Genomic DNA, 72,089 nt, shown 5'->3' with positions numbered 1-72,089 from the left:
ACCTGGTGGTTTTCTCTCTCCTGGCAGTTACAGGCTTGAACACGTGGCCTGCATCCAACCGTACACGTGCCATCATCTGGAGGCTCACTGACTTGGCGCTGCTTCTACTCTCATTTTAGCTAAGTTACCTATGCATGGTACTGCTCAGTGCATAGCTAACTCAGGAGTGCGATCTCTACTGAAACTTGCGAGGTAGGGCCTTCATACACCTTCCCTGTGGTCTCGCCGGCCGCCTTCATAATCTGCTTCTCCTTTAACTTCGGCGATGTGCTTGTTCTGGCGATCTTCGACTGCCTGGTCGCCTGAGCCTGTATCTGGCGACTTCGTCCTCAACTTGGCGATCGCCTATCCTGGTAAGCTAGAGATCGGAACACGCCAACTTAACTATCGGCGACTACACGTGCCTCCCGACTTCCTTCCCAACTGTCAACCTGGCGCCTTGTCAACACGCCTACACTGTAACAGGATGCCACGTCATCGCATCCGACCACCAGGGCGGTACAGTATGAAAGACTTAGTAACTTTTTTTTCCAATGGCTATGAGAGAGGGCCGATAGACAAGACTCTTTTTATCAAGAAGTCAAATTCTGAAATTATCTTGGTCCAAATCTATGTTGATGACATCATTTTTGGTGCTACCAAAGATAGTTTATGTGAAGAGTTTGTGGTTGCCATGCAAGAAGAATTTGACATGTCAATGATGGGGGAGCTTTCATTTTTCTTGGACTGCAGGTCAAGCAATCCGAAGATGGAATTTTCCTAAGTCAATCAAAGAATTGCAAAGAAATTCTCAAGAAGTTTGAAATGGAAAGTTGCAAAGAAGCTAGCACACCTATGCCATCAAGTTGCTATATGGATGTTGATGTGGCTGGAAAAGAGGTAGATCAAACCAAATATAGAGGGTTGATTGGTTCCTTACTCTATCATGTTTGTCGTGTGTCTATGTGCAAGATTCCAAGCAAATGCAAAGGAATCTCATCTGAAGACTGCAAAACGAATTCTCAAATATCTCAAGGGAACAACCAATGTTGGACTATGGTATCCTTGTCACTCTCCTATACACTTAATTGGATATTCTGATTCTGATTTTGCAGGGTGTAAGATGAACTGGAAAAACACAAGTGGGACTTGTCATATTCTTGGATCAAGTATTATTTCTTGGCATAGCAAGAAACAAGCTTGTGTGGCTCTTTCCACTATAGAGACAGAATACATAGCTGCTGGAAATTGTTGTGCACAAATTCTCTGGCTCAAACAACAACTAGAAGATTTTGGTTTAAAGATTAGCAAGGTGCCTTTGCTTTGTGATAACACAAGTGCTATAAACCTTACTAAGAATCAGATTCAACACTCAAGAATAAAGCACATTAAGATCCGTCATCACTTCATAAGGGATCATGTGAACAATGGAGATTGTGAGATCAAATTCATTGAGACAAGGTGTCAGCTTGCTGATATATTCACAAAGCCTTTGCCAAAGGACATGTTTTTCTTTTTAAGAAATGAGTTAGGTATTCTTGATTCGCAAAATCTTTCTTAATTCTCTTTTTATCCCTTTCTTCATTCTATTTGTGAAGACAAATAGGGGGAGAAGGTGTTGGTTTATGTGTTGTGTGTGCTGCTACTGCAAAACTCTGATTTAAAGTATTAAAACTGTTTCTGCTGCTGCTTGCTGCTACACTCACTTGTTTGGCACTATTTTTGGCTAGTTTTTCTGCTCTTTTGATAATGCAGAAAACTAGTTTGTGTGCCTTGGTAACCTGCTACTATATATGCTCTGTGTTTGCATAGTTTCTATTTTGCAGGTGCTGGTTCAGATTCAAACAGATCAACACAAGCAATCAGGGATTTGTCTTCATCAAATAGGGGGAGATTGTTGATCAAGGATGATCTTGAAGTTTTGATGTCTCCAAATCCATGGTGTTTGATGGAAGGCTGAAGTTGCTGCTTGTCTAGGTAGATTAATGTGTAATCCACTCTTTGATTGAATCTAAAACAGTTTGGAATCAAAACCTTTTTGAAAAAAATTGTTTTATAAAGTAGTGGAAAAACAACCAGTTGTTTTATCGTTTCAATCGGTTGTTTGACACTTAGTGGTTTTCGAAAAGGGTTTGAAGCTGTTAGACTTGATTGACTTTGCTGTCAAACCAATTCAATCGATTCTTTCGAGAATTCAACTGATTGTTTGTTAAAAATCCATAGCAGAATTTTTGTTAAGTTTGCAAATCAGCTTTAAATGTTTTCTAACTGAATAAGCTTCTGCTTTAAATGTTTTTAATATCTTTTAACAGTTTTTAGACATTTGTGAAAGTGTGAAAACAGATTTGAGTTTTCAAGATTTGCATTCAAGATTTTGGGTTTTCTCAAAGAAGTGGAATAAGATTGCTGTAATCTTTTGATTTGATCTTCATCAGGTGTAATCCTTTTTGTATCTCTTGTATTTCTGAATACTGGTGTGTAAGTGGTGTTTGTGTGTCAAAGGAAGTGTGTGACTTGAGGTGTTCATGTAATATGGATTTTAATTGCATAATAGATACCAATAGTTTCTGGGGACTGGATGTAGCTCTTGGGATAAGAGTAACCAGTATAAATTGCTTGTGTGTTTTTCTCTTGCCTTAAACTCATTTTAATTATGCTTTTAAGTTGTTTTTAACTCTGCTGATAAAAACAACCGGTTGATTTTCTGACAATCAACTTAAACAATTTTAGATTGATTGCTTTCTGGATTTCTATATTTGTGATTTTGCATTGAACTTCATTATACCTTCAAAGTTTGCGAAAATCTTTCATAAACAATTCACCCCCTCTTGTTTAAGGCCATATATTCTAACACCTATAAGATTTCGAGAAGCTCTTCGGTTTGGCTGGGCCGAGTCTCTTTTTCAATTCATTGAGAATAACTTTGTTGGCGGCTTTGGCTTGGTTGTTGGTCTGCGGGTGCTCTACTAAGCTTGTGATGTGTTTGATATCAAGCTTTTAATAAAGTACAGCCGATCCTCAGTCGGTGAATTGCTGACCGTTGTCAGTGATGATGACATGCAATATTCTGAATCGATACACAATGTTTTTCGTAACAAAATTTTGGACATTTGCGTGCAGTGTTGGCCGCCAAAGGTTTGACCTCTATCCATTTAGTAAAATAATCTATGCCTACCAACAAAAATTTACACTATCCTTAACCTGGAGCAAAGGGTACGATGATATCCATATTGCACTTCACAAATGGCCATAGGGAGAGAATTTAATGAAGATTCTTAGGTTTTCGATGAGATAAACTACCATACTGGAACTTAACACATTTATGCACAAATCACCCTATACGGTCGACCAATAATAGCCTATTCGTAGTACTTTAGCTGCAATTGTCTGAGCTTCCGAATGAGTACCACATACCCCCTCGTGTATCTCCCGCATGGTCCCACATTGTCTCCATCAGTGGCTAGGAAAAAGTCTTTGACTCTTCTTCTAGTTAACCACTACTTTAGACTATTCCTACTATTTATAGTTATCAATATTTGATCGTCAAGTCTATTTTTATAGTATTGTCTTATTAAGTATATAAAGAAAGAAGAAAGTCAAGCTTTCAGGAAAGGAGTGAATGATTTGAATACTTCTTCCTCTTTCCTTTCTTCTCAAGCTCTTACTCTTACTGGCATAGAGAAAGTCTTACAGTCAAACGACTTAAACACAACACTCTGATCTCCGCCTCCTAGGAACCAAGCAAAGGATTGACTTTGCTAACCTTAGATTAACCGAAGTCAGTATTCTAATAGAACTAGAAAAAGGCATACCTTGAATACAGATCAAGATTCACTCATGAACTCTGGAACTTACTTAGGAAAGCTAGCCTTAGACATAAGTGGCTTGCTCGGGGGTGATACATTTTAAGAGTGGAAGAGTTTAACCTCATCGATAGAGATCTTGATCTATCAGTAGAAACTGGGCGACCTGCTGGCTCATTACTTTTTCCAAATGCACCCCGCAGTTCCTATCTATTAAAAACTGTTTGATGGGTGTCATCCAGTTCGGTTGTACATCAGTCGTCATACATTCTTCCGAGCTAACACTAGGATTTCTCAAGGTCATATAAATGACCGATCGATGAAGTCCTTTCTTCTTAGCAATTGCTAGGCGGGAAAATATCTCAGTAAATTTTGCAATTAGACTCTGCACAAAGTGATAATACTGTTGCAATAACATCTCTTTGACTTTGAATTCCTCTCTAAGTTGGCAGACCACTAGTTGAGAGTCACTTTTACATATGAGTTAAATCACTTCCAAATCAAGAGCGAGTTAAAAACCGATTACGATAGCTTCATACTTGGCCTGATTATTCAACGTCTTAAACTCAAACTTCCAAGTTTGCTCAATGAGAATATCACCTCGTCCTTCGAGTACCACTCCCACAATGCATGATCTACTATTAGAGGAACCATCAACATGCAGATTCCATTGGGAGTCTTCCTCTTTAGCTGGTCGAGGACTAAGCTCAACTTTAAAATCAGCTAAAGCTTGAGATTTAATTTTGTTAGAATGTATGGCTTTAAATTAAAGGGGGAGGGGGGGTGAATGGTTTAAAGAGGATTTTCGCAAACTTTTTAAGATAGAATGAAATTCTTTGCAAGAAACTAGATTTAGGAATTCAGTTTGCCAAGAACAAAGCTCAAAACAGAAAAGTAACAGAAAAACCATCGGTTGTTTATACTAGTAATATAACAACAACTGAAATTAAAGAGTTTAAAGAAGAAAGAATTGCACAAACAGTTTAAGGAAGAGAGAATTGCACAAACAGTTTATACTGGTTCACTCTTAACCCAAGAGCTACATCCAGTTTCCCAGAAATCACTGGGAATCCACTAGGTAATCAAATCCAGATTACATACACACACCACCAAAGAAGTGACCTTGATCCCCTCAAGACACACACTTCCTTTGGCTCAGCACATACACCACCAAGAATGTTGATCTTGACAACCTCAAGAGCCTACAACCCTTCTTGGCTTTACAACACCAGAATGTACACAAATCACAGAACGAATTACACTATTATAGAATCAACTGAAATCAATACAGAGTAATCCTATTCCACTTCTCTCTTGAATAACCAAAGCTCAAGTTCAAACTCATATGCTTTCAAAAACTCTTTGAAAAACTCAAATCTGTTTTTTTTTCTTATTGTTTGTTATAAAACATTAACAAACTATTTATAGTATTCAAATCTTGGTCAAAGCATTTAAAGCAGGAGCGTATTCAGTTATGAAATCAATTAAAGCTCTTTTAACAAACAAAACTGTTTTCTGTTAGGATTCCAAACAAACAATCAGTTAAAATAGCGAATCAATCGGTTGTTTGGGTTTGACAGCAAGTCAACCATCCAAAACAGTTTTCAAACATTTTCAAAAACACCTAAGTATAAAACAATCGGTTGTTTCGGCAAAACAACAAGTTGTTTTTCACTTAGTTTGAAAAACACTTTAATCTTAAAAGATTTGAAAACACTTAAGCTTTAGATTCAACAAAGAGTGGATTACAAATATAATGTACCCCATATCCTATTCTAAAGCACCTCAGCAATAGCAAACACATCTAGCCTTCCATCAAACACAAAGGATTTGGATTCTTCAAAGCTTGAACACACTTGATTCAACAATCTCCCCCTATTTGATGAAGACAAATCCCTGGTTGCTTGTGTTGGACTTGTTTGAATCTGAAGCAGTTCCTGCAAAACAAATTTTAAGCAAAACACGATATCTCTGATAGAAGGTTAGAGCAGTAAAACAAAACATGTTTTGTTAACCAAAACAGTAGCTAAAAACCACCAGAAATACCAGCACATCAGCAACAAAGCAGCAGAATTAAAGTTCACTTAAACAAAACATAGAGTTTGCAGAAAATAAGAGACAACACAACATAAAATGTTCCCCTATTTGTCTTCAAAAATAGACAATAAGAATAGATAAAAAGAAAATTGTTCCAAATTATACAGAATTTAAAAGCAAAAGAACTTAAACTGATACAGGGCAAAAACAATCGGTTGTTTTGATCATTCAACCGGTTGTTTTTCCTTCAATCATCCTTGCCATATTGAAGTTCAAAGATCTGGTTCTGAACAACTTCAATCTGTTCATCCAGGGTCATAAACCGAGTATCCATGCTATTGAATCTGTTGTCAATGCTCTGGAAATTGGTCACACAAAGATCATGGAGATTTCTTTGATCCCGGGATGGCAAGGTTTTTGATGCTGGAGTCACCTCGCATGGTCGAGAGTAAGCACTGGGCAAATATATTATGATTGTGCTGAACCTGCAGTGGCTATTGTGCTAGCAGTGGAGAGTGGCGTTCATAGTACGGAGAACATTTCAAAAGGCAACATCATCTTGGTTGGTTTTGACGAGGACAGAATGTACATAAGGCTTGGTGCGGTCACTGTGAAATGGTAAAAGTTGTAAGTGCAGGTGCTGGACGAAGGTGGTGTGAAGGTGTTGAAGTCATATGTAGGGGCAACGAAGTGTCCTATGGCCCAGATGTTGGTAAGGGGAAGGATGGTTGCGGCTAGAAGGATGTAAGAGTGTTTTTTGGGGTCTCATATAGTGATGCAGGAAAGAAGTTAGGGTACGAATGTGGTTTCTCTAGTCATACCACATCTACCTGGTGGTTTTATCACGTTAGCTGCACCTTTCGTGATGTCTTTGCTTCCTTTTAAATGTGCGAGTTGGTGGGATTAGGTACCCACTATGTGCTGATGTTGGCTACTTGTCTGTTGGGTGTGTTCAGGTAGGTTAAGCCTTTTTCTGGTTACTCTATCCATGTCCTACGGAGAAGTATCTTAATGGTTAGTGTATACGGGTTGGGATACCCCTGAAGTATCCCACTAATTTAATTTAATTTATTTTATTGCTGATAAAAAAAATGGATATTTCTTTGATTTTCAGCAAAGCCATCAAGCCTATAGTTGCTGATATGGATATTCACAATGAAGAGCATCCTGCAATGAACTTTGAAGCTAGAACTAGTGCAGGACATCAAGGAGATGGGATGCCTTATATGTTTTCTTTTGAAAGATACATGGTGATTAAAACAGCATAGGGATAATGGTAGTCACTTAACCTCATGGATTTTTGCATATGTTCTTTGATGATATGAATCCAGTTGATTTTGATCTTCTTCATGATGCAGTAGATGTATACAAGATCTTCTTCTATTAAGACAAAATGGTTGCTCCCCCTTGGAGTTAGAATCCAAGTAACAATAAGAGCAAGCACCCTTTCATCCAACTTCAAGCCTCCAACAGAACAAGTTCTCACTTGGGCTTGTTGATTCTTCAAGTAACTCTTGTAGTATTGGACTTTGTTGAAATCCTCCACTACTCCAAGATTTCCCTTGTTAATCCTTAGACCAACATACTTTAAACACGTTACTGCAGTCCACACATCATGGGTAATCTCCATGTCTACACCTTTCACATGAGAAACAAGGTTGTTTCCTTCAAACTTAAGGTTGGTGTAGAATACCCGAATTAAACCAGGGTATATGTTTCCCTTCATCTCCAAGAATCTTCTCAACAACTGATCTTTTAGAAGCTTTCTCACATTGTCAAGCTTTTGATTTTTCAGCCAATCAAAGGAAACAATTTTGGGGTTGTTGATCACCTTTGTGCTTGTTTCAAAATGATATCTCTCAATGAGCTTATTATCCCCTGAAAACCAACCCTCAAGTCTCCCTCCAGACCTCACAACTCTTGTTTTGATCCTCTTTGATGTAGGAGGAGTGGACTCCATGATAGTAGAAAAAGAGGCAAAGGGTCTCACACAAAGAGAGCAAGAGATGTTGCAAGAGATGGCTCAATGGATTGTTCTTGTGAGAGAGAACAACTGCACCAGAATTTATAGAAAAGCTTAACCTTACTGCAATCAATTGATGTGAGTGGGTTTCAGTTTTCAAAGACAAAAGACTTGACCAAGACCTGCACAAAAAACGTTAGAAAAAGCAGAAAATCACATGGTCATCACATGTGATCTTTGACTAGTCATAAAGGCTCTTGAATTTTCAAGATTATGGAATATATTTCTTTATGACATGTTGTAACTTCCTTCAGAACATAATCAGGCTTTCAAAACATCTTTATTGACTCAGGATCTTTTCATAATTGAGATCTGCAACAAATAGAATTCAAAAAGAAATTAAATTCATTCTTTCATAGTGCTGCCAAAGAGGAAACAATCGGTTGTTTTTCTGCAGCAAGAGACAAATTGAGATTTTTCAATTATTGACTGAGAAGGATTCAAAAACAAATGTAATTATTCAGAGAAAGAGTTTTTAAGCATGAAATAGTAATTAACAAATCAAAGGCAGAGTTAAGGAAGGTCTTATCCTTTTATGAAGTCCCTTCAATGAGTCTTTTGTTTTGTGATCAAGAAGCTTCTTTTGACTTTTGAAAAGACTTGGACTGGTACATAACATTGATTCAGTTCCAGTGTTAATATTTTCCTTCCAAGAATCTGATCAGATGACTCAAAGCCTCATTTTTTTTCTAGATTCCCTACATAAGCATGAATTCAAGCAACAAGGTTTTGTCCCCTTACAAATATGGGTCCATTTGGTTTATTTTTATCATTTGAAACCTCACAACCTTTGGGAATCCATTTCATAAAGCCTCTGGGAACATAATATTTCCTTATTTTGCAGAATCTGACAGAATGGTCTCTCTTCATGGAATAAAAGCATGTAACAACCGATTGTTTCGACTTAACAGTCGGTTGTTTTAGTAGCAGTTTTGAAAAGTTTTTTGAAAATTTATCTTGCTTGTTCTGTGGATTAAAACATAATCCAGCTCTTCCAAACACACAATTTTGAGATGCCAAGATATTCTCAAAGAAGTGACCTTGATCCCCTCAAGACACACACTTCCTTTGGCTCAGCACATACACCACCAAGAATGTTTATCTTGACAACCTCAAGAGCACACAACCCTTCTTGGCTTTACAACACCAGAATGTACACAAATCACAGAACGAATTACACTGTTACAGAATCAACTGAAATCAATACAGAGTAATCCTATTCCACTTCTCTCTTGAATAACCAAAGCTCTAGTTCAAACTCAAATTCTTTCAAAAACTCTTTGAAAAATCAAATCTGTTTTTCTTTCTTGTTGTTTGTTATAAAACATTAACAAACTATTTATAGTATTCAAATCTTGGTCAAAGCATTTAAAGCATAAGCGTATTCAGTTATGAAATCAATTAAAGCTCTTTTAACAAACAAAATTGTTTTTTGTTAGGATTCCAAACAAACAATCGGTTGAAATAGCGAATCAATCGGTTGTTTGGGTTTCACAGCAAGTCAACCATCCAAATCAGTTTTCAAACTTTTTCAAAAACACCTAAGTATAAAACAATCGGTTGTTTCGACAAAACAACAGGTTGTTTTTCACTTAGTTTGAAAAACACTTTAATCTTAAAAGATTTGAAATACTTAAGCTTTATATTCAACAAAGAGTGGATTACAAATATAATCTACCCCAGATCCTATTCTAAAGCACCTCAGCAACAACAAGCACATCCAGCCTTCCATCAAACACAAAGGATTTGGATTCTTTATAGCTTGAACACACTTGATTCAAAAAATTTCCCCCTGAGTTGATATTGAATATGGAATATGGGTATGATGGCATTGAGCTCTTCTCCTTGCAGTTTTTGTGATGGTTTGCAGAAGCTTCAATGGATTGTTGGTGGAACAAGGCTCTCGTAAGAGTTGAGGTAGCCTTGGAGGTGCAGGAAGAGTAGGAGAGTGAGAGAGGTTTGGCCAACTCTCTTTGTAGGTGAAAGGTTTGAAGATTAGAGACCTAAATCTAAAGAGATTTTAGGCAAGGGAGTAAGAATGACACATTTTGGCAGCATTTCATTACTCAAATTAATCTTACAAAATGAGAGCCAAGCACCTCAATTTATAGTGTTTAGAGGGCTGGAAATTCAAAAGAAAGTGGAGGGAAATTCAAATGAATTCCCTCCCAAAAGTGGAGCCTAAATGAGCACATGGGGAGGGGTGTGTCTAGTTTGTATTCTCACCCCTTGCATGGGCTTTCTAGACCAACCTTGGTAAATTTAGAGGTTTTTTTAGAAACTTTAAGTTTACCTAGGTTGGTGTTTTAAGTGCCAAAATTAATTCTAAGATAAATTACAAATAAAGTTCCTATGCTAATTTTGACAAAAAATTAAAATCTACTCTACACTAGAGTTTATGGCATTTGAACGTCTTCTTGGATCCTCTTGGCCATAACTCTAGGGTTGGCCCAAATCTACCTTTTGGTGGGCTTGCATGTGGGCTTGTGCTTAGGCCTCTTCCATCATCCACCGCCCATCCTATCATTCGTCCAGCCAAGTCTGGCTTTGCCAGTATCTTCATAATGGGGTAGTCGGTTCTTACTATAATGCGATGATTCTGAAAATACATGCACATTCGTCGTGCGATTATTACTAAGGTCAAGGCGAAATTCTCAATCATTTGGTACCGGACCTGATATGAATCCAATAGCAAAGAAGAGATGAATTCTTTGACATTCTATGGACTCAACTTGAGTTGGAGATAGCTTAGGCACTTATAATAGAATTGGATCAAGGTTCTATGTTTCAAGAACTCACCAAGACTTGCACCAAACACCAAACTCATATGGAGGAGCCATCTATTGTCAATTGAACCGAACAAATTGTGTAAAAATGCAATTGCACCGATTGAAACTCTTAAGAAAGCATAAGAACCGAACAGAATATGAATTGGAACTACAGAACCGAATCAAAACAGAAACAAATGCAAACAGCCAAACATAAGTGCAAGAAAAGGAAGATGAATCTGAACAAAGAAGCTAAGACATGTTTATGCTTTGTATGATAATGGAGATGAAAGGAAGAAGAACTTATGGAGATGGATGCTTTGGTTTGATGATCACGCCACTTAGAGGATGAAGACTCCAAGATGAGTGAGCTAGTGCCGCCACTTGAAAGAACCAAATGCACTCAAGATAAGACAAGGTGAAGAGAAGCAAGCTCTCAAAAATTCTCTCTCAAATTCAGTAGAGTTTCTCTATTACTAATTTCCAATATGAATTTTACAAGGTAAGCACCTTTATTTATAGCCTAAGAGGTGCTGAAATGAAAAGCTAATTAAATTCAAAATTCCCCCCAAATGACATAAAAGTGGCGCCAATCCTAGAGCATGAGGAAGGTGTTACTTCCTCTCTTAGTTTGGCACCTCCCTATTACGTCTACACCTCTCTACTAAACGCACACCCCCCAAGTTTCCTACTATGTTCCTAAACTAAAGACCTAAAGATGCTTTTACAAAAGAGGTTTCTTATGTTTCCCTCTAAGAACCTTCAAACAAAGATATTACAAAAAGAGAAAACAACCTTCCATTATTTCCTAATGCTTTGAATTGACTTCTTGTAAGCCTTTGAGGTGGGCTACCAACTCCTTGAGCGTCTAGCACTTGAGCCTCTTCCTCTTCTTGTCCTTGAGTATTTGCCTCCATTTGGTCTTGAACTTGATCTCCATCAGGACCTCAGCACCGTGAAGTACTCAGTTGATGAAATAGACTGGTCGTTCTTCTGTCTCTACCTTTTGAACTAATACCACGTTGATTGCATCTTTTGACACAGCGAGATAAACAATTATAAGTTCCTTGGCGTGCAACTTTTGAATGACCGGAGGAGACGCCAAGAAAGCTTTTAACTGGAGGAATATTCCTTCACGTTCTTCCGTCAATCGGAACTTAGATACTTTTCATAATAGTTGTACAATGGGCTTAGTCTTTTCTGCAAGTTTTGGAACAAACCTGGAAAGTGTTGTAAGCCGCCCGAATAACCTTTGAATTTCTTTGACATTTTCAGGACTCCGCATTTCGGTGATTGCCCTTCATTTTTCAGGGTTTGCTTTTATGCCACGATAAGTGAACATAAAACCTAAGAACTTCCCTCATTCTACTTCGAACGCGCACTTGTCAGGATTAAGTCTCATGCCATGGTCGCGAAGGGCTTGGAAGATTTCTTGTAGGTCTTTGATATGTTGTCAGATTTAACGAAAATGTCGTCCACATAAACTTCAACACTTCGACCATGCATTTCCTTGAAGATGTAGTCCATCAGTCGTTGGTAGGTGGCCCCAACATTTTTTAGGCTGAATGACATGACCTCATAATAAAAGTTATTGGAGCTAGTTATAAAATTTAGTTTTTCTTTGTCTCTTGGATGCATCTTGATTGATTGTATCCTGAGTATGCATCTCGAAAACTCAGGATAGTGTGACCTGTTGCTCCGTCTATGAGCCGATCAATGCTCGATAGGGGATAAAAGTCTTTAGGGCATGCTTTGTTAAGATCAGTGTAATCTACGCACATCCTTCACTTACCATTTGACTTCTTTACCACGTTGGCCAACCATGTTGTATAATGTGTTTTCTGATGAAGTCAACCTTCATTAACTTTTCAGTTTCTTCTCGTGCGGCATCGCGCTTTTCTTCGCCCATCTTTCATTTTTTCTGGGCTACTGGTCTAGCTTCTTTGTAAATGGAGAGGCGGTGTCTAATAATATTCGGGCTCTCCCCGGGCATATCACTAGTCGTCCAAGCAAAAAGGTCAGTATTATCAATCAAAGTTTGACTTACCAACTTGCTATCGTTCGGTTTCAAAGAAATTCCAATGTGCGTCTTATGTTCATCGTCTCAAACGGGCAAGGGACGAAGGTCCCCACCTGGCTCTATACGGGTTTCGTCAAGTCAAGGGTCCAAGTCAACAAGTGCAACCATATGTTCTCTCGTTCTTCTGTCACGGGAGCGTCCCTCGGTCAAACGTCCCCTCCTTTTGGGAGACCGATCGCGTGGTGGTAGGTTCGACCTTTAAACATGTGACATAACATTCGCGAGCAATTTTCTGGTAAGGGGTGGATACTATCGCCTTTAAACGATTAATGGACGACCATCCGAGAAGTATATTATAGGAGGTATTTGCATTAACCAACAAATACTTGATTTTTATAGTTTTACTGAGACACCGCTCTTCACCCAACGTAGTGTATAGGTCGATAAATCCTCTAGTATCCACTCGTTCGCCTGAGAATCCAACTATCTGTTCATCATAAATGAAGTGTGGACTCTGGTTCCTCAATCTGACAACATGAATGTAATTGGAACCAAGTGGGTATTCAGAAACAAATTAAATGAAGCTGGAGTGATTACAAGAAACAAAGCTAGGTTGGTTGCCAAAGGTTACAACTAAGAGGAAGGTATAGACTATGATGAAACTTTTGCACCAGTGTCCAGATTGGAAGTTGTGAGACTACTGCTTTCTTTTGCCTGCATGAGTGGTTTCAAACTTTTCCAAGATGGATGTGAAGAGTGCCTTTTTAAATGGGTTCATCAATGAGGAGATTTATGTCTCACAACCACTCAATTTTGAGGATCATCAAAATCCAAATCATGTTTATAAACTGAGAAAGGCCTTGTGTGGACTCAAACAAGCCTCAATACAATGGTATGAGAGGCTTAGAATTTTTTTCTTATGAGTTTCTACGATCTTATACAACTTGGACATGGCATGGTGAATTATTACATTTACCAAGTGTGTATGTATCCTATGAATATGTTTAGTCCACCATGGATCATGAAATAGATGATAATGGATTAGAGGACATGATTTATTATGTTGGAGCTGAGTCTTTTGCATAAGTGCATGGATACAGAGGTATGCCAAGCGATTCAGAGACTCTATTCTATCTTGGATCAACTAACTTCACACGGTTGTTGGCGGTGTTAAGATTGATAAATTTGAAGGCGATAAATGGATGGACTAATAAAAGCTTCACATAATTGCACCTGTTGTTGAAGGAAATGCTTAAAGAGAGAAATACTCTCTACATAATCATAATTATGAGGCCAAAAAGATTCTTTGCTCGATGGGTATGGAGTATAAAAATATACATGCAAGTTCTGATGATTGCATGTTACACAGGAATGAGTTTGAATTCTTGAAAAATTGTCTGAGGTAATGGTTATCATGTTACAAGTTGAAACAAAAAGATTAAGATAATACTAAAGAGATGGCAAAGCATGGACCCCTAATGAAGGTTGTGTGGTATCTTCTGATCATTCCAAAGATTAAGTGTTTGTTTGCTAATCCAAATGATGTTAAAAATCTCAGATGGCATGCAGATGAGAGGAAATGTGATGAAATGTATTGCCATTTAGTTGGTTCTATTTAATACAAGAAAAATGATGACGAGTTTCCCAAGTTTGGTAAAGAGTCAAGAAATATTCGACTTATTTTAGCAACATATGGAATGAATTGGTTTGGTAATTTAAGTACAAACCACAATCCATGGCCTGTTTTACTAATTATTTACATCTTACCTCCTGGATTGTGCATGAAGCAAATAACATGATGTTATCCATGATGATATCCAGTACAAAACAACCAGGAAATGACATAGATGTTTATCTAAGTCCTCTAATTGAATATATAAAGCTTTTGTGGTATCATGGTGTTGAAGTATTTTACGGGTTTGCTAATGAAATTTTCAAGATTCATGCCATGTTATTTTGCATCATCAATGGATTTTCGGCATATAGGATAATGTCAAGGGTCATAAAGCATGTCCAATTTTGCATCATCACTGGATTTTCGGCATATTGAAGATGTTTTAGAAGTGATCATCCTTACCAGAGGTTGAAAAATGCCTTTAATGGACATTAAGAGAGTGACACTCCACCAACTCCATTGACTGGTGCTAAGATTTATGAAAAGATAAATAACATAGAACAAACCTTCACAAAGTTTAAAAAAAAGTCATCTATGATAAACATAATGAAGAAAAAACCAATCTATTTGATATTCCGTATTGGTTGAAGTTAGAAGTCAGACATTGTATTGACATAATGCATGGAGAAGAATGTGTGTGAAAGCTTAATTGGTACACTTCTTAACATTAACAAAAGACGAATAATGGTCCAAATGCTCATTTGGATTTGATTGACATGAACATACGAGGTGAGTTGACACCAATACAGGTGGGTAAGCATATGTATTTTTCCCTAGCCTATTACACCATGTCGAAAGAAGATAAATAAGTTTTTGTTAATGTTTAAAGGGTGTGAAAGTGCCACAAGGACATTCATCAAATGTGAAGAGCATAGTATCTATGCAAGATTTGAAGATAATTGGGTTGAAGTCTTATGATTGTTACATTTTGATGCAATAATTGTTGCTAATACCTATTTGTGGCATTTTACCGAAAAATGTTAGATACATCATAACCCATTTGTGCTTGATCCTGCCTGTTGACCGGAGCGCTGGAAAATGCCTCGTCAAAGGATCGACGTGCGCGCCGCTTCTCACTTCCGTTCCTCCTCTGGATCTATCTCAAGAACCTGCAAAGAAACGATACGGCGTCGCTGCGGCCGATCGCACTCCGACGCTCAAGTCAGTGACGGTATCACCAAATACTAAGAACGAGAACCGTGCAAATCCTCTCTCTCTCTCGCAAGCGTAAAGTGTATGAACTGAACGTGCGTACCCCAGAAAGTTCGTTAAGAGCTCTTATATACCTGGTCGTTTTCTCTCTCCTGGCAGTTACAGACTTGGACACGTGGCCCGCATCTGACGATACACGTGCCATCATCTGGAGACTCCCTGACTTGGCGCTGCTTCTACTCTTATTTTGGCTAAGTTACTGATGCATGGTACTGCCCAGTGCATAGCTAACTTAGGAGTGCGATCTCTTCTGAAACTGGCGAGTTAGGGCCTTCATACTCCTTCCTTGTGGTCTCGCCGGCCGCCTTCATAATCTGCTTCTCCTTTATCTTCGGCGATGTGCTTGTTCTGGCGATCTCCGTCTGCTTGGTCGCCTGAGTCTCATCTGGCGACTTCATCCTCAACCTGGCGATCGCCTATTCTGGTAAGCTGGAGATCGGAACACGCCAACTTAACAATCGGCGACTACACGTGCCTCCCGACTTCCTTCCTAACTGCCAACCTGGCGCCTTGTCAACACGCCTACACTGTAGCAGGGTGCCACGTCATCATACCCGACCACCAGGGCGGTACACAAGCCCCCCAGTCTTAAGCAAAGACTTGTCTAGCGAAAAGACTGAAAAAGCCTTCGTTAACACCGGTCTACGTGGCATTGACGCAGAATTCCAAGCGATAGTACTTTCTGCTGCTCTGACGCTCCACCAAAACCCTTCGCGCATCGTTCGACGCGTGGCTCTCATCAACGGCTATCTTCATCTGCCGTTAGCGCTTCCCAAAACCATTTCGAAAACCCTTAAACCCCTTACGCTCCTACTGTTCCATCACTTTCTTCACACTTGCATACGCTCTCATTTCCTTCTGCGAAACTCTCGACGCTCTTCAAAGTTCCAGATCACCATCTTCCTTCCTCGTCTTCCTGATCACTGAAAGGTAATTACTTTCCTTCATCTGCTCGGTTTTCTTGCATTTTCACCGATTTGCATCATCCTGTAACTGCCTGGTGCATACGCTGTGGGTCGTTTCTCCATTTCTCTTCTGCGTAACTTAGGGCTTTGTCGATCGTCGCAACGAACTCACATTCGTTCGTCGTTTCACCTTCCTTCCATGACCGAGTCAGCCCCTATAAACCCCTGATCGTTTTTTCTTTCTTCTTCGTTTGCAGTTGCTATCATGACTCGCACGAAGATCACCCCAAACCCCCCTCCATCAGCACGAAACCCTTCTTCACAAGCGCACGACCCAACCCAAGTTCGTGGCGCTTCCTCTTCGCAGGCTGAGAGGCCTGCACCTTCCAAAACTGCTCTGGCCCAGGCGACTCCACCTAACGCCGGAGGAGCCCCCGTCCCTCTGCCAGACTTCAAGACTTTATACCCATGGGCTAACCCAACCCTCTTAAAGGAAACCTCGTCGGTGAACACTGCGGGAGCGGTTCTGCGATTGACCAATGGGGACGAGGTCCACCAATCGTTTCACAAGGAGCACGATGAGAGAATGATGGTGCTGCCTTGCCCCGCCGCTCTGCCAGTGTGCGCCGATGACAAAGTGAGCGCCGATGGGCCCTTCTGCTTCGTCTACACCACCTTCTTCAAGAAGGTCAAGCTCAGGTTCCCTCTTACTCGATTTGAGAGGGAACTCTTAACCGAGCTCAACATCGCTGCCGCCCAGCTTCACCCCAACAGCTGGGCGTTTGTCCGAGCCTTCGAGATAACGTGCGCCCACCTGGGGTTGCCCGCGTCCGTGGACGTGTTTTTATTTCTGTTTGAGGCCAAGCACCCAGGAGATCGCCTGTGGGTCAGCCTGAATGCCATTGCTGGGAGATCCATTTTCACCATCTTCCAGCAGTCGTACAAGGATTGGAAGGGGAAGTTCATCCAGGTTCGCGCAAATGACAAAGACACTTCCCTTCTCGACGGTTTCCCCTTGTACTGGGTGGACAAGGGGAAAAAGGAGTCCAAGAGCTGCTTCAGGAGGCCCAGAAGTCCTGATAGCATGGGAGCTTTGGACCGAGACCTTTGCCTATTCTGGAAGAGGGTGGCAGATGCCCACATAACATTCTTGACCCCCACCCTGATTTCCTTCGAGTTCTTTGAGGACCAGTTGGAATTCCAAATAGGTCAGGACGCTACACTCTTGTCTTGACATTGCTTCTGATATTGTTTCTGGGCGTCTTGTGCGACACGCACAAGACTTTGGTTTTATCTTTTCTGCATATGCCTGTTTTTGCTGTCTCATTGCCTTGTACACTAATCTTTTTCCCCTTTGAGCTAACTCATGCACTTTCGTTTCATGCAGATACCATGTTGGGTAAGAACATGCTCGCCGACTTGAAGGCGCTCGCTCGCAACCACGGGTTGGCGACCGGTTCCCAGACGGTGCCCAACTCGGCGGTCGAGAAGGCCATCATTCATGGGCGATCACCGCCCAAGGAGCCCACCCAACGAAAGAAATTGGTCCTTAAAAGGCCAAAGCGAAAAGCCCCCCAAGTCGTCCAAGAGGAGGAGGAAGAGGACGACGAGGTCACTGAGGATGGCCTCGTTACAAAGAGGAAAAGGGTGGCACCACCTTCTCCACCTGCCCCACCCCCTCTTCCAGCTTCAACACCACCATCAACACCTGCCCCTCCTCCCTCATCGCCAACACCACGAGCCCCTTCACCACCAGTCCAAGCAACTCCACTGGCCACTGCGCCACCAGCAGTCGAGGCTCAAGAGCCAAACTTTCTGAAGGACCCCCCAAGTGCCTCTACGCCCCATATCTCAGCCGGAGGGGGCCCTCCTTCAAATGCTTCAGCTGCAGAGAACGTTCCGACCGGGGATGAGGTTGCTCACACCTCCCCAATTCTAATCACCGAATCCCCGGTTGCGTCGCCACGCCAGGAAGCAAACATTGAAAACCCTGCTAAGGAAGGTGGCGACGAGAACCCTCAACAAGCCCCCCTGGCGCCTCTCCAAGCATCAAACCTTTCCCTTGAAGTTACAAGGATGTGGGAACCTCTGACTGCCAAACTCAAAACCATAGCAGAGGATATCCCATCGATCATAACGAGGGCTGTGGAGAGCTCCACCAGGAGGCTTCAAGATGATCTCTACCACCTCAAGACTGAAAACAGCACAATGAAGGTTGAGGTGGAGAAGGTGGCATTCAGCACGCTCGCGGAAATGGAACACTCCCGAGTAGAGGATGCCCTGAGTACCGAGCTCAGGCTTGCGCGCAAGGAAGCTGCTGACCTTCGCCGCAAAGTCCATGAACTTACCCAAGAAAAAGTTGAACTAGAAAGCAAAATCGTGCCTCTGCGCACCAAGGCGAGCGACCTGGAGGCTCACATTCAAGCTAATGCCGATAAGGTACAAAAACTGGAGCAAAGGTCAATCGACCGCGAGAAGCTACTTGGGCAAGTAGAGAAAGCGAGAGACGACGCCATGGCTGATCTCGCCGAGGCAAACAAGGAGAAAGGGAAGATGGCTGCCGAGTTGGCCCAAGCTCAAACAGAATCCAAGAAGGTTACTGACGACCTTCTCCATGCTCAAGAGACTAACAAACAACTCCAAAAACAGGTTAAAGAGCAGGGGCAGCAGAACAAGGAGCTCAAGAAACAGGTTGAAGAGCTTCAAGGACAATTTGAAGAACTCAAGCTAAATTCTGCTCAGATTTTGACTGCTGGATTCGAAGCCGCTCGGGAGCAATTCGCATGCCTATTCCCTGATCTCGACCTCAGCATGGTGTCGTTAAACAACGAAGTAGTAGATGGAAAGGTCGTTCCCGCCGAAGGCTCAACCAATTCCACCCCATCTGCTTCTTTATAAATTCACTTGTATTCACCTTGTAAAAACTCTTGCATATGTGTTTTGAACAGTTACTTATTTCAATAGCGAAACTTGGATATTCTTTCTTCTGACTTCTTTTGAGCGCTTTCACCTTCTTTGTATGTTTAACTTTGCCGAGTTTAACTTAGCGATTTTGCAAACACAACCTTTGGCGTAACTGCTTCGAGCCGATTCAAAATTAAGCAACAATCGCTTTAAACAACTTGTACCCTTGAGGCAACTAATCTCGTTACAGGAATACCCTTCAAGCAGCGAACTGTAACTTGATCATTGGCTCGAACAACGTCCCACTCGACCTGCTTTATCAAACAAGCCTTTCAACCTTCTCGCCGTCGTTTGAACTTTTCCCGATCGCCAAAACCCCTTGGTAACATCAGCTTTTTCTAGCCTCATGCTTTGGCAATCGTCTCTTTATCTGGGGTAGAAACGCCCTTTGGAATCTTCCTTTGCCCTCCTGAACTTTAGAGCAAAAGACCGGCTGGCTAGGCGTTCTCTTCGAACCTACCTTATCCACCTTTCAAGCTTCTTCCACCCTCTTCGCCATACCTGAACTCGTTCGAGACGAGAAGGATTTTATCTTGCCTATGCTTGCACGTAAGCGAGAAGGTCTTTTAACTCGCCTGAACTCGCTCATCGGCGAGAAGGACTTTTACTCGCCTGAACTCGCTCATCGGCGAGAAGGACTTTAAATGGCCTTAACTCGCTCGACGGCGAGAAGGACTTTGTCTGGTGCCTCAACTTGCCCAGGGTGTACATCTCCTCCCCCCCTGGATGCACTGAGGACCTTTTCTTTCTCGCCTGCACTCGCTCAACGGCGAGGAGGTCTTTACCTTGCCTCGACATTGCCCCAGGAGTTACATCTTCTCGCTCCCAGAAACACGGAGGACTTTTTCTCTTTCTCGCCTGCACTCGCTCAACGGCGAGGAGGTCTTTTAACTTGCCTCGACATTGCCCCAGGAGTTACATCTTCTCGCTCCCAGAAACACGGAGGACTTTTTCTCTTTCTCGCCTGCACTCGCTCAACGGCGAGGAGGTCTTTTAACTTGCCTCGACATTGCCCCAGGAGTTACATCTTCTCGCTCCCAGAAACACGGAGGACTTTTTCTCTTTCTCGCCTGCACTCGCTCAACGGCGAGGAGGTCTTTAACTTGCCTCAAAACGCGCGAGGGCGTTGAGGTCTTCCATCTGGTGCCTCCGATCGCCGAAAGACGATGAGGACTTAAAAACTTAACTGGTGCCTCCAATCGCCGAAAAACGATGAGGACTTTAAAACTTAACTGGTGCCTCCAATTGCCGAAAGACGATGAGGACTTTAAACTTTTTAGAAAGCACGCGATATATCTTTTCTTGCCTCAAATCATGTACAAATGACAAGGTCTTTTTTCAAAACTTTCGAAAATAGCACACATGCAATCTGGAAACACCTTATGCTTCGAAAACTCTTCTTTTATTGGGTGGCCTCATTAAAAACCCTCCTTAGGGAAAAAAGAGTGCCCCCTTGAAACTGTTTTAACAGAGACATTGCAATATAACATTTGTGTTTGTCTTTACTTACAAAGCTCTTAACTATAGTACAACTTCAGGTGTGTGGCGTTCCAGGTGCGAGGAATCGCCCCTCCTTCCAGCGTCTCTAAGCGGTAGGCTCCGTTCCCGAGCGCCTCGGTTATTCTGAACGGTCCAGTCCACTTGGGTGATAGTTTATTCTCCATCTCGTACTGGTGGGCCTTCCTCATCACCAGATCGCCTTCTCTAAACTGTCTTGGCATCACCTTAGAATTGTACCTTCGCTCGACCCTTCTTTTCACCGCCTCAGCCTTCAGCCTTGCCTCCTCCCTGACTTCATCCAGCAGATCCAGGTTCAGCCTTCTCTCTTCATTCGAGTCTTCCTCTACAAAGTTCTGGAATCTCGGCGAGCTCTCCTGGATCTCCACTGGAATCATGGCGTCACACCCGTAGACCAAACTAAACGGGGTCTCGTGGGTTCCTGACTGCTCGGTGGTGTGGTACGCCCAAACTATACGGGGTACCTCCTCAGCCCAACCTCCCTTGGCTTTCTCGAGCCTTCTCTTCAAACCTCTCAGCAACACCCGGTTAGCTGATTCCACCTGGCCATTTGTTTGAGGGTGCTCGACGGATGCAAACACTTGTTGAATTCCCACTCCTTCGCAAAGCTTCTTCAATAGGTGGCTTGCAAACTGCGTCCCATTGTCAGACACCAGGCGCTTAGGCACTCCAAACCGGCACACGATGTTCTTCCATACAAAACCTTCGATCTTGTGCGCGGTGATCTGGGCCACTGGTTCTGCTTCAATCCACTTGGTGAAATACTCGATCGCCACCACCAAGTACTTCATCTGCCTGATCGCCAGTGGAAAAGGTCCTAGGATGTCAATTCCCCAAGTATGAAACGGCCAAGGGCTATAGATCTACTTCAACTCCTCGGGAGGTGCCTTGTGCCAATCGGCATGCTGCTGGCATTGTTTGCAGCACTGGGCATACTTCTTGCAATCTTCTCTCATGGATGGCCAATAGTAGCCTGCACGGAGAGTCCTCGCGGCCAGAGCTCGACCCCCGACGTGACTTCCACATATTCCTTCGTGGAGCTCTGCCATAATTCTCGTGCACTTCTCGCCGTGTATGCACTCCAGGAGTGGGTGAGTGAACCCAAATCTGTACAGATCGCCATCAATCAATGTATACTTGCTGGAATTTTTCTTTACCTTCCTAGCTTCTGTTGGATCCAGCGGGAGGAGACCATCTGCCAAGCACCGCTTGTACTGTGTTATCCAAGTGTCTGGCTCATGGGTGGCGCAGACCTGCATCACGTCCACCTTCTCTCCTCGACATGCTCTAATTCTCGGCGATCTCAGAGTTTCTTGCGTCAAAGACTTATGGCTTCTCGCTGCTCTCTCCGTCGACTTGCTTATCTGAAGGACCAGGTGATCTGCTACAAATGCCCTCGGCGTCTTCAGAGTTTCTTGAATCACCGTCCTCTGCCTACCCCCCTTGCCTGAACTGGCGAGCTTAGCAAGCAAGTCAGCTCGGGCATTCTGTTCTCGGGGCACATGGACCACTTCAAAAGAGGCAAAGGAACTCTTCAATTCCTGCACATACGCCAAGTAAGCCGCCATTTGTGGATCTTTAGCCTGGAACTCGCCTGTTACTTGCCCTGTGACTAGCAGCGAGTCACTCTTAGCCATCAGCACCCTAGCTCCCATCTCCTTGGCCAGCAGAATCCCGGCGATCAGTGCCTCATACTCTGCTTGATTGTTGCTGGCTTTGAAGGCGAATCTCAACGATTGTTCGATCAGCACGCCGTTGGGTCCTTCCAATATGACTCCAGCACCGCTACCCTGCTGGTTCGACGATCCATCCACCGAGAGTACCCAACGGAAGTCATCTCCTTCAACTCGCGTCGCCTCTGATGAGAGCTCGACTACAAAATCTGCAAAGATTTGCCCCTTGATCGGGCCTCGGGGCTCATATTTAATGTCAAATTCTGACAACTCCACTGCCCACTTCACCATTCTTCCCGCAACGTCAGGTTTCTTCAAGACCTTCTGGATGGGCAGGTCAGTCATCACCAGTATTGTGAAGCTGTGGAAGTAGTGGCGCAACCTCCTCGCCGAAAACACCACAGCCAGCGCAGCCTTCTCCAGAGCCTGATATCTCGTTTCTGGGCCCTGCAGCACCTTGCTCACAAAATAAATAGGCTTCTGAGCCTGATATTGATCCTGGGCGAGCACCGCACTCACCGCCCTCTCAGTCACAGCGAAGTACAACCTGAGAGGGATTCCCGCCAGCGGTTTGCACAGAACCGGCGGGCTCGCCAGATACTCCTTCAGCTTGACGAAAGCTTCCTCGCACTCTTTCGTCCAAGCGAACTTGTTATTGCGCCGCAGACATTGGAAATAGGGATGTCCCGCTGACACGAAGCGAGATAGGGCTGCCATCCGACCTGTCAGCTGCTGGACTTCTTTCACTGTAGTCGGGCTTCTCATCGCCAAGATGGCGGCACACTTGTCCGGGTTGGCCTCTATTCCCCTTTCAATCAAGAGAAAACCCAAAAATTTTCCAGCCTCCACGCCGAAAATGCATTTCTCCGGGTTAAGCTTCAACTTGAACTTGGCGATCGTCGTGAACAATTCTTCCAAGTCTGCAACGTGCTTGCTCTTCTCCTGCGAGGTCACGACCATATCATCGACGTAAGCTTGCACGTTCCTTCCCAGCATTGGTGCAAGTACTCGATCCATCAGCCTCTGGTACGTGGCCCCCGCGTTCTTCAGCCCAAACGGCATCACCTTATAGCAGTAGCACGACCTCTCCGTCATGAAGGCTGTCTTTTCTTCATCCATGGGATGCATCTTGATCTGATTATAGCCCGAGAAGGCATCCAGGAAACTCAGCAGCTTGCACCCTGCAGCACTATCAACCAGGGCATCAATGCTTGGTAAAGGATACGATTCCTTTGGGCAAGCCTTATTCAGATCGGTGAAATCGACGCACATGCGCCATTTCCCGTTGCTCTTCTTCACCAGTACGACGTTCGCCAACCATTCAGGGTACTGGACTTCCCTGATGTGGCCTGCAGCGAGGAGTTTCTGGGTTTCGTCCCTGATCGCCTGCCTCCTCTCTTCGTTGAATTTCCTTCTTCTTTGTCGCACCGGTCTCACCATGTTGTCCATCGCCAGATGATGGCACAAGAAGTCGGGATCGATCCCGGGCATGTCCGAAGCGGACCAAGCAAACGCGTCCAGATGCCGCTCAATCACCTTGGCGATCTGGTCCTGGAGATCGACCTCCAGAGATCTTCCGAGCTTGAAAACTTTCCCCCCAATCTCCTTCTCGAGCCACTGCTCGACGGGTTTGGGCCTGGATTCTCTGGCGATCACCGCCTTGGCGATTCCCAGATCCCTCGCTTCCTCGGGGCGATTACGCGCCTCTTCCTCCTCCAGGCCAGCCTCTCTCTCCCCCAGCTCAGCGTCTACCATCTCTACATCCCTTCCGGCGATATCCTCTGTTGCCGGCGGTCTGGGCTTCACACCGGGAGGTGGGGTGGTTGTTACATAGCTCACGAACCTTTTGTTTTTCAGGCTATTCTCATAGCACCTTTTCGCTTCTTTCTGGTCCGACTTGATCGTGATCACCACCCCTTCCATGGACGGCAGCTTCACCTTCATGTGTCGAGTCGATGGAATTGCGCCTATCCTGTTAAGGGTGGGCCTTCCCAACAGGATGTTATATGCCGAAGGGGCGTTTACGATGAGGTACTTGATTTTCTCCGTCCTCGACCCAGCCTCATCTGTAAACGTGGTTCTCAGCTCGATGTACCCCCTAACCTCCACCTGGTCACCAACGAATCCATATAAGCACCCTCCATAGGACCTCAGCTGGTCAAGGGGCAATTCCAGCTGCGTGAAAGTCGGCCAGAACATCACGTCTGCCGAGCTTCCTTGGTCCACCAGAACTCGGTGGACCTTCCTCCCTGCTGTTATCAACGAAATAACTATAGGATCGTTGTCGTGAGGCACAACGTCCCGAAGATCCTGCTTTGTGAACGTAATGTCCACCTCCGGTGAGTGATCTTCAAACATGTCCACTGCCATCACCGATCGCGCATACTTTTTCCTCTGCGATGCGGTGCATCCACCACCTGAGAAACCCCCTGCAATGGTGTGGATCTCCCCGTGGATTGGCATTTCGTGTTGCTGGGCTTCTCCACCTGCTAGCTGGGAACTCGATGCTCCCCCCGTCCTCCTATCCAGCAGATAATCGTTTAGGAACCCGCTCTTAACCAGGTCGTCGAGCTGGTATCCTAAAGACAAACACGAGTCCAGGTTATGGCCAAAGCACTGGTGGAACTCGCACCAAACGTCCGGCTTTGATCCCAGCACCTTGTCGCCCACCTTCTCGGGCGCCTTCAATCTGGCAGATATGTTAGGGATAGCGATCAGGTCCGCTAGTCCCATGACGAATTTGTGCTTAGGCGGGCGATTGTACTCTCGGCGTGCTGGCTGTTGGCGTGCTGGTGGTTGGCGTGCTTGGCTTCTTCCCTTATTTCTCCTATCGTAAGGATAGCGAGTCCTTTGGTCCTTTCTGGCCGCCGCCGCCGTTTCCAGCACCCTCTGTGGCTGGATCCTGGTCTGGGCGCGTGGCCTGGCGGGAGCCACGCTGCCTCTCTTCTCGGCGACTTCGCTCTCGTCGGCGATGTGGGCCACCGCAAGTCGCCTGACTTCAGCAAACGTCGCTGGATGAGCCCTGATCAAGGCCTCGCAGAATGGCCCTGGCTGCACGCCCTTCTTGAAGGCATAGACCAGCATTTCTTCATCCTTGGCCGGCAATCTGACCATCTGCGCTCCGAAGCGATTGAGGTAGTCTCTGAGGGACTCCCCATGGTACTGCCTTATATCAAACAGATCATAGGACACCTTGGGCGGTGCCTTGTTCACAATATACTGCTCGACAAAGATTTTCGAAAATTGTTGAAAATTAGTTATGTGGCCATTAGGCAGGCTCACAAACCACTCCATCGCCGTTCCCTGGAGCGTGCTCACGAACATCTTACAGTAGACGGCGTCCGACCCTCCCGACAGCATCATCTGTGTGTGGAACGTGGTCAGATGAGCCTCTGGATCCTCCATGCCGGTAAAGACAGCTTTAACCGGAACCACGCTCGTGGGAATTGGCGTGTCGGTAATCGCCTGAATGAAAAGCATTGGGAAAACACGAGGCGGCGTCGACGGTGCCATCTCTTCAGCAGAAGAACGACCCTGCTGCTCCTGAAGAGCTCGACGCAGCTCCTCAGCTACCTTGCTGAGCTCCTCGTTCCTGGCGCGAGAGGCGACCAGGTCCTCATGTATCCTTGCCTGCTCGACGCGCGAGGCTTCTACAGTGGCCTGCAACGAGCGCATCATTTCTGCCATCTGCGCCATGGTCATGGCGGCGTCGCCTTCAGCAGCGACGGGAGCCACGGGACTGGAACGATTGCTTCTCATCTTTCTCATTAACTTCAGCGAACCACAGGAATACAGCAAAAAACACTTCAACCACGATCGAAACAGCGATCAATCGGAGAAAACTCAAGAAACTGCGCAAGAACCCAAGAACACCGCAAACCTTCGCAGAAAGCCACAAAAGAGCTCGAACTTCCACCAGACAGATTGCGCGCAAGCAACAAAAGACCTCACTCCACCGATTGAAAGCCAAACAAACGGTACAAAACACAAACTTACCGAACGAAACTCAAAGAAACTGTAAACGACGGTTGCACCAGCACACAACCGCGCAGAAAACCTCGAAAACTTCCACGAACTCACGCTGTGGATGGGAGCACGTTTTACACGGCCCCACGGTGGGCGCCTGATGATCCTGCCTGTTGACCGGAGCGCTGGAAAATGCCTCGTCAAAGGATCGACGTGCGCGCCGCTTCTCACTTCCATTCCTCCTCTGGATCTATCTCAAGAACCTGCAAAGAAACGATACGGCGCCGCTGCGGCCGATCGCACTCCGACGCTCAAGTCAGTGACGGTATCACCAAATACTAAGAACGAGAACCGTGCAAATCCTCTCTCTCTCTCGCAAGCGTAAAGTGTATGAACTGAACGTGCGTACCCCAGAAAGTTCGTTAAGAGCTCTTATATACCTGGTCGTTTTCTCTCTCCTGGCAGTTACAGACTTGGACACGTGGCCCGCATCTGACGGTACACGTGCCATCATCTGGAGACTCCCTGACTTGGCGCTGCTTCTACTCTTATTTTGGCTAAGTTACTGATGCATGGTACTGCCCAGTGCATAGCTAACTTAGGAGTGCGATCTCTTCTGAAACTGGCGAGTTAGGGCCTTCATACTCCTTCCCTGTGGTCTCGTCGGCCGCCTTCATAATCTGCTTCTCCTTTATCTTCGGCGATGTGCTTGTTCTGGCGATCTCCGTCTGCTTGGTCGCCTGAGTCTCATCTGGCGACTTCATCCTCAACCTGGCGATCGCCTATTCTGGTAAGCTGGAGATCGGAACACGCCAACTTAACAATCGGCGACTACACGTGCCTCCCGACTTCCTTCCTAACTGCCAACCTGGCGCCTTGTCAACACGCCTACACTGTAGCAGGGTGCCACGTCATCATACCCGACCACCAGGGCGGTACAGTGCTCATTCTTCTCTTCCATTTGTTTTAAAGTCATTCATCTGGTATAGTTAGATTAACTTCAAGATGATATTTTTGTTATCTTGTATCAATTGGAGAGGTTTTTTCTCTGTCCTTTTTTGACATCTTGTTCATTTAGTTGTGCATCCGTTAAGAGATATTTGATTGTGTGAACTAGTATACTTAAGATGGATGTATCCTATTCAACAGTATATGAAAATTTTGAAAGGGTATGTCAAAAATCATTATCGTCTAGAAGCTTCAATGATAGAAAGGTATATAGCAGAAGAAAGTATTTAGTTTTGTTCAGAGTACATGTTAAAACCCAATCCAATAGGTCTTTTAGAAAATTCATCAAACAACAAGCGTTTTATAAGTAAGTGTTTATGTGGTAAGAAAATCTCGATCAGATGTCCTATAGGCACATTTTTATATACTGAATAACACTGATGAGGTTATACCTTACTTAATTGCTCATAACCCAAGACAAATAGAGAAATGAGTCTTGATGGAACATAATAGGACTTTTATGTCTTGATTTAAAGATGAGGTGTTAAGAGATTCAACCACATCTGAAACCTTGATCTAGTTGGCAAATGGATTGAAGTTTGATATCATTTATTGTACAAGTTATGAAGTCAACAATTGTACTTTTTACACTAAGTCTTTGGATGAAGAAAAGTATAGTTCAAAACTATGAAGTAACTCTTGAGGCCGAGTCGATGCAATTTTCCATCTCAAAAGTTGAAAATCTTGTAGTTGGATCAATGTCATACTATGGCATCGTAGAAGAAATTAGGGAGGTTGGTTATAATAAGTTTTTTGTACTGGTTTTCAAGTGTAAGTGCGTTGACAATAAAAGTGGTATAAATATTGAGGAACTAAGATTCACATTAGTTGACTTTCGAAAGATAGGTTATCAGGACGAGTAATTTATTATGGTTCATCAAGCATCTCAGGTTTTCTATCTCAAAGATCCTACATTAGAACATAGGTATGTTGTTTTACACATGGAAAATAAGTAGAGGCTATAGATGACAAATTGTATAATATTGATGCTAGTGAACTCCCATTCATTTGCACCAATGATGATTGTACTATTTGACATGTTCGGCCTACGACCCGATCAAGGCATATTATGCCCATAGTCCAAACATTTGAGTCTCTGACACATCAGTCAGAACGGTACATTTTGAGCACACCATAACTCTAGAAGTTGGCCCAAATATGAGAAGGCCCAATAAAAATAAAATCAAAACAAATCTGATTAAAACAAAATAAAAACAGTAGCAAATATAAACACAAATTAAAAAAAATTAAAACAATTAAAATATTCACAATATTTAGGAAACTATACTCAACAAATCAAACATGTTCCCCGACAACGGCGCCAAAAACTTGATGACTTTTTACGGCAAGTGCACCGCTTTATCAGAAGTAATAATTGTCCATAAGGACGAATATCGATCCACGAAGAACAGTGAATTATCAAGTACAATAATCGCTAAATATAAAACAAAACAATTAAAAGTGTATTGAAAGTGGTTGTGTTAGCGATGATCAATAAGAAAATAGGCAAAAAGTTGGTTGCTTCAAGTTGGAAAAATAGGGATTAGGTTCATCTCTCACACTCTCATGTATTTTGATTAGCATGTCAATATTAAATTCTTTGATTGAAATTGATGCCCGTATAAAAATAATTTATATCGATTCCTCGCATATAAAATCCTTAAGAATGTCCCCTAACTACCGATCCCTCGCATAATTATAAGAACAATTTAGAACGAAGCTCAGACATTTAATAGCAATTAACATTTCAAGTCTATTCCCAGCACTCAAATATGTTAAGTATTGTTGTTTAGGTCTGAACCCTAAAAATACCTCCCGGTCAGATTTAAGATTCTCAATTTGTCACGGAAAATTAAAAGTAAAACAACAATACCAAAAATCAATTAAGAACTGAATATTAATATATAAGATATCACTTCAATACATAAGAGTTTGAGCAAATTACTCCCAATCCCAAATGGTAGAATTAGCCACGCATACTTCTAGCACCTTTCATTCTCCCAATTGGGTTACAATTCACTCTATGGTGTTTTCCTCTCAATCTGGCACACTAGGGTTGAACCTCTACCCCCTATTTATCCTACTTTTCTAGGGTTCCATTCTGGGACCTTCCAACTTTCTCTTTTTAGCTCAAATTATTCTCCTTTACTCCAAATCTTCAATCGTCCCTAAAAATATGAAATTAACACCAAATTTGGAAATAAAATACTCTTATTCAAATAAAGATCATAAAAAATGTAAAAAGGTATAAATTCATAAGTTAGGGATTATTTTATATGTAAATTAGCAATAAATCCTCATAAGTGTCTATATTTTAATATGAAATATTACTGAAATTAGACACTTATCACTACCAACACGAGTTCATCCACACCAACACATGAGATGAGAAACACGAAGCAAGGAACTCAGGTGCCTGACGAAGACGAAGTCCCCATGTTGCAACATATTATGGAGATGATAAGAGCCCTCCAGCAAGCTAATGACAATCATCGTAGGGAGCAAGATCGCCTTCGAGAGAAAGCCAAACCGAGCAAGAGCATCTCCAGGAGGAGGCTCGAGTCAAACATGATCGGCTTAGAGAAGAGGAACGAGTCGATCAAGCGCAACTGAGGGACGAGGCCCGAGCTAAACAAGAGCGATAGAGAGAGGAAGCCCAAGCCCACCAAGATCATCACCTAAGGGAAGTAGAAGCATCCCGATGGAGGAAACCACGTGGGTAAACGAGGAACTAGAGAAGCTTAATGAAGAACTACGGAGGACCATCCACAGACATCAGTGGAAAACTGTCCGAGTTCGCTCTCCGGATTCGTCCTCAAGGGACGACCCTCAGCCTTTCTCTAGGCAATTAATGGACCAGCCCATCCCGCCGCATTTTCTCACCCCGAAGATGACTTTTTTTCAGAAGTGGAGGACCCTTAGAGTCACTTTAAGGCGTTTAGAGCCCAGATGATCATATCAGGCGGCTCATATGTTATTCGTTGTAAGATGCTCATGGGAACATTCGTGCAAATGACGCCCCACTGGTTTAGCAACATCCCGGATGGACATATAACGTCATTCCAACAGTTTTCACGAATCTTCAAAGAGCAGTTCTTAGCCAACAAAGTTGACTCCCCTCAACTTCCCAACCTATTTGATATCAGACAAAGGGAGGGCGAGAGCTTCAAAAGACTACCCCAACACTAAACGATGAGATGGTCGTTGGTGCTTTCGTAAAAGGCATGTGGGCAAGCTCTTTTAGTGACTCCCTCATTTGAAATCGAGCTGAATCTATGGTCGAGGTCAGGGAGCGAGCAGTCACCGAAATAGAAGTATATGAGGCTATAATAGTAAAAAATAGCAACTCATAGCCCAAGCAGTGGAGGTACAAGGAGAGTGGGCGAGACCACCGCCCAAGGAATACTGATTCATCCATGAGTCGGCGCTTCGACCAAAGATATGTCCCTTATGTAGCGAAAAAGGGTGACACCAAAGAAGGAACAGAGGAAGAGGTACCCAAGCCACGATTTCGAGTTTCGTACAAATTGCTCATCACCAAAGAAAGTGTGGTGAGAGGGTTGTGTTTTCCAAAAGAGAACGAACCGAGTGTTGGGTGGACAAAGAGACGATTGGTGCTAGTTCCACTGAGCAATCCTCACGTTGTCCTACCAATTAATGAAGTTGGTAATTGAAAGGCATCTGAACAAATATATCGATGAAGAGACGAAAAAGAGAAAATAAGGGAGATGCAGTAAAGGAAAAAGACCACGAGACACCATTACTAGAAGATTATAACACCATTTCCGGAGGATTCTCCGGAGGGGGAACCTCCACATCTAGCCAAAAACTTTACAACCGAGCTGTAATGACCCTGGAAACCAGGAAGCCCGAGTCTAGCACAATCACCTCTTTGTGTTTTGCAGCCTCGGACACTTAGGACGTGTTTCCTCACGAGGATGATCCTATAGTCATATCAGTCATCACCATGGGTCGAACTGTGCACATAGTCCTTGTGGATCAGAAGATCTCGACCAATGTGATGTACTGTGAGACGTTTATGAGATTACAAGTCCCATTGGACTAGCTACAACCTTATGAAGGTTTCCTAGTAGGGTTCACGGGCGATCAAGTGGAAGTCCAAGGGTACGCTGACCTCCAAACAACCTTTTCGGATGAGCATGCAACCACAACCATTGTGGTAAGGTACATGGTAGTTAATGAACCCTCTTCGTATAACCAGCTTTTAGGTCGTCCATCCTTGAACAGGTTGAAAGCGGTCCCCTCATCCTATTATATGAAAGTAAAACTACCCTTGTAAAAAGGGAAAATCATCACTATGAAAGTAGACCAGAAGATAGCTCAAAAGTGCTACAAAAAGTAGACTGAGGAACATAAGAGGTATGTATATGGTGACTACCACTCATGGAGAACTTGACATTGAGATAAATCTCGTCCCCCACGGGAAAAGGGTGACCCAGACCAATTGGGGAGGTTAGAGAAATAGAGATAAATGGGAAGAAGTTCAAGCTTGGAGCTTCATTGCCCAAAGAGGTGGAGGAAAAGATAGTATAAGTAATTTCCAAGAACATGAACGCTTTTGCATGGTCATCGGCTGACATGCCCGAGATTGATCCGGATTACCTATGTCAACACCTCACCATCGACGAGAGGGCATGACCCGTTTTTTAGAGGAAAAGAAAGTTCAACAAGGAGAAATGCCTCGTCGTTCGTGAGGAAACGCAAAAGCTCCTCACAGCTGGCCACATTCGGGAAATCCAGTATCCCGTATGGTTAGCCAACATGGTCTTGGTGAAGAAGGCAAGTGGAAAGTGGAGAATGTGTGTGAACTTTACCCACCTTAATAAGGCTTGCCCCAAAGATCCCTACCTATTACCGAACATAGATTCCTTGGTGGACAATGCCTCAGGATGTGGCTTGCTAAGTTTCTTGGACGCCTTTTCCGGATACAACCAAATTCGGATGCATCCAAGCGATGAAAGCAAAACGACTTTCATGATCGAAGCAGCTAACTATTGCTACAAGGTCATTCCCTTCAGTTTAAAGAATGTTGGGGCAACCTACCGAAGGCTCATGGAAAAAATCCTACTACCGATGCTCGGACGAAATGTCCAAGCCTACGTAGATAGGAGCGCATAACTTGAAAATCAATCCTGAAAAGTGCGTTTTCGGAGTCTAGGCAGGAAATTCTTTGGTTTCTTGCTAACTGAAATGGGAATTGAGGCCAACCCTGAAAAATGTTCAGCTATCATGGAAATGAGGAGCCCGACCAATGTAAACGAAGTACAAAGATAAACTAGGCGCATGGTCGCTCTCTCTCATTTTCTCTCAGCCAGCGATGATAAGGGGTATCCGTATTTCCAATGCCTCAAAAGAATGATCGTTTCACCTAGACTCCAGAATACGAAGAAGCATTTGCACTAGTGCAGATAAGTTAAACAAATGCGGCTATTTTAAATTTACAAATGCGGTCATAGAACCGCATTTGATCAACACGCATTTGTAAATCTGGAATTTACAAATGCGGTCCTATGACCGTATTCATAAATCACATTTACAAATGCGGTTACCTAAAACAACCGCATTTGTATATTATTCTGAATTAGGGGTTTGGGGTTTAGGATTTACTAAGACCGCATTTGTAAATGCGAATTCACTATTTACAAATGCGGTCTTGGTAAATGACCGCATTTGTAAATAGTGCTTTTTTTTTTTGGTACATCCTGTTTTGTGCAGAAACCATATATTTAAATAACCTGCATAATGATTAAACCCAGCCAGACAAATACAAAAATGTAGTAACCAATTGAAATCATCAAAATGTACATTTACAAGTGATCAAATTACATATAATAAAACCACTAATATTGTTTACTTATGCTAGAGTTATAAAAATTAATGAAGTATGCGGACCAAGAATCTCTAACATATGAAATGCCTTCCTCACCCATTGGTGTTTCTTCTGTGAATAACTGCATTGCAAAGTTGACATAAATTAGTTTCTAGATATATATATGTTCAAGAATTATAAAAATGATTTAACATATACCTCCTTCCAACCAGTTTTAACACCTAGTCTTATAATGGTAATCATCCATTGCATAATGTAATAGCCACACTCATAGCTTCCTAGTTGTTTATTACACTATATAATTCAATAAAAAGTAATATGTTAGTATATTGATAAACAATGATAATAGAGAAAGAAAAAAATTACAAACGTTTACTCTTATGTAGTTCAAATTATTTGAACTAGATCGACCTTTTAGGATGTTATATCCACGCCATGAACTGGTTAATACAAAAAACCTCGTTAGTAGATGGTTAATTAGTAACATATACAAAGTTAAGTTTATACTATACTTACGTATCAATGATATCCTTAAATTTTGTGGGCATCTTCTTGTGTAGGGAACAAAACCACACAGCAGTCTTATCAACCATTGATAAGACAAGTAACTGCCAATGATGCCTATATGATCATTGAAAAGAGTTAGTAAATATTTAAAACATGAAATAATAATAATTGATGACATATAATTAAACTTACTCATTAATGTAAGGGCATAAATAAATTTGTTTTCCCTCTTTTTCCAGGATGTTAGTGATGTATGCTTGAGTCTCAGTTGAGTTTGGTCCAACGGGATTAGTATATGCAGGATCTACGAATCCATACATATTTTCCTTCCCCTCAGTGATACAGACTCTATGCAAAAACCTACAAGTTTTTAGTTAAAGCATAATCAATAATAATTTAACATAAAGTAAATTGAATAATAGGTAAAGATACTTACATCATAAAAAATTGAATTATACTTATATTGAGCTCCTGTTTCCCAGATATAAATTCTGATAAATCTGTGTTGTAAATCATCAGTGGCAGTTCAGTGTTGATTTGAAAAAATGTATTATCCCACGGAACTGGAAAAGGATCATTGCCAATCTGACTAGCAATGAGACGTAGGGAAGCCATAGGATCGTCAACTGGAACCTCACGCTTCTTTTTCGGACTTGGTGGCTGAAAAGGTTCCTACAAGATAAACAACATTTGTATTAAATTATATGTAATATATAAATATAAATAAAAAATAATATAATGAAACGAAATTATTACATGAGGTTCGGGCATAGATCGAATGAGCTCTCTGGGCCAGGCAACGAATGTCTGAAATGCATCGGCCACAGTGGTTACCTCATCTGAAGGTAGTGGAACACGAGCATCAGGAAATCGTACTTTTTCAACTGTTACCTTCGCCACATCAGGGGAGAGAGGAACGTTATGTAAGGTGGTGGCGTTTTTATAGACTTTTCCAAGTGCCACCACCCGAGGAAGTTTGCCGCCCACTACCAGTAGCTCACAATCCTCTGTCTGCCCATTGATATCATCCCCTGATGTTGGAGGAGCCGCACAACTCCCCTTTGTGCTCTTGGGAGTGGGACTAACAAGGGGTTCAATCGACTCAGCACAAACTTGTTGCGATAGAAACTCTTGTCGCATTCGATCATTCTCCTTTTTCATCTCCAGCCACATCAAATCAGTCTTCTTTCTCATCTCCTCCATTATTTCTTCACGTAACTTAGTCTTCATTTGAGTTTCCTTCTTGGAGGAGGAGGATGGCTGTCGTTCTGAAACTCCAAAATAAAGTTTAATTCCGACCCCTTGTCCAGCGGCACGAACACGACCAGAGTGTTCAGGTCGTCCAATTGCTTCAACCAGGATATCGTGACGACCTTCAGCAACAAATGTACCGTCGGATTCCAAGGAATCCTGCAAGAGTACACAAAAATCATATTTTCAATCATTAATATAATTAATGCTTTAAAAAAATTGAAAATAACAAAAATAACTTACAATTTTTTCGATTATAACCTCGGATTGCTCGGAACTTGGTGCACCCGACTTTTTAATTCGGGCCCTCTTCCATTTTTCATGGCGAAAAGGTGGCGGAGGAGAAGTGACCCCTGTTTCCACATTCTCAGAATACGTCCCCTGTTGAGATTTCTCCTTTTCCACCATCAGTGTTTGCTCAAGTTTTCTATACCCCGAACGAGACATAACGTGCGGGGTAAGATTCTTCAAAGCTATCTCTTGAGCTTTCTTCCGACGATCCTGTCATAATTGAAATAAACAAACTGAAGTAAATAAGATAAACTTATTAATGTTATATAAACAAAAAAGTTACTTCACTTACCATCCAAGCCTCATTTTCACGGCTTTCTCTAAAAAGACGCCATGTCTCTTCATCAATATGTTGGTACTTTAAACATGGATTTTCGTCTTTAAGGTCGCCAAAAATGTATCTCGAAGTCAGTCTTGACTTAAAGGTACGAAATTTAAGTGCGATATTGGATAATATCTTTGATCGAAGCGGTTCCACATCAGTAATGTCAAAGTTTGCCTAGAAAATAACATCATCAAATTAAAATTAATTAATCAATATTAAAAAGCATTATATGATAACAATAATAATGTAAAGCTTACCAGAACATCCTCCCATAGCATGTTCCGATCAATCTCTGAAACCTCATCCCATGAATTAATCAAAATGGAGAGCCTCTCACGAGAAACAACTCCAAGATAGCTCATAAACTCATCTGCCTTAGGACCAAAAGCCACTCCAGTGTTGACGTCAATGTCAACATGTGTCTTCTCACCAGCAGCACGTCTCAATGCAAGACGCTTCAATCTAGTAGGTCCTCTACTGCCTCGTCCAGATAGAGGTCTGTCTGGAGTCTGGTCGTCATTCATGTCTCTGTTAAAAAAATTAGGTAACAAACATTAGTTAATGTGCATCGAATTAAAATCATATAAAAATAATACAAAAAATTCTAAATGTTTATTTACATGTTGCATGTGGGTTGAATGTTTATATGTAAATTCCTTCACTATGGTCTTTACGGGTTGCATGTACATCATCAAGTACATCGTCATCTTTATTAGTTATCATTGGTGTGAATGAACGAGTTTCGCCATATTCAATATCATCTATGGCTTCCCCTTGTTTTTTCCCGTGTAAAACGACATACCAATGTTCTGACGTAGGATCTTTCACATAGAAAACCTGAGATGCTTGTTGAACCATTATAAATGGCTCATCTCGATACCCTATCTTTCGAAAGTCCACTAGTGTGAATCCTGATTCATCAATTTTAACCCCACTTTTATTATCAACCCATTTACACTTGAAAACTGGAACGGAAAACTTAGTGTAGTCAATCTCCCATATCTCTTCTATAAACCCATAGTATGCCATTGATCCAAGTACTGGATTTGTATCTTTCGAAGTCGAAAACTGCATTGACTCGGCTTCAAGAGTAACACCAGAATTTTGAACTGTACTCTTTTCATCCAGGGACTTCGTGTAAAATATACAATTATTCACTTCGTACGCTATACATGAAATGACATCAAACTTCAATCCAGCAGCCAACCAAGTCAAGGTCTCTGATGCCGTTGAATCCTTGAACACCTCATCTTTAAACCAAGGCATGAAAGTTCTATTATGTTCCATCAAGACCCATTTCTCTGCTTGTCTTGGGTTATTTGCCTTCACAATGGCTTTATGCGCTTCTGTGTAAGGTACAACTTCATCTGTGTTATTCAATATGTACAAATGTGCTTACAAGACTTCTGATCGAGATTTGCTTACAATATTCACACCACGTAAACATTTACTTGTAGAACGCCTGTGGTGCCATGAATTAGCTGGAACACCTATTGGATTTGCTTTTGTCATGTACTCTGAACAAAATTCAATACTTTCTTCAGCTATGTACCTTTCAATCATTGAAGCCTCTGGACGATAATGATTTTTCACATAACCTTTCAAAATTTTCATATACCGCTCAACAGGATACATCCATCTTAAGTACACTGGTCCACACAATCTAACCTCTCTTACCAGATGCACCACTAGATGAACCATGATGTCAAAAAAAGACGGAGGAAAAAACATTTCCAATTCACACAAGATAACAACAATTTCATTTTGAAGTTCATCTAGTTTTGAGGGATCAATGACTTTACAACAGATGGAAGAGAAGAATGAGCACAAACGGGTTATGGTGTGTCTAACATTTTTTGGTAAGATCCCACGGATAGCTACCGGCAACAACTGTTGTATCAAGATGTGACAATCATGAGACTTCAACCCAATTAACTTCAAATCTTGCATTGACACTAGACTCTTCACATTTGAGGAATGTCCTTGTGGCACTTTCACACCCTTTAGACATTGACAAAAACTAATTTTTTCATCTTTTGACATTGTGTAACAGGCTGGGGGCAAATATGTACGCTTACCCATTTGTATGGGTGCCAACTCGCCGCGTATGTTCATCTCAATCAAATCTAAACGAGCATTTAGACCATCCTTCGTCTTCCCGTTAATGTTAAGAAGTGTACCAATTAAGCTATCACACACATTCTTCTCAACATGCATTACATCTATACAATGTCTGACTTCTAACCTCGACCAGTACGGAAGATCAAAGAAGATTGATTTCTTCTTCCAAATATTTGTCACAGATGACTTTTTTTTGGACTTGCCGAAGGTGTGGTCTATGTTATTTACCTTTTCGTAAACCTCAACACCGGTTAATGGAGTTGGTGGACCACTACCCTCTTGGTGTCCATTAAAGGCTTTTTTCAACCTCCGGTAAGGATGATGACTTCTAAGAAACCTCCGATGCCGAAGATATACTGTTTTCCTTCCATGTTTCAATTGTTGAGAAGCAGTGTCTTCTTCGCATATTGGACACGCTTTGTGACCCTTAACACTATAACCTGATAAGTTACCATATGCCGGAAAGTCATTGATGGTGCAAAATAACATGGCATGAAGCTTGAAAGTTTCATTAGCAAATCCGTCAAATACTTCGACACCCTGGTCCCACATTAACTTCAAATCTTCAATTAGGGGACTTAGATAAACATCAATATCATTCCCTGGTTGTTTCGGACCAGATATCATCATAGACAACATCATGTATTTTCGCTTCATGCACAATCCAGGAGGTAAGTTGTAAATAACTAGTAATACAGGCCATGAACTGTGATTTTTACTCATATTACCAAACGGATTCATTCCGTCTGTAGCTAAACCAAGTCGGATATTTCTTGATTCTTTACCAAATTCTGGAAAGTCATCATCAAATTTCTTCCATTGAATAGAATCAGCTGGATGTCGGTACATGCCATCGCATTTCCTCTCATCTGCATGCCATCTAAGATTCTTAGCATCGTCTGGGTTTGCAAACAAACGCTTCATCCTTGGAATGATGGGAAGATACCACATAACCTTCATTGGGGGTCCATGCTTTTCCATGTCATCAGTAGAATCATCATCTTTTTGTTTCAACTTATAACGTGATAACCCACACCTCGGACAACTTTTCAACAATTCAAAATCTTTCCGGTATAATATACAATCATTAGGACATGCATGTATCTTTTTGTACTCCATACCCATTGGACAAAGAATCTTTTTTGCCTCGTAATTACGATTAGGTAGACTATTTCCCTCTGGAAGCATATCCTTCAACAGCTGGAGCAATTCCGTGAAGCTTTTATCAGTCCATCCGTTTATTGCCTTCAAATTCATCAATCTTAACATCGCCGACAACCGTGTGAAGTTAGTTGATCCAGGATACAAAGGAGTCTCTGCATCTTTTGACATACTTTCATATCCATGCGCTTTTGCAAAACACTTAGCTCCCACATCACGAATCATGTCCTCCAATCGATCATCATCTCCATCATCGTGTTCTGCTTCATCCATGGTAGAACCCACATATTCTTCAGTTACGGAAACACGTGGTAAATTTAATAATTCACCATGCCATGTCCAAGTTGTATAAGATCGAAGAAACCCATCACATAGAAGGTGTTCCCTCATGATATTCACATCCAGTATCCTTCCATTCAAACAGTTAACGCACGGACACCTGATCTTTGCTCCATCATGACCACTAATAATCGCGTTACGCTGCGCAAATTGTATAAATTCCTCTACTCCCCTTTCGTACTCATCACTTATACGAACAGCATTAATCCAACTTCGATCCATTATATATTCTGGAATATAGTTAGGATTTTCTAATAATTAGTATTCTCTTCAATCTCACACATTTGCCGAGGGTCGAACACCCCCGGACTCAATCCAAACACGATATTTCTATTCTAAAAGTAACAATAACTAACATAACATAAAACTTTTATTAAAATGTAATTAACAACTAACTAAATATGTCACTTCTAAAATTAAAATTCTAGAACAAAGTTTAATACACTATAGAATTATAATTCCATAAAGATTAATATCATATTCATTTTTATTTAAGTAAAAGTAGTTTAAAGTGACAATTATAAAAAATAAATGATGCCAGGAAAAAAAAGAAAGATATGCAAAGAGAAAGTGCAAAAAATAAAAATAATTACATGCAGAATTAGTGTTGTATGCTCATATTCTAGTTATTTGTTATTTATTATATATACTATAAAAACAATTATTAAATAAAAATTAAAGATAAAAAATAAAAAATTATTAAATAAAATTTAAAGATAAAAAATAAAAAATTACTAAATCAAAATTAAAGATAAAAAAAAAAATAGAATTTATATATAATATAAATTTAAGAAAATAGAAATTATATAATACAAAAATTCAAAATACACACAAATATATAAATTATTAGTTATTAGTTATACATTCCAAGTTGTATTAGTTATTAATTAAATATATATTATAATACAGAAAAATAAAAATTCAAAATATTAAATATGAATTCAAAATTTTAAATATAAATTCAAAATATTAAATAAATACAACACCAACCTTTAGGTTGATGGTGATCGAAGACGAAGACGAAGGCGTAGGCGAAGGCGGTGGCGGAAGCAGTGGCGGTGGCAGAAGCAGTGGCGGTGGCGGAGCAGAAAAAACCAGCGAACCCAATAGAACAGTAACCACCTATATGCAGAAAACGAGTAAGGAAACGAAATGACAATGCCAAGGAAGTGAATAATGACAATGACAAAAACGAAAACGAAAACAAACGTTGAAGCAGAGAGAGCTGAAACTTACAATGCAAAGCGGAGAGAGCTGAGAACGTTAAAACAAAGAGCGGAGAAGACGAAAGTGAAAGTGAAAACTAGTGGCGCGCTTCTATTTTTAGGGTAAAATTGATTTACAAATGCGGTTCTAGGGTAAGACCGCATTTGTAAATCAATTAAAATGAATTACAACTGCGGTCATAGTAAAGACCGCATTTGTAATTCATTCTGAATTGAATTACAACTGCGGTCATACTAAAGTTCGTTTTCCCTTTTCTTCAAATCTTTCATTACTCTTAAGAGATCAACCTCATTTTGAATCGACTCTTCTTTTAGCTTGCCCATTATCTTTTCTAAGTTCTTTTTCTCTTTGGATCATCGAGTGGAGTCAGCTCGGAGTTGGTCGACTTCTTGGCGTAATTAGCATTCTCCTTTCGAAGATCATCTATTTGTTCGATTTTCTTCTTTTCCTCCTTTTCTCTGTTACGGGCACAAAGGGCAGCAAAGGAAAAAGAACTAAAGAGCAGGGGTTTTTGGTAAATGGCCAGACAGTTAGAAAAAGTTTACACATGGATGAGGGCACGCACACTGAAGGCATCAGAAGAAGCAGCAGAATACGTACAACCAATAAGAGGCTCACAGGGTATGACCTAAGGGGCAGGCATGATTTGGGTATGACCTTTTTCTGATATTCTTCTTCTTCCTCTGAATCCTTCTTCCTGTAATCCCCTTTGAATATTCCTCTTCTCCCTGCAGGTTGAATCTATAGCAGTCATACAGCCACCATTCTATCCACCCTTTCACGGGCACTGTTAATACCTTTTATTATTGTCTAATTCCGAGAGTTTTGTTCGCTAGTTGTGTGGTTAGTTGAGAACCATACCTAATATATATATCTTCATACCATTACATTCTCCTTCTTTCAGCTTGGCATATGTAAGACACACTAGTGTTGTGACTTGACCAAGTAAGTTTTCGACATCGCCACAAAGACGTCCAACGCCGAGTTTGTTAAGGAAGGATATGTCATCTTCCATCAGATAGCACAACTTGTTATGGGCCGAACTATCAAAGTTTGGATCCCACAAACTAGTATTGACCTTGAGCTGCATCCAACGTGTTCCTGGATGGGTAAGATTTGGACCTTTGGATCTCTCCCATCCGAATGAGACTGACCCGAGTGAACAGGGACTTCTAGTCTTTTCCTTTTTTGGACGAGACCCGAGGTGATCTCCTCGTCGTGCTCGGACTCGATATGCACCCCACCTGGTGCCCCCCTTACTCTGCACTACGACTTCCTTAGCAACCATCATTTTCTTGATCCGAGCAGTTAGGTTATCCTTGCTAATAGTAGATAACATTTTTCTACAATAAGAAGAGATTATAAGTTCTCAAAATCACGAGCACAATTGAAAATTTAACATAAGCCAAAAAGATAAATACCCATATACGTCTTAATAGAACCAAGATCATACTCTCTGGTCAGGATAGTTGAGGTATCAAATATGACCTTGAGGCCTTCCCAAAACTCGCATATCCCTCGCTCCCTTGCATCCAGGTCTTCGAGACGGCAAGCACTTTGAAAACAAGGTTTTGGCGACCAATAAAGTTGAAAGCCATTCAGCAATGCCGGATCGCCAGTAGAAGGACAAACTTTGATAAAACGACCTTTGAAATTTTTATACGAGGATTGAAAGAGCGAAAGGAAGCCTATCCCTGACACACTATATAAAGATGACCACAACTGTTTTCCAGAGTTTTTGAATTCAAAGAAGTAGAAAAATACGTCTATAGGCGGTGTGATACCAAAATGGAGCACATAAAAAAGAAAGCTCGGATAAATGCCCAACAGTTCGGATGTAGCTGGGTAGGGGCAACATTGAGCTCGGTCAACAACTCTTTCTCGAAGATGGTTAGGGCAAACGCAATTTAACCCTAGTAAAGATCGTTGTATAGAAAAAAAAGGGGGCATTCAGATTGGAGGATCCTTCACAACATACAGGCTCTTCCTCTCCGCACTCAACTACTTTAACTAGCCGTTTATGCCTTTTACTTAACCCTCCAGATTCTCACAATTCCCTTATTTTTAAATGGGTGGTATAAATAGAGGTCCCTAAGAAGTTCCTTTTTGGCCCAAGGAAAGGTGGATGCATAATCCATCTAAAAAAAATTTTCACACACAAACACACCGGAAAGTTAGACATAACAGTTTCAACAAGAAATAACAGCGATCTCAATCCAGAAACAATAACAAACTCAATCTCAGAAACGACAGACAAAACTAGAAACGAATCTCAAACATAGTGTAAACCCGGGAAAAATAGTACAAGGGGGGATTGCACATACCCAATAACCAACATGACAGAGGAACTGACGAGGCACTATCGTAGAGGACACGATTTTTCTTTTGAGCAAGGTACGAACATAAAAATGGAATAAAAGAATGCTTTTGGAAAGTATAAGGGAAGTAAAAACGTCACGGAATAAGGACTGTTGATATTAAGCCATTTGTACGCCTTCAAGATGGTTTTTTCATCCAGAGACGCTTCGAAACCCGTGCAACACCTCTTCATCTCATTGTAGCCTCTTCTTCTCGCTTTGCTCAGCTTGAGGCTGGGGGGCTGTGTACCACTCGACATGTTCGTTCTACGGTCCGATCAAGGCATACTATGCCCATAGTCCAAACATTTGAGTCTCTAGCCCATCAGTCAGAACGGTACATGTTGAGCACACCATAACTCTTGAAGTCGGCCCAATATCTCCAAACGAACACTCACTTTCGGTAAAATTAACACAGCCCAAACCCTAAAGGTACATTGTATCTGATTCAGTTAATTGTTTGAAACAAGGGAAAAAAAAAGACCTAGTCTGAGATGACACTCTGCAAAGATATAATCCCAAAATACAAGGGAGAATATTAACAGATAAATTATGCAGTTATCAATGCTTGATAAATTATGCAATTATCAGTGCTTGACGATTACTATAAAAGGGCCCTAAGACCCTAGTTACCAGGTAAGTTGATTCTATGCTATTTACACTACATTTTAATATATAAGTGCTCTCACTGACTTGATCGTCGGAGTGTAATCACCAGGTGGAGCACCCTCCGTTTGAATTTGCGGCAAAGACAAAGTGAGATAGAAACCACCACCACTGTTCGACCTAGGTCAATCAGCAAGAACAATGATGAATCAAGATGACGATGTAGTTGATGATATACATGCAACCTATAAAGACCACAATGAGGACATATATATATATATGAACATTTGAACACATTATGTATGAATTTAGTAGTTATGATAATTTTTATATATTTGTTGTGTATGATGTATGAACTTCTTCTCTTCGATTTTATTAATGTTTATTACCTCGTTTTTTTTTTTTACAGATATTACTGATGATCAAACTTCATTTCCTTTTGACCTCACCTCCAGTAGATCAAACAAAAGACATATTAGACTCAAATGTATCTGATTGAGACATGTTAGTGGTGATAAGACACCACTAACTATAGATGTGCATACTAGTCTGACATCTGGTCCTAATGGTGACATGTTCAACAACTATCTTGGAGTCATGGCACATGACAAGATATCCATCTTAATATCCCCGTGGGATCATGTGTCTGAGGTTGACCAGACCACGATCTGAGAGGATATTCTGGTAATGTATGTTAGAATGTATGACTTTAAACTAGAGGGGGTGAATGGTTTAAATAGGGTTTTCGCAAACTTTTTAAGATAGAATGAAATTCTTTGCAAAAAACCAGATTTAGAAATTCAGTTTGCCAAGAACAAAGCTCAAAACAGAAAAGCAACAGAAAAACAATCGGTTGTTTCGCAGAAACAATCGGTTGTTTATACCAGTAATATAACAACAACTGAAATTAAAGAGTTTAAGGAAGAGAGAAATGCACAAACAGTTTATACTGGTTCACTCTTAACCCAAGAGCTACATCCAGTTTCCCTGAAACCACTGGGGAATCCACTAGGTAATCAAATCCAGATTACATACACACACCACCAAAGAAGTGACCTTGATCCCCTCAAGACACACACTTCCTTTGGCTCAGCACATACACCACCAAGAATGTTGATCTTGACAACCTCAAGAGCACACAACCCTTCTTGGCTTTACAACACCAGAATGTACACAAATCACAGAACGAATTACACTATTACAAAATCATCTAAAATCAATAAAGAGTAATCCTATTCCACTTCTCTCTTGAATACCAAAGCTCAAGTTCAAACTCAAAACGCTTCAAAACTCTTTGAAAAACTCAAATCTGTTTTTCTTTCTTAGTTGTTTGTTATAAAACATTAACAAACTATTTATAGTATTCAAATCTTGGTCAAAGCATTTAAAGCAGGAGCGTATTCAGTTATGAAATCAATTAAAGCTCTTTTAACAAACAAAATTGTTTTCTGTTAGGATTCCAAACAAACAATCGGTTGAAATGGCGAATCAATCGGTTGTTTGGGTTTGACAGCAAGTCAACCATCCAAAACAGTTTTCAAACTTTTTCAAAAACACCTAAGTATAAAACAATCGGTTGTTTCGACAAAACAACAGGTTGTTTTTCACTTAGTTTGAAAAACACTTTAATCTTAAAAGATTTGAAAACACTTAAGCTTTAGATTCAACAAAGAGTGGATTACAAATATAATCTACCCCAGATCCTATTCTAAAGCACCTCAGCAACAACAAGCACATCTAGCCTTCCATCAAACACAAATGATTTGGATTCTTCAAAGCTTGAACACACTTGATTTAACAATGTATACATTATTATTGTTATCATATATTTATTTTTTATATTAATTCATCAAACATAAGTTCTATAAAGTGTCAGATGATCTATCACACATTAGATTGTGAATCTAAGAGTTTTGATGATAACAAAACACTATAAGATATGTTATATGTGTAACCAAGCTCACTCGTGTACAACATAAGAAAAATGATATATCAGACCATCCATGAGATGCAAAATTACAGGAAATACAGAGATACATAGACACACTAGAAGATGGAGCTATAAATATAAATGTTAAACGAAATGAGTGTTAAAAGAAAACTTCAAAAACTCAAGCTTGTATGAGATGAATAGTATGTTTATAAGACTACAAGATCAGATTGAGAGCTCAACTACATGATGATAGTACAAAAGTGCACTAAAAGATGAGCGAATAATGAATTATTCATGATAAGTATTAAGTTTAAATTCAAATACTAACACTTACCATAAATATGTGACAATATATTCTCTCTAGTACAATTTCTTAAAAATCTTATATAATATGGTAATTTCTTACACATCTTGACATATGACAATTTTTTTTATCTATAAGACTCAGTGTATTAATATATCCTATAATATTACGAAATTCTCTAACGTAGTACGCACCTTATGTATCATTAATTCAATAGTACCTTCTTGATTAGTTATTATTAATAATATTACAACATATTTCATTCTACACATAAGAAATCTTTTGTATTATTCACTAATCACAATTTGTGATTCCATATTAACATTCTCAATTCAATTCACATAAAAAAATATATGAGTAACAAATAATCAAACATACAACTTAAACAAATAAATAAATAGCGTTAAGATATATCGCTTAAGCGTTATCTCAACATTTTAGTGTACCTTAACACATTAGTGATATATCAGCAAAGGAAAACAATAATTGATTCATCCTCCTCCTTGAACTGGGTGTATGACTCTTAAGTGAAAAATTATATCACTTAAGCAACAAACCTAATCACTAACTTTTTCTCTCGTTCAATATCCAAACTAGCACTTGAGTGATGAAATACTACAAAAAAAAATCATTAAATAACAATTAAATTTAGAGATAAAAAATAATTAGTCACTATATTGACTAAAATTAGATATTATTTTAGAGAATAAAAATTTATTGGTATTAACGTGGTTTCTATTGTTTTAATAAAAATTGATAAAATTGCTTCTAAATTGGTATCTAAATTAGCTACCAAAGTTTATAATATCACAGATTTTTATTTACTTTAGATATCTATAATTTTTTTAATTTATAAAATGATATCTAATTTAGTCAATATAGTAATTAATTCTTTTAATCTCTAACATTAATTTCTATATTTAATATTTTTTTTGTAGTAAGAAGAGTTATCACTTTAAAAATCACTTTGATACTTGAGGGATAATACTTTGTACCTACAATAAATATTAACTTTTAAGTGAAAAAATGAAAAATCAATATAACTTGTTACTTAATTAAATAGCAACTCCAAGATAAATGAAAGAATGAAATATCATCAAAACCTTTAAAGTCTCGAGGAAACCTCATCTCACAAAGAAATATATTAATTAAAAGTTGTATTAATTGAGAAAACAGATTAAACACATGAACCCCAGTACTCACGTACAAAGCCAAAAATGGAGAAAAAATAGAAAATTTATTGAGCAAAAGAAAAACTTACTCCGAACTAAGTTTTGATTAATAAAACTGACTTGTACTCTATCATTTCCTAACTACAGGAATCTTATTGAAAAAACGATGAAAAATCATTTTAAAATACTAAAGCGATTATAAAGAAAACTGAGGGATAATGGTTTTCATAATTAAATTACAAGAGCTAAAGTTCTAATTTATATCATTAATGTGGGTTTATGACTCACCTTTCCATTTTCTTGTCATAATTGGGAGGTTAATTGCCACAATCAATTGCAATCAATGAGAGATTAATTGCCGCAATCAATTGCAATCAATGGGAAGTTAATTGCCACAATCAATTGCAATCAATGGGAGGTTAATTACCATTAATTGTATTTATTATTGTTGTCTTCTAGAACCACTATATATAGTGGTTTACTTCAAGCAATGTAACACACTACAAACAAGCAACACACACTTGCTTCCTCTCTCTTTTCATATACTCTCTATATTTCTGTTCTTGGGTGTAAGTGTTTAACCCATATAGAGAGGATTTGTTTTAGGGCTATTTATCTATTAGTCTGAGAGGAATTCATTGTACTCCCACTATCATTATAGTGAAAGTTTTGGCTCTCTCGCCGGTGGTTTTTTACCTCTATTTAAAGGGGTTTTCCACCTAAAAATTTCTGGTATCATTCTCACTTTACTTGTTACTTTAATTTCTCATAATCTTTGGTTGAAATTATCACGCTTCCGCACACGATATCCCTACAATTAAAATATAACTTAAAATTTCAACATTTATTCTCCTAAAACTATGTCTTTTTAAATTAGCAAAAAAAAGTTCTTGAATCAATTAAATACTAATACATTCTTTCATTTTTTAATTTTATTTATTATATACTTTTTAATAACTAAAAAATAATATTATAATATTTAAATATTTATAAAATAATTCGTTAGAATAGAAAATATAAATTATAGAAAATATTTTATATAAAATATTTTAAATACTGATACTAATTAAAATTACATTAATACAAAATCATGAATGATATAAAATTGAGATAAATGGTAAAGATTTTATACATAAAAATATTTACATTTAAAGACTACACACTTTTTAATGTCATCAATATTTATCTTCTAACAAAATAGAATATAATTACCTATTTCACTTTTGAGATAAAGGAAATATTGATTTATTCTTTTAATGTTTTATTATATAATTTTATAAAAAAATTCATTATAATTTTTATATATAATACCAAATATAAAATTATTTTAATAAAGACACCATGCATCACGGGTATAAACATTATAGTTTAACGTAATACTTCCTAATTTGGACGTTAACTTTATAGTTTAACTAAAATATCTTCATCTTGTGATAAATACATAAACTATATAGGCTTAGATCACGAGCCATCTACTTGTCACATGTCACTATCAAAATATAATTCATTATCAAGAGTGATTAAATTTTTAGTTTAGTTTGTAAGCTTACATTTAATTTTCTGTGTAATTTTGACATATCACACAATATGTGTTTTTTTTTTCTATCTTTTCAATATATACATAATATGAACTCACACAACTATACTTGTGGTGATACCTAATAAAATATTATTGTTTACATTCAACCTGATTTTTTTTTTTCAGCAAAGAAACCTGTATTATTTATACATATATCCTAAAGAATATCCTTCAAACTTTTAGGAATTTTATCTAAATTTTTAATACATATTTTACTTAACTTTTATAATATTTATACATGAAATATTTTGTTGCTGTTTATTCATTTGCGAGTCCACTTTCTCTTCAGAATATCCTAATTCTTATTTATATTTCTCTTAAAGAAAGGAATATGTTTTCTAACATCTTTTTTTCCTGAAATAAACGCTTTCAATAAATTATACATTTATACACAATATTAAACATATTTTAATATAATTTTTTAATTTAAATACTCTAATCTATTTTATTTTACTTAAAGTTTACCTTTCTCTTACCATGTATGTTTACAAATATTACACATAAAAGGACAATGTTGAACAATGGCGTCAGTTCCATGCCAAGTAATGCAGTTTGCGAATATTACGTTTCTTTTTCAAATTTTAATTTCAAAATGCCCTCCAACCTACGGCTCATGGCACTTCATATTGAAAATGACTTTTTTTTATCAGATTTTTTATTTTGGAAATTTACTTTTTGCTTTTTAATTCGTACAATATATAAAAGTTATTTAAATATAGTTGTTACTTCAAAAGAAATTATTATTTAAAATCTAAAATTTATTTAAAGTAATTCAAATAATTAATTATTTCACATGAGAAATGAAATTCAACAACTCAAACTTATATACCTAATATACTATTAATAATAATTACTTATTTGTTACTAACAATTTCATATTTTTATATAATTATATACAATGTAAAGACAATTACTTATTTGTTACTAACAATTTCATATGTTTATATAATCATATAGAATATAAAAACTTCTCCTTGAAATTGCACTCATCTTATTCTCACAATTAACATCTCAATAATAAAAAAGATGAAAAATTGTTGTTTTAAACTTTTTGTATACGGGTAGAGAGGTGGATTAGTTTTTAAATTTTTTGTATACAGATGGAAAAATACTTTAAATATTTTGTTTTGTCTTATTTTATTCTTTGTTTGATAAAAAAAAGTTATTCGAAAAGTTTGAAAAAAAAGCTAGGATTTTTTTGCCATATTTGTTACAGCTTATGACTCGTACAAAGCCTATGAAAAATCCAATCTAAACAAAATCATCGAAATGTTGGATTTGAGTTTTTATCTTTGTATATAAATTAGATCGAGGTTTTTTAATTTCATTTAATCATTTTTCTTAACTTCAACCTTGATTATATTAACCGAATTTTCGTGAAAACATGTGATTGATTTAACCTTCTGATATTTAATTTTACTCATCCTACTTTTACACCAAAGATATGTATTTCAAGATACTTAAAAAGATATTGGTTACAAGTGACTAGGAGTAGTGTCGTAGATCACTTCAAACCGAAGACACATTTTTTTCATTTTAAAATGGTAGATGATTATTTTGATGTGGGAAAGTATATGGATGAAAATTATAGAGGAAATGTGGAAGCATACGAATAAGAGCATCTTCAAGAATAGTAGAATTGACCACGTTGAAGTGTTCACTATGGTAGTATGGTCTTGGGTCATCTATAAGATTGTTGTTGTAAGTTTTTCTTACTCAGATTAGTGTCTGGACCCTTTGGTGTGTATGAAGTCTATAAGGAAAGCATGTACTTTACCTATTGAAGGAATTAGGAGTTGGCTAGTGTGTCCTCTATATGATTTTGATCAAGAGGCACTTTGGCAGGTTAGGCCAATATCCAATGTGTTATTTGGATGATAAGATAGTGGAAGAGAAAGTCTCTTGGCTTTACACATAAGCTTAGAGAAACCATTTCCATATCGGAGGTGGAAAGGTAAGGAAGGATTGAGAGTATAGAAAGATGTTGTGAAGGCAGCAAAAGTTGGTTGATGGAGAATATAAAGGAGGCGATTTAATGAATAACGATTTCCTCTTCTTTTGATTTTGATTTTAGGGACTTATGTTTTGTTTTCGTATGTTGGGTTGAGGTCCAGAGGGTTAAACATGGCTGGTATGATGGGGGAATTTTTTGACAAGTACAAAGTTAATTTGCTTGTAGGATATGTTGTTGTTGGACTGTCTTTGCTACATAGTTGGATGCAGTTTTTTGGTTTTTCTGATGTAGTTTTCTACATTTTTGGGAGTGTTTTTGGTGCATAATTGGATGCAGCCTTTTGGTTATCTGGATGTAATATTTTTGTAGATTTGGTTGTAGCTATTTGCATAGGGGTCAGAAGTAGTATGTTGTAGCTATTTGAGGATTTAGATGGGTCTTATATTGTATAAGGGTTGGAGCATCTCTGAAGTGCTCTTATTTATTTATTTTTTATGTTGTAGATAAAAAAAATATTGGTTACAACAGACATTATCTTGAATTAATAACATATGTAAACAATATTATAAGCCTAGACATTATCTTGAATTAATAACATATGTTAATCATGTATTAGGATGATTGGAACTATTAGATTAAAAAAACATATTATTATCTTACATGCAATCATATCAAAGAAGAAGAAGAAAAGAAGAGAATATATCAAAACATTAAAACATTAAGGAGAATCTTGGCAAAAAGTACCCAAAAGGAAGAGAAATATTCTCTCTTGTGGGGTCTAATGGAGCTCGACAAAAATATACCAAATTAAGAAAATTTCACTCATAATCCAAATGTTTCTAATATTATCAGTCATAAATTATAATATGTAATGAGATCTTTAACCTTTTATAACTATCTTAAAAGTTTTATCTAATTAAAATATTTTTTATTATATAAAATTTTACATCAATAGTAAACTAAAAGTAATATCTTCAACAAATAGTATTGGTGGTTTGGTTAGAAGGTGTTTTGATTTTGATGTTTGTGCTAGCAGTTTTAGAGGAAGTCGGGGAAAGTATATTGACATCTTCTTTTCCTTTTCGAGGATTAAAAAATCCCTATATGTTAAGTCATATGGCTACTTTGACTATTGAGCACTCTTATAACGCTGATTATATTTGACTTGAGTGTGACTCTACTTTGTTATATCAAGTTTTTTCCTTTTCTCAAATTGTTCCTCGGTCTCTTAAGTGGTAAATGGAGAAAATGTATGAAGTTTTTCAAGGATATTGAGTACAAGATATCTCACATCTTTCATGAAGGTATAATATGATGTCATCCTTTATAATCTTGATTGTTTCCTTAATAAGTTTCAGCTTCTTATGTTTCGTATTGTTTAGTTTTTTCTTGGAAGTGTTTTTTGTATTTTTTGCACATGAGTTTGGTTTGACCCCATGCTTCCATGGTTTTTGTATCCTCCTTTTTTTCCTTTTATGTTATTTTTCATATTATAACAAATGATTGTTGATTTTTGAAGTGTCAATCTAGTTAAGATGTCAGAATTCATAATTATGCCTAACATGATTTTTTTTTATAAAAAAAACTCAATATTTAGCAGTTAAGTGTTGAAATCTTAAGTTTTTTAACTATATTTTGCATATTAGTCCTTCAAATTACAATATCCATTTAAAATTTAATTTGGTTAGAGATAGTATAATCACCTTTACTCAAGAGTTAGACTCATATATATAATTATAATATTCGTTGAAAAGATAAAAAAAAAATACAATTTTATAAATAAAATATATTACTATAAAGTATAGATAAAGTAATGGTAATAGAACTATCAATTACTAAATCATAATTTTTATATGATAATTTCATAATGGTAAGATTTGAAGTTTTAATAAAAGTATATTTTTAACAGACAAAAGAATATCAAAATTTATATGTTTATTTTTTATTTCATTTGAATTTTATCTTTTAAAACTTCATTTAACTCTTTCTAAGTTAGAGATTAATCATGATTTCATTGTCTTATTACAATATAGTTTTAAAGAGGAAGCAATTCAAATCTAGTTTATCATATTATTAATTGATTCACTCTCTAATAAGGATTTCATCACTTTATTTTTCTCTTTAGATATTTTATAAAGTACATATGGGTGTTGGTGTATGGTTTGATATTAATATTAGTCTTAAAATAGTTAGATATGATTGTTAGAAGTGAAAAAAAAAATATATAAAAAAAATTAGAAAAAATAATTAATTAGTATATTGACTATATTAAATATTTTTTTAGAGACTAAAAAAATTATTGATATCTAAAATATTTTTTATTATTAATAAATAGTCTATAAATTTATAATGAAAAAAAAACATAAAAGAAATGTTAAATTGTTTTATAAAACCTCAGCACTAAAAAATAATTCTTTTAAGAAACAATATTTTTATCTTAATTGTTTTTCAAAAGAGAAATGAAATCACAAGAAAGCACACACGTTTTTACTCTAGTTTTCAACCAACCAACACTACGTTCAATTCTTGGTAACACACAAGTTTCACTATCTTGACAAATATACAAGTAGTATTCAATAGTCACTTCTTGTTCAACCCCAAGTTTTCTAAGTTTTCTTTGTACTTTCTTTTATAAACTAAAGTATTATTTAAGCATGCTTTTAACAGCCACCCAAATAAGATGAAAAAGAACATACCGATAATAACGTCTGACTAAGGCAAATGATAAAGGTTAAACTTAGTTTAAAATAATCTTATTAGAATTTTACAAGTTTTTAGTTCAAACGATGTAATACATGAAATAACTTTTCTTTATGAATATCGTTTTCGTGTACATATATATCAAAAGCTAATTGTTGTAATACTTTAGAAATTATTTTACATAACTTAATTGCTGAGATTTGATGAGGATAACGACTATGACATGTAACAGGAAAAAATATTATGTTTCTCATTCCATTGCTAAAAACGCGCCTTTTAATAGCCTTTATCCAACATATTATCGTTGTTTTGGTAAACTACTTCCTTTCAACTTTTACCTTAGAACATAACGTAGGACACTTGAAGAATAATATTAAATAAAATTTTGATCCAATAAAAACTTGTTCCCCAACATAAACTATGTTTCTTTTAGAACAGGATATATTTCCTTCGATAACTAAAAACATGTTTATTCATTTCTTATCAATAAAAAAATAAGGGTCTTATCATTTTTTATCCTACATCTAGTATATATATATATATATATATATATCACGGACAAAGCTTAAAGGACAAGTAATTAGGTAGGGAAATATCACATTAAATGCATTAAACTCTTCTATTCTACAAAACATAAACATAACATAATTATTAAATGAATTGAACTCTACTAATCTACAAAAACAAAAACATGAAAATGACAATTAAATCCATTGAACTCTATTACTTAGCATAACACAACATCTCATTAAAAAAATAATTAAATGGCTTAAACATTTAAACTTTAGTACTTTACAACTATGTAATGTCTCACTATTCAAAACATAAATATATAATTTATTTTTCATATCAAACCCTTAACGCATCAATGACTTGTCAATTTTCATTAGTTGATAACTATAATAATGATTAGAATTTAAAAATTACTTGTAATCATTAAAAATACAGTTTTTGGTCGTTATCAACTGTTTACTTGACAAACTATACATGAATAAAACTATGATAGTATCTTTCAGCAAACTCAAAAAAAAGTGCTGACTTTATATAATAGCTTACTCAAAAGTCTCATTCATAGTTAAAAATTACTAAATTACTATCTAACTCTAACTAGGGATATGATAAATAAATTGACACTTGTCCAGGAAATACATATATTGAACAATTAGGGGTATAGATATAGGTAATATCAAATTGAGTACAAGAATAGGAATGAAATATTTACATATCCATTTCATTCCCGTTCCCATTTCATTTTTCTTGTTGTTTCTTTGTTTCTTTGTTTCATTTTAAAAATAATTATTTTTTCATATAATTTTTCATTCTCTTTCTTTCAATTTTGTAATTTGTTTAATATCCACCAAATTCACTTAGATCCCTAAGGTACCTTCTCTCTTCAAAATCTCAATTACACTGCGATTTTGTTAGAACAATACATTTTATTTAAAGTAAAAATAGTATATAAATAGAAATTCAGTTATTCAAGTTTCATTTTAAAAGAATCATCATCTCTCTAAAAACTTTTTTTTCCTTTCCTCTGCCTTCTTTCTAAGATACTTACCTCCTCGCTCATCAGTTTGACGATCAGAGTCCACCATTAGACTCTAACAGCGAAGAATACAAGACTCTCCGATTAGAATCTCATATAGAGTAAGTTCATTTTGGCTCCTTTTCCTTTAAGTTAGTTTTGATCTAGTTAGATTTGCCTTTATTTTAAGCTTGCATGTGATGCTTTTATCTTTAGAATTAGTCTATGTTAGCTCAGGGTTCTAGTGATAAAAGTTAGATTTTTTATCATGACTCTATGGTGCAGGTTAAGCTACCATTGATCTTGTGGTAGGTTTGGAACCCTTAGTGAGCACATGCTCAAACTCAGGTTAGGGAAACTAGTTTTAAATTTCCAATAGAACCCTAGGCTAGAAGAGCTGGATGTGGGGGTGACGTGGTCACTAATCTCAAATTTTCTTACAGGATTACTTGTTTTTTAGTATATTAGAATTTGATTGAGATTACAATGTGAAATTGTAGATATGGTACATGTTATAGAATTATATTGGTTTTTATTTGAATAAGTAAATGAATGTATTTAAATAGTTTGATGAATCACTTAAAGGATAATGTTGTTGAATATTGTTTTTTTTTTATTTTGATTTAGAAATATTGAATATATGGTATTATAGTTTTATATAATAGTTATATTAGAGTAATTATCCAACTCTACCAGGGAATTTGTTACTTTGATTTAGTATATTTGATAACATAAAAATTTGAATGGAAATTTTTAGGTGAAAATGTGAAATAGATCAGATTTTACAAATTGTTTTCAACATATCTTGCTTAAGCGAGAAGATTCTCGCTTGAATGAAAATATGATGTGCTTTCGGGTCCATTTTCACTCAAACGAGATGGGAACTCTTTCAAGAAAAAATGGGATACTTTTTGGTCCATTTTCACTCAAACTAGATGAGATTTCGTTGAAGCAAAAATGGGGAAATTCTGGGGTGCTTCGGGTTTAATCTCATTCAAAGGAGAAATTTTTCCGCTCAAGCTAGTTTTAAAAAAAATAAAAAAAACCTTAAAATTTTATTTTTGCTTTTGAAAACCTAGTTTATTATTGCTTATTTTTTTAAGTGAAAATTCTAAATTTTATTTAAAAATATAATTAAAGGAACCTAGTTATGTGTTTAAGTGAATTTTGATGTATACTTGGATTGTTTAGAAAGTTTAAAATATAATTTGATTGCATGGTGTATTGGTGTGTTAAATGAAGTATGCAATGAGGTGAAGTGTGATCAAAACATAGTATTTTCAGGAAAGACAATACCGTATTGTGATTGTTATTAGGGTGTATTGAGTTTTAAGTATCTCGTTAATGAGACAATCTTGACTCTATTGATATAATGGAATCACATAAATGAAGATATTCAGTTGGTGAGAGTCGAAGGAGGTTCATATGACTTTGCCTGTGGTTTAAAATATAATCTAGTCTTTCAGACCATATGAATTTACCATGTCATATGAGGTGATGAGATATTGAGATGATTATGTGCATGGCTGTTTCACAGCGAGTAGTATGTCAGGTGTAGGTCTCTCAATACTAATTTCAATACATGAATCTTTCGAAAGTAGAGTCAAGTGTCTATGTGTTGTGAGCCAATAGAAGTCTGACATGTGAAAGATGGATTATGATAGTCACTTGATGGTTTTATGCAAATGTATGAGAATTGATGACTTTATGTTGATAACTAAAGTTATATTTATATTAGAAGTTTTAAAAACAGCTAGCTTACCTTGTTTTTTGCATTGTGTTTTTTATTTTATTTTGTGATGATCGTGTATTTAAACGAGAGTAGATAATAATACAGGTGGTAGAGTTCCTCAGTGAGTAGCTAGAGGATGAAAATGTTTTTTTTTAATATTTTTTTTAATCTTATATAAATATTTAAAATCCCTATGAAGGGGTATATTTTGAAACTATACGAAAGAGTTGTCTATCTAGGTGTATATATATAATTCAACAATGAATTAATTAAAATAACTTTTTCCCATAAATTTCTTTATAACAAAAAGTATATGGTCATTTTTAATTTAAAAATGTACACAAAAGAAGAAAATGTATATAAAAAATAAAAGAAATTGAGAATAAGAAAAATCAATTTATGTTAATTATTTTTGTTTAGGTGTTTTATTTGCTATTATAAAATACATAAGAATGGATAACAACAGAAAAACGATTAAAAGAAATTTACAATAGAAACGTTTAAATGATGTTAGGAGATAAGAAAAAAGAAATAATATTATTGAAACCAAATAAAAACTAGAGAAAGGAGGAAGTAAGAAAAGAGAAAAGTATAATTGAATTGTATACCGAAACAGAAGTATGGAAAAAAAAAAAGTGATCTGAAATTGCTTTTTAGGGATTATAAATCATAATACTCTTATTTCTTGCTAGTATAACATAAACATACATGAAATTGAACGATAACAAAATCTTGGCTGAAAGAAATTTATAAGAAAAAATTTAAAAAAAAAACACGAATAGATACTTTCGTATAATATTTATTCGTAAATTAAAACCTCTTAGTAATAAGAAGTTTATCATCTTCCATTGGATGAAAAAATATACATAAAATCTTTAAATAATTTTAATAGAACTAAGAAAATGATAATATTTTTGGAAATAAAATCACAATAGGAATGACAAATACATTTCTGTTTGCAGATATTGTTCCAATTCATTTGAATTTTTATAAGAAAATTTTGTATGAACCAATTATTATGAATATGAAATATCTATTTTTTAAGTTAGATATGGAAATGGAGATAGACGTACACATATCATTTCGTCCTTTTCTTCATATTCATTTTCATTCTTATATTTATCTCTAGTTTAAATTACTAAAACACTTCATTTATTAAGTAAAAATATAATTTAAAAAAAAATAATAGAATGAAGAAAGAGATAATATTATTAGAAACAAAATTACAATAGGAATCACAAGTAAATTCATCTTTGTATGTATTGTCCGAATTCGTTCTAATTTTCATGGGAAATTCATGCATTAACCGAGTATAAGTATGAGTATGGGTAATACCCATTTTTATATTAAAAAAAATAGATATGAGGATGGGGATGAATATCTACATATCCATCTCCGTCTCGTCTTCATACATTATAAGAAAATTATTAAATAGAAATTAATTTTATAGATCATAAATAATTAATCACTATATTAACTAAATTAGATATTATTTTAGATACTAAAAAAATTATTAGTATCTAAAGTAGTTTCTATTATTAATAAATAATTTCTAAATTGGTATCTAATTAGTTATCAAAATTTTAACTACCAACTTTAGGGTTTAGGATTTAAGGACAATTAGATAATTGTTTAAACACTCATAGTTTATTAGGAACATATATTCATTGTTCTCTTTCGTCATTAGTTTTGTAACCCTTGAAATTTACAAGAATTTTGGAAAACAAATTTTTTTTTTATAAAAACTTTCATGTTATGTATCACACTATGCAACTTGATATCTCAGCTAACCTAACACCTCAAGTAATAAAGATCACCTGTCATCACATGAAAAAAGTATTATTAAAAAAAGAAGAAAGAAAAAAAAAAGAGGGGGTGACTAGACGAAAACTCTTATGTTAACAAAAACAATACATAGGTAGACTATACCTATTCATAAAGAATTCTAATAACAGACTAGATGCAAGTTTATTATACCAATGAAATGATTCTCTTGAATAAATCCTAAATTAGCCAACTTATTAGCACACACATTCCCTTCACGAAAAATATGAGTAACCCTAAACCTGATTTTTCCACAATAATTAAGACAAGTATTTCATCAATTATGAAACATCCACAAAACGTTAGTCCTTGTAGTAAATTCAGCACAAACCAAGGCATAATCACATTCAAGTCATACATTAGTAAGTCCCATCTTTTGAGCTTCCTCCATAGCATGTATAACTCCATAAAACTCAACAACCATTTGAACTTCAAGAAACTCTCTCATACTCCCACGAAAAATATCTCCACAAGTAGCAAGATCGTGATTTCCCTTAGCAGCCCCATCGGTGTTAATTCTAACAGGAATAGGACGAAGAATTTTACTAATACGAGTATTAATACCAAAAAACTTAATCTCGTTGAAATCCAACATATTATTCTTCGTTGAAGCTTTAGACGAATTTCCCACTAGACAAGTTAAATCTTTAATTACCGAAATAGCCCTAGAAACATCAATCTTATCCTAAAATATAGCATAATTCCTCATATGCCATATCATCCAAATAGAAAAAGTTATCACAGTAAGCTTAATCAATTTAGCCAAAGGACTACCATCACTCTTAATAAAAGAAAGAAAATCATGCTTATTAGAGAAATGAGAAGTAAGAAAAATTTGTCGAACCCAACTCCAAATATGCAAAACATTAAAACATTCAAAAAATAAATGTTGAATAGATTCCTCGTGCTTTTCACAAAGCATACACATAGAACATATATGAAAACACATTTTTATTATTTTTAATCCTTTTGAATATTTTTATTTATTTATGTGAACCTTAATAGGTTGGAAGGATCTTGATCAAATCAATTGAGTTTGGAAAGAGAAACTCCATGAAAATAAAAATAAGGTTGGTGCAAATCATAGAAACCATGGAAACCCTCATCAAAGTTGTATTAGCTTTCAAGTAAAAACAACAAAAAGTAAAGAAATGGAAATTAAAATTAATTGAGATAAGGAAATAGAGAAGAACACATCACATTTAATCCAAGAATCAAGGATAAGTGAAAGAGGATTCACCACTTTAAAAGGTTCTCAAGATAAGAACCAAAACAAGAGAAGAGAAACCTCAAACTCTTGCAAACTCACAACACATATTTCATTCGCTTTTAATAATGTGATTTACAAATGAAAGATCTCCCTATTTGTAGAAATGAAACTCAACCTACGGTAGATGAAGAGAAAATAAAATGGAGTTAACTTTGCTAATCAAGAGTTAACTCCATTAAACATGATTAGCAAACTAAACCCTTTCAAATTAGGGAGTACACATGAGTAGTTCCTTGAATTTAGGGAAATGTAATTATTACATGTAAAAACAAATAATGACTTTGAGGAGTAGGCATATGTGGTGCCACTTGTGGAGTTCCAATGGTCATAAATTTTTCTTCAAAGCTTGGAGAGACAAATGGAACAGCCCAACTAACCCATGTGCTCGTGTGAATGTCATGTGCTAGTTTAAAAGCTCCAAAAGATATTTTTAAATCTGTACATTTTAGACTATGGTTCCTCAATTTCTATAACCATCAAGAACTAACTTCTCTCAAGTTCCCCTAAAAATTAAGAACTACTTAAGAGCAATAACCTAATCTCATATTCTAAGGCCTTGAAGCTTCCTTTAGTCAATCTTCTTTAAAATCTCTCTCTTGTTTCTTCTTCTTTACTTTTGTTTGTCATGCTTCTTGATTGAATTCCCTTAAGCTCCTCTTGTCTTTTTTCCTCATATACTTCTTCATCCTTATTTGTGTCAACCTCCCTCTATTAGAGGGAATTCATCCATAAACTCAAAGCCTTACATAGAAAAGAGAAAGATCATAAACATTAAAGTTATGAATTACACCATACTCCATAGGGAGATCTAATTAGTATGCATTATTATTTATTCCTTTTAAGACTTGGAAAGGGTCATCTTATCTAGCTTAGATTTTGGATTTTCTTTGATTTTAAAATCTATGTTTTCTCAAGTGAACCGAAACGCAATCTCTAGGTTTTAAGATTTTGGAAGATTTCCTTTTTCCTTCATTTTTTTGATTGACTTTCATATTTCCCCACCTTCCTTTATATTTCATTTTTTTTTTATCTTGACATGTAGCTCTTTTATAAAATTTTCTCTTTGATTTGCATCACTACACATCATGTCTTCTGGACTAGGAAGGGGACAAATCACATGGAGTTGTCAAAGAATTTAACCCATAAAATCTCAAAATATGAGTGATAAGTAGTAGAATGAACTACTCTATTGTATGTAACTTAGTGCCTAACTTGCTCCCACAATGTCCCTTAAAAGTGACTAAGGAACTTGGAGTGTTAGTTAGAAAAAATACTCTTATGACCTTGTTTTCCTTATGTCACTTAACTTTCTTATTTCTACTTAATGTGAGACTTCGATTCATTCTTGGATTCTTAATAAACAATTTCAGGAGTCATAATGATCAATCTTAAGGCAGAGGTAGAAGAAAGCAACTTGAAAAATCAAATGTAAAATGTTTTAAATTTCATAAATTTAGTCCTTATGTTTCTAAATATTATATCAGGTTACTTCATGACAAGGAAAAGGTGAATAGGTCAAATCTTGCAAAGGTTGAAAGAAGAGTAGAAGTTTCTAATGATTATTCAAGACATAAAAAATGTTGAATTAGGTTTGTGGTATGTGGATACAAGTTGCAATAACCATATGAGTGAAATGAAATCTTCTTTTTCATTTCTAAATGAAGATATTCAGTCAACCGTGAGCTTTGGAGATTGTTGTAGGGTGAAAGTGATGAGAAAAGGTGATATTAAAATAAAAACCAAGAATGGTTTTGTTGAAACAATTTCCAATGAGTTATATGTACTTGCTTTGAGAAACAATTTGTTAAGTGTTGGACAATTATGAGAAAAAGATTATACTATGACCATTAGCAAAGGTGTTAGTGAAATCTATGATCCTATTATAGTTGTTATTTTTGTTGTGAAAATGAGCTCAATTCAAATTTTTCCTATATTTATTGAAAGCATCCAATCTGGTTTAATAGCCAATGAAAAGTTTGTTATAACAAGGATAGGTTCCAAAGACATTTTGGCCAAAAGCTATAAATTGGAGTTTTCATGTTTCAAAATAAAAGCCTAACTTTTGTTGTTCAAAATATGACACCTAAATATACTTGGAGTGAAGGAGATCAACCGCAAATTATTTTAGAATTTTTAGGTGTTTTTCCTATGCCTATATTTAGTATGAAAAGATAAAGAAGCTTGATGACAAAGGAAAAAATGCATTTTTATCGGTGTTACTGAGTAATCAAAAGTGTAGAAGTTGTACAATCCTATCACCGAGAAAATTATCATTAGTCATTTATGGTGTTTGATAAGGATTAGTTCTTAAATTGGCATGCAGATGAAGTTGAACAACAACTATAAAGTTGATTTTGATGCTGATAATGAGTGTGACAAAAGATACAACAACCAACAATGTAAGTACAAAGTGAACAACAAGTAATTAAACCAACAAATGTTCATTCTCAATTAAACAAGAGGAGACTTTCATTAATGTAGAATTTTGGGGTAAAGGAAATTAATGAAGAGAAAATTACTCATTTTGCCTTGTTTGCGAATTGTGATCCTACTATTTTTATGATTGTAGTCAAAGAAGAAAAATGGAGAAAAGAAATGGATGATGAAATCAATTCCATTGAGAAGAACAACACTTAGGAGTTATGTGATCTATAAAAAGGTCAAAAATCATTAGTTTAAGATGGATTTTCAAAACAATGTTAAACAAATATTGAACGTGGACAATTATAAAGCACACTTGGTAGCAAGAAGGCACAATCAATGGTACGAGGTTGATTATACATAATTATTTTATATCGTTGCAAGACATGGCTGAATCAATTTTGTGATGGCATTAGCAACACAAAATTCCTGGCCAATGTTCTAGTTAGATGTCAAATCAATATTCCTACATGGATATATAGAAAAACATGTATTTATTCATCAACCCTCTAGATATGTTAAGGTTGGACATGAAGATAAAGTTTATAGTTTAATAAAAGCTCTTCATGGACTAAAACAAGCCAAGGGTGTGGTATAATCACATTAAGACTTACTTTTACGAGCATCCACTATTTGTTAAGGTGGGAGACAAAGGAAAAATTCTTATAGTATGTGATGCAATCCAAGCATGTGGATTGGTAAACTCATGAAGTGGCAGCAGAATAATTGGAGCGTTGCACCAAAAAGGAGAGGAAATGATGAGGTTTTGAGAGTGATTTAGGTGTTAGGAAGAAGAAAGAAGTGTGGCCAACTTTCTTCAAGTTTCACTAGGCCTAAAAGGCTCTCTAGCAAAGGGATATTTCGGAGATAATGAGTTTCAATTATGAATACTTCATTCAATTAATGCAAATCTGAATATATTAGGTTTATTTGAGCTATTTGTAGATGAATAGGATGAAGGTAGCTTGCTCCTTAAGCAACCATAAATCTAGTTAAGCAAGATTAACTATGGTGAGGTTTGGTGACTTAAGAAGCGTCGTGTAGTTCAACCTAAGATGCTCTAGAGACCATTTCTCGTTTGACAAGTAAGGGTTTCTAGAGTGTCTTTGATTTATCAATAAAGTAATCTTAAAACTAGTTCTACTATTTACATTTATGCACAACTAGAAGTTATAATGGAGCACATGAGAAGAGTCTTCTAACTATTGTCTCCTTTCTTTATTCTTCTAGTCATGGCACGAGTCACAGGTCCTATATGAGTTGTATTGGATGGTCCTCCATTAGTATGCATATATGTTGATGATATTATATTCACTGGAAATTGTACTGCCACATTTAGTAAATTCAAGAAGTCCATGATGAATGAATTTGAAATGTTTGATATAGGGTTTATGCATTATTTTTTGGGCATAATAGTGATTCAATCAAAATATGTAATTTTTCTATCTCAAAGATATATAGGAGAACTTTTTAACATGTTTCAAATGAAGGACTGTAAAGTTTTATGTACTCTAGTTGAATGTGGCACAAAGCTACACTAAGATTGATAGACTTCTTCTTCTTGCATTAGTTGTATTTTGATCATTCAATGGAGAATGGATGAATATTGACACATAAGCAATTGAAGAATTTAAGATATGGTTCGGTGTTTTAAAGTGGAATGAAGGTAAGAAGCAAAGTGAGAGGTGAGACCAATTCACTAGAAAAGGAGCCTAGGGTTAGCTACAAAGGAGACTACCCTAGAGAGAGCTAAAAACAATTTTATGACTAAAATTGGGTAGCATAACAATACTCATTCAATTTAAGAAATACAAGAGGGGAACATACATTTATAGTCCTAAAAAACGGCCAAGGAATGGAGAAGGTGAAAGGGAAAATTCAAGTTTGAAAACCTTCAAACTTGGATGCCAAACATGTCATTATTTCCATGTGATGCTAGGTGTGTTCTCTGCTCTGCTAACCCTAGCATGGCACACAAGGGTGCTCCTAGAAACAACCTAGGGTTTCTCTTGGACTAAGAAAAAACTAATTGAAACCCTTGATAGGTTTAAAACCTTAATTCTAACCTAGTCTACAATAAACCCAAAATACAAACCAAAATATCTTATACTAGTTGGCCAAAATACAAGATCCAAATTATTTAATAAATACAAACTCAAATAAATCATATTCTACTTTATATATTTGTAAAAACTAGAGTTTAGCCTTGCTAAGATCGACTGAGTCCCATTTTTCTTGTATACTCCTAGCGATAACTTTAGTGATTGGTCATTTGCTTATGAGACTTCTACCAAAGATCATGATGGAAAGAAGGTTAATAACACATATTTCAAGCAAATTGTTGACAACATAATATCTCTTAATATAACTAGATCATGCATCATGTATTCTTTGAGTTTGGTTAGGAGTCCATGGAAAATGCTATTGAATTACATTTTTTGATTGCCAAATAAATTCTTCGTTATTTATAAGGAACCATAAATTTGAGGTATATTACAAGACAAAAAATGTGCTTGAATGGATTTACAAATAGTGATTATACAGGTGATCTAGATGATAGAAAAAAAAACTATAATTTTATGCTTGGAATAAACACTTATTCATGGTTTTCTAAAGAGCAATCCATTGTTACTTTATCTAGTACTAAAGTTGGGTTCGTTGCAGCTACAATTTGTGCTTGCCAATCATATGGTTGAGGAAACTCAACAATTTTTGTGATAATAACTCAACAATCATATTCTAAAAAATATGCAGTTCTACATGGAAGAAACACACATATTGATGTGAAAATTTTTATTTCTAAAAAGATCTTTGCAAAGAAGAAACTATTGATCTAGTTCAATGCAAGAGCAGAGATCATGTTTCTGACATATTCACCAATGCTTTGAAAAGATAGCCATTCTTGAAGTTTTGAGAGTTAGTTGGTGTTAAGGATTTATAAGGGATGGATTGAAATAGAAATAATTTGTTGAGGAGGAGGTTATTGTAATGCATGTTCCATTTTCTTATGTTGCTTTTAAAACAAAACAAAAAATAGCTCAAGAAAAAACACTTTAAACTAACCTAGGGTAGAAGAGACTAAGGATCACCTCCCTAAGTCTGTATGTCTCCTTGTTCCATCTTATACCCAAGGTATGTTTTCTACATCACCATCTTGTGAGTACCCTTTAACTACTTCACTTGTTCAAAAGAAAAACATAATCCTTGCAGGATCTAATCCATTCTATCACACACACCACCATCATTTTCATCTATGTGTTTTTATTGTTTGTTGTATTTTTCAGGTGGATTCATGAGTCTGGTGGATTTTAAGATTTTGTCTTCAATTATAAGGTAGCAACTTTATCCACATTGCAAACCTGAGGTCAGATCCTTTTCAAGGGGGGACCTGATGGAGGACCATCCTTGAAGACACATGTGAAACCCTTGACAAGAGCAATGGCTAGAAGAGTACAAAAAGAATAGCCACAACAAAAGACTCTTATTGCTCACACAATTTATTCTTCTAGTCTTGAGAAAATGTAAAAATTAGACTAGGGTTTTCCTTTCTCTTTGACCTTGTATTTTGGGTCACAAAATAGCATAGAACGAAAACCCTCGACCTATAAATCAAGAGGCACAAGGAACACCTTTTAGAAACTCTAACTGGAATGACAAGCTAGGATTTGTCGAGGCTTGGGTGGCAAGGGTCAAACCCTAACCCTAGCTTCCCATGCAATGTAGGATTTAGGTGGCTTCTCTTGCACGCTACTTCCCCCTTAGCTCATAAATAAGTTCATTACCTCATGTAAAATTCAAACTTGAATGTGTAAAGAAATTCTATTGAAATTGAGTTCAGACACTCTCTCAAAGGCTCACTCCAGCTCTTGTTAGGGTTCATCAACCCTAACCTAAAGTTCTTAGAATTAGAAGTCTTTTTCACTAGCTTTTGTGAGAAGCAACACCTTCTTCAACATCGTGAATCATTCCTCTTCCATTACAAAACATTTTGTTGCCTTCACTTCCTAATTTTACATGGTGCAAATAAACCTCAGCATGGACTACATTCCATGATGGGGAGGTGAAGAATACTTGTTCCTGTTAAATGTTACTTGTATTCTTTTTCAAATTTATGAATTCAGGTTTGGCTTCATTCAAGAGTAAGTAGAATGAATTTCTCTTAATCTAAACCTTCAATTTTAATTTACATTAACAATTTGGATTAATTAGGTAATATCTACTATAAAATGTGTCTCAATATAGGTAGTATAATTCTCTCTCCTCTTTATTTATATATATATATATATATATTATTTAAATAAATTTTAATTTAATGTCAATTTTTATTTTAATAATTAACTATTTTTTGAAATCATGTTTTCCAGCATCCGTGGAATGTTAGGATCAAAATTATTATTTTTATTTATGTAGCTACCTTTTGTAATAAAAGAAGAAGAAGTAAAGAATAATTTGTTTGATCAAAGATTCAAGATGGTGAGAATGAGATATTATATATAATTATATAAATAAATTGTGCTATATGCTCCTTCATTACCAGACTTTTTCTTCTTCTTTGTATTCTCCCTACTTATGATAAGACACATTCCAAGAGATAAATGTTCATATTTTCATAAAAGAGAATTATTGTGCACCTATCACCTTGTTAATATGAATTATTAATGTAAAATAAAATGAAAGGAGGTTTAATAATTTATTTCATTTTATTCTTGGAGTAAGTAGATTCCTACTTTTATATATATATATATATATATATATATATATATATATATATACCAAAACGTATTTAAGGTATTATAAATTACATATCAATTATTCCATGAGAGAAGAAATAAGGTGGTTCAAGTTATAATGCAAAACAGTTGTTCAGAAAAAGATTATTGTGGGTAGAGAAAGATTATTGTGGGTAAAGTGACTTAAGTCATACACTTGAACAACTAAATTTTTTAAGTAAAAAAGATACATAATGACAATTAAGTATACATTTTTCCATAATAATAAATGTTTGATTCAATAATAATTTAAAAAATAAATTTTTAAAACATAACTCTTTTGAAATTTAATATTAAAAAAAAAATCTTTAAAAATAGAATCTAAATTATTTTTATAGTAATATCAATAACTCACTACAAGAAGAAAGGGTTTTAACGGGGTTTATTTAGCGGAGGTTGATATAACCTTATGAATTGATTTAATTAATGAAAGGTTTTTTAACCTTTGTTAAATTCCAAATGTTATTAAAAAACCTCAACAAAATAACGGAGATTTTTTTAACCTTCGTTAAATTTCAAAGGTTTATTTTAAAACCTCTACAAAATAATGGAGGTTTTTTTAACCTTCATTAAATTTCAAAAGTTTATTGTAAAAGCTTAGCCAAATAACGGAGATTTTTTAACTTTCATTAAATTTCAAAGGTTTATTCTAAAACCTTAGAAAAATAACGGAGGTTTTTTTAACATTCGTTAAATTCCAAAGGTCTTCCTAAAATCTCAGCAAAATAACCGAGGTTTTTTTAATTTTCATTAAATTCCAAAGATTTATTGTAGAACCTCAATAAAAACACTCCAAAATTTTCAAACTTCAATAAATAAATTGTAATTAAATCTTTTTATAAATAAATAACTAAAAGCTACATAGTTTTAATATATTTTATAACTAAATCTAAAATTTTGAAAGTGTAACTTTACATTACAAATAAGTTTCTAAAGTTTAAAAAATTTATTTTAAAAACTCAGCAAACTAATATTGGATAATAAGTATATCAACAACTAATCTTGGATAATAAGTATTTCAACAGTATTTGCATATTTTTTTTATGATTGATGGTAGTTGGTTTATACAATTTCTAGTTTTTTTTTTCTTACAAGCTCATACTTGAAAAAACTTGACTTATTTTGTTTTACCTTTTAATGTACATATATTTTATGTGCAATTTTAGTTTTAGTTATAATTGTTGATATTTAATTCTCATAATTTTGAAATATTTTAAATTAAGGTCTTTATTTTGAAAAACATCTAATAATTAATTCATTGTGAAAGTGAGAAGTAATAAAGTTAAGTTCTCCTTACAATATGTTTTTGCAATCTTTAGCCAAGAACACATGGCTTTAAAACTCACATATAATAGATAATGCAATTATTTAGGATATATAAAGCAGTGATAAACACCAATTGTTGCCGAGTTAAGTAACAATGGCTTGAGAGAGAGAGGAATTTCATAATGTAGAAGTTCTGGTGTTAAAGATTTCATAAATCATCCTATGTCAATGGTAAGTATACCCTTGCCGTAATAGTAATTCTTCGATCCAAAAATAATTTTTAAAAATTAAACATAATTAATTAAAATTTAATATTAAAAATAATAACAATCTTAAAAATAGAATCTAAATTATTTTAAAAGATATTTTTATAATAATATCAATAAATAATATAAAAGAAGTAAATATTTATTATATTTAAATTTACTAATTTTTTTATATTAATTATGTTTGAGTTCAAAATAATAATTAATATACTGTAATATCATTTACACATGTTATGTCAATATAACAACTAACTTAATCATTAGAAAATCTTCTTATATCTAAACCATCTCTCCTATAAATATGCCTAAAATAAATCATCTCTCTCGATAAATATATTTCAAAAAATTAATACATATAACTCATATAGTCAATGAAAATGTTTATTTCGTAAAAATCAAACTTAGACTTTCAAATATTTCAAAACTAAACATTATTCAATAATTTTGCTATAATACTATTTTTGGTTTATTTTTGAAAAGGAATTCACTTACTCTAAGAGTGAGCAAAAGAATTATTCTTAATCTTGAACCTTTTATTTAATTTTAAATTAACAGGGCGGATAATTATGAATAATGAGATGTATCCCATTTTTCTCTCATGAAGTGTGTCCCATGTGAATATGTAGGTGGCTCTAATCACAAACCTGAAATATAAACAAACACATAATCTAATAAATAATAAATAAGGATATAGAAAGAAATGCAAACCGAATTGCAAACCGAATTTATATTGGTTCACCTTCACAGCAAGGGCTACGTCCAGTCCTCTTCAGAAACTCACTTAAGAGCATTTCATTATCAAAGTATTCTACACCTTTTCAGGTCACACAAATATTCTCAACCTCTTTAGATTCACACAATATTCTCAACATTTGTAGGTTCACCAAGTATTCTCTACCTCTCCAGATACAATGTTCTAATCTTCCACTGAGATCAAGACCTATCAATTACAATGAGAAAAACTCTTGTTCATAGAGAACAATGAAGGATAACATGGTATGCTTCATAATGTGAAGGATTTACAGTGGTTACACTCAAAATCCAAATCTCACAGATTCTCTCTTCACTGGCAGATATGAAAATGTATAAGCACAATTCTAAACACAACTACAAAATATTTTTTGTACATTTAAATGTTTTGTATAATTCTCATTTGTACGTTGTTGATAAGATCCATAATTTAGTGACATTTTATGAAAAACTCTAAGCACTTATGAATTTTAATTGTTGATAAATTTATAATTCAACCTTAAATTTAGGAATTTGAATCTTTTAACATATTTTTGGATTATGAGATGAATAAGAACTATTTATTCCCAAGTTTGATCTAATTTTAGGAATCTATGGGGATATGGAGATAAAGGGCTAGAGGAGGAAAGGAAAAGTTAGGGACGAGGAGAAAAGAAAAAATGGGGATTCAAAACTCGCCCAAAACTCACTCAGACCCGCCCAAGTATCACTCTAGAGACAAACTTTCTTTCTGGAGAAAACTCGCATAAAACCCGCCCAAACTCGCCCAGACGAGATCACTCCAGAGGAAAACTTGCTCTCTGGATTAATATCGCCAAGCACTCCCCCATGCTAAGGCTCGCCCAAAACTCGCTCAGGCTCGCTTAAGCGAGTTTGCTCCAATGAAGTTGATTTTTATTTTCGTAAAACTCGCTTGAGCAAGAAATATCTCGCTTGAGCAATATGAATGGATAAGTCTTCCCTTTGGGATTGGGAGTAATATGTTCAAACTCTTATGTATTGAGGTGATATATATTTATAATATTATGTTCTTGATTGATATTGGTAGTATCATTTTATTCTTAAAGCTTGAATCTTTATTTATGATTCTGATCCTTAGATTTGGTTGGAAAGTACTTCTAAGTATCTGACCTAAATGATAATGCTTACATCTTTAAATGCTAGGAATAGATTTGAAATGTCAATTATTTTATAACATTTGTTCTTAATGATAATTTTTTTTTGATAAATATGTGAGGAATCAATATTTAAGAGACAATCTTGATAATTTTATATATGAGGAATCGATATAAATGATATTTAGACGAGCATCATTGTCAATCAAGTTAGAATATTATATGTTTTTATTCATTGAAAATACAAACGAGTGAGAAGGATTAATCTCAATCCCAATTTTATCAATTGAATTATCTTAATCATTTACTTTGTTTTCATTTAATTTCTCACGTAAATTTTTAATACATATGACCTTTCAATCAAACTTTCGCACATCTTTTGATATTTAGTGAATACTGTACATTGGGATTTTAAAAGAACTTTTCCTTATGGATTCGATATCCATCCTTAGGAACAATTTATTATTCTTGACTCAGTACACTTACCGAAATAAGTCATCAGTTTTAGCTTTTTAGGGTTTCTTCAAATCTTCAGATAGTCGTTGGACGCTTGATATATAAACTATTGCTTTGAATGTTCTTCACGTTTAAGACTTTAAAATATTTCTTATCTTCTTCAAATATGATCGTTTGGCAATTGAATCTTCATTACTTTGAGTATCTCCTCAATCTGTGATGAAGACCTGAGAGATCGAGCATCCCCTAAAATAGCCCAACCTTCTAGAAGGATGATCATGAGTATGACACAGGACACAGGGCAAGTTCAGGATCATCCACTAGCCAGTGCCTCAGAACCTATCATTTCTCATATGACCACTAGGAGCAGAGCCCGCATGATGGGAGCTGACAACCAGCTAGTCTCTTTGTTTTTAATTTTAGTAGAATAGGTTTCATATAGCATAAATAGGAGTTTACTTAGCAACTTGGGCTTGTGCCAAGCCTATTTTATCTTCATGAGCACCTAGGTTTAGGAATGGAAACCCTAGCTTATAGAAACTAGGTCTAGGGGCGACATTGACCATAGTCAACCCTAGGGCTGCCCCTCATCCATGCCTTTTCTACCCTTCTCTCATCTTGCTCTCCAAGTCACTCCTCCCTATATAAAGGGTGTCTTCCCCCATGTATTTTCACATTGAATTTTGAATAGAAAAGAAACTCTGTCAAAGTGTTTAGTGAGTTGAGTCTCCTAGAATTTGGGTCTTATCTTGAGTGCTTTACACTTCAAGTGGCAGCTCTTCACCACTCATCTTGGAGTCTCCTCCCCCTCCAAGTGGGGTGACACCTTCATTATCCTAAGCTTTTGTTTCCTTTCATCTTTTTATTTTTCCATTCCTTTATATTCTTGTGTTCATCTCTTTCTATTTGGTTTCCATCTTTTTTCTGTCCCTTATATGCTCTTTAATTTTGCACCTATTCATCATCAACACCATATAATTGTGTTTTCTCTTTGCGCTCTAGAAGTGAACCTTCACACTTACTTAACCACTTGGTTAAGTTCGTGTCCAGTGGGAATCTACTTTGGGTTTTCACAACATTCAGCTTAAAATAAACAAACCATAAACAAAGTGCAACCCATAAAAATGTGCAATTCTAAAATCAACTCACATCAATTTGTCACATTGTTCTTCTTCTTTAATGTGCTAGACTCTGGATATGGATTTTTTTCTTATGCAATCTTCACTTTTTTGAATCTTATGAAACGTTTCAAAATGTTACTTTAATCGTATTTGATGTTAATGTTGAGGCTTGTATTACTTCTTCCTTTCGATATTCTCTTTCTGGTTTTGTTCATCATCTTTTATGTGTTAGACCCTCGATTTGGAAATGTGTGCTTCTATGTGATCTTCATGTTTTGAAGTTGTATTTGAATTTCAAATACTTTCTGTATTTGTATGAACTCTATATGTTGAGATTTGATTATC

The 72,089-nt window shown here is 36.7% G+C and overlaps 1 protein-coding gene across 1 annotated transcript; it reads right to left on the bottom strand.

Annotated features, from left to right (window-relative positions):
- Positions 1-34,341: 34,341 nt before the first annotated feature.
- LOC150027996 (uncharacterized) lies at positions 34,342-35,332 on the bottom strand. The gene is made up of 2 exons (XM_090300993.1): positions 34,666-35,332; positions 34,342-34,581 (listed from the first exon to the last, which is right to left on the bottom strand). Exons 1-2 carry the CDS (start codon positions 35,137-35,139, stop codon positions 34,342-34,344), a joined length of 714 nt encoding a protein of 237 aa, XP_090157119.1. The 5' UTR covers positions 35,140-35,332.
- Positions 35,333-72,089: the final 36,757 nt, after the last annotated feature.

This window comes from Phaseolus vulgaris, chromosome 4 (assembly GCF_051622355.1).
Source record: "Phaseolus vulgaris cultivar YP4 chromosome 4, ASM5162235v1, whole genome shotgun sequence".
Taxonomy (NCBI): Eukaryota; Viridiplantae; Streptophyta; class Magnoliopsida; order Fabales; family Fabaceae; genus Phaseolus; species Phaseolus vulgaris.
The sequence above is the reverse complement of the archived record's forward strand: the minus strand, read 5'-3'. Positions and strand labels throughout refer to the sequence as shown.

Bases quoted from the DNA above. Each gene is read 5' to 3' on its own strand.
- LOC150027996 (XM_090300993.1), bottom strand. From the start codon at position 35,139: ATGAAGACTAAGTTACGTGAAGAAATAATGGAGGAGATGAGAAAGAAG. The intron at 34,582-34,665 runs GTAATAATTTCG...TTTATCTTGTAG, and splicing joins GATCTATGCCCGAACCTCAT to GAACCTTTTCAGCCACCAAG.